At 47.4% G+C, this 56,978-nt stretch overlaps 3 protein-coding genes across 8 annotated transcripts; all 3 read left to right on the plus strand.

Annotated features, from left to right (window-relative positions):
• The first annotated feature begins 17,605 nt into the window (after positions 1–17,605).
• LOC129024823 (transmembrane protein 185A-like) lies at positions 17,606–21,826 on the plus strand. The gene is made up of 3 exons (XM_054472056.2): positions 17,606–18,089; positions 18,714–18,837; positions 20,126–21,826. The coding sequence occupies exons 1-3, from the start codon at positions 17,841–17,843 to the stop codon at positions 20,368–20,370; spliced, it is 618 nt and encodes a 205-aa protein (XP_054328031.2). The 5' UTR covers positions 17,606–17,840; the 3' UTR covers positions 20,371–21,826.
• Positions 20,608–25,887, plus strand: LOC129024824 (heat shock transcription factor, X-linked). The gene is made up of 2 exons (XM_054472057.2): positions 20,608–24,261; positions 25,099–25,887. Exons 1-2 carry the CDS (start codon positions 23,698–23,700, stop codon positions 25,804–25,806), a joined length of 1,272 nt encoding a protein of 423 aa, XP_054328032.1. The 5' UTR covers positions 20,608–23,697; the 3' UTR covers positions 25,807–25,887.
• A 5,079-nt stretch (positions 25,888–30,966) lies between these two features.
• Positions 30,967–36,290, plus strand: LOC129024555 (melanoma-associated antigen 9-like). Of its 6 annotated transcripts, none has more exons than XM_054471680.2 (5): positions 30,973–31,070; positions 33,893–34,047; positions 34,314–34,400; positions 34,552–34,622; positions 34,698–36,290. In XM_054471680.2, the coding sequence occupies exon 5, from the start codon at positions 34,763–34,765 to the stop codon at positions 35,708–35,710; it is 948 nt and encodes a 315-aa protein (XP_054327655.1). In that variant the 5' UTR covers positions 30,973–31,070; positions 33,893–34,047; positions 34,314–34,400; positions 34,552–34,622; positions 34,698–34,762; the 3' UTR covers positions 35,711–36,290. The 6 variants fall into 6 exon arrangements, with proteins under 6 accessions (XP_054327650.1, XP_054327655.1, XP_054327654.1 ...); XM_054471679.2 differs by lacking the exon at positions 33,893–34,047 and adding an exon at positions 31,468–31,599 and having other exon boundaries at positions 30,975–31,070; XM_054471677.2 differs by having other exon boundaries at positions 30,976–31,070; positions 31,468–34,165.
• The last annotated feature ends 20,688 nt before the right edge of the window (positions 36,291–56,978 follow it).

Here is a 56,978-nt window from a genome sequence, read left to right on the forward strand (position 1 = left end):
GAAGAAAAAATGACCTAACTAGTTGACATTAGCCAGCCTCACTCGCTGGCCACATTAATGCTACACGGTGGCCCTATGTGTGGAATAGCCACAGTGGAAGAAGTGGATGCTATGCATGTGTTCAACAGCACGGGTCCCCATTCACCCAGGCATATCCAGCTATTTTTGCCAAATGTTTAAACTGCCAGCAACAGAGGCCAGTGCTGAATACCCAGCACGACACCATTACTTAAGGAGACTAATCAGCCCCTTGTGGCTTGTTGATTGCGTCCAGCGACTTCCATCCTGGAAGGAGCAGAGATTCATCTTTACTGGAATTTGTACACATTACATGTATAAGTTTGACTTTCCTGCTCACATTTCTTTGCCGGGCACCACTAACAGAGGGCTTACAGAATGTTGGATACACTGAGCCAGGATACTGCATATGGTCAGCTGGGATCAAGGGACCCACATATAGCAAAGGAAGTGCTCAGTGGGCACATGACCGTATGATCTAAAGTTGTTATCTCATACTGCGCCACCCAAAAGCCACTGGTCTACTGGAACAATGGAGTGGCTTCTTCACAATGCAAATGAGGTGCAAATTTGGAGATCACAGCCTTGAGGATGGGGTGTCATTCTCTACTGTGTACTGTATATACCCTAAATCTATTATCATTCTCTTCCATCAATAGACAGAAGACATGATGCAGATACCGAAAGGTGGAATGACCTCACTTACTGTCACTCCCTGTGACCTATATGGGAATTTGTACTTTCTGCTACATAAGTTTAGGTTCTGTAGTTCTAGAACTGTGCTTTCCAATAAGGTGTCACTAGCCACATTTAGCTATTTGCACATAAGTTTAAACTATTTAAAATTAAATTTAAAGTTCAGGTCCTCAGTCACACTAACCACGTTTGTATACTCAATGGTCGCATGTGGCTGCTGGTTACCATATTGGACAGTGCTGGCTAGATATATTGGTTCCCAAAGTAAGATTACTTCCACCAGGAAAAAAACAATTTAATGGGACTCTTTCCATTAAACTTCAAGCTATTGCTCCCATCTGGGCACTTTGAGCTTCTCATGCTATAGGACCAGCAAGCATAAAAAGGAGTTGCCATGCTTGCAGGGGTATTGGCCCTGATCATCAGGAGGAGGTAGGGCTGCCCTTATACAATGGGAACAGAGAGGAATGTTTGGCTCTCGAGTGACCACTTGAATGTGTCTTCATAGTCCCCTGCCAGATTTCTATAGTATAGGGACAATTGTAAGTGCCACAGCCTGAGAAGGTCGTGGAGGACCAGGAGCCCAGAACCTTCCGGGATGAGGGTTTGCGCTACTCTCCTGGGTAAGTAATAGAGAACAGCAAAGATTCTGGTTGAAACTGACAGTACTCTAGAATGGATAGTAGACAAGGAACAGAATTATCATCAGTTGTGGCTTAGAGGCCAGCTGCAACAGAGGGCCTATCGTTTGTCCACTCTTCTTTCGCATGTGAACTTCTTTAGTAAGAGATCACCAGAATCCTTGAGGAGTTGTGCTCAAATGAGGTGAACTTTCTACATGAAAAAGTAGGGTTAATCCACTGCTTGGTATATACCCAGAAGAAAGGAAATCAGGATATTGAAGAGATATCTGCACTCCCATGTTTGTTGCAGCACTGGTCACAAAACCCAAGATTTGGAAACAACCTAAGCATCCATCCACAGATGAATGGAATAAGAAAATGTGATACATATACACGATGGAGTACTATTCAGCAATAATAAAGAATGAGATCCTGTCACTCACAACAACAAGGTGGAACTGGAGGGCATTATGTTAAGTGGAATAAGCCAGGCACAGAAAGACAAACTTTGCATATTCTCACTTATTTGTGGGAGCCAAAAATGGCAACAATTGAACTCATAGAGACAGAGTAGAAGGATGGTTAACAGAGTCTGAGAAGGGTAGTGGAGTGGGGGGGAAAAGGATGTTTAATGAGTACAAAAATACAGTTAGATTGACTGAATCTAATATTTGATCATACAACAGGGTGACTACAATCAACCATAATTTATTGTACATTTTAATAACAAAAAACAGTATAATTGAAATGCGTGTAACACGAAGAAAGGATAAATGCTTGAGGTGATGGATATTCCATTTACCCTGATGTGATTATGCGTTGTATGCCTGTGTCAAAATATCCCATCTGCCCCATAAGTATATATGCAGCTACTATGTAACGCAAAGCATTATTAGAAAAAAATGTAGGTTTAAGTGTTGCAAGAGAAAATGGACTGTAGTGGATGGTATAGTGCTGCCAAGATCTTTCCTTTATAACTGAGGCGCTCATTCCCCCAAAGGTATTGTTTGTTGATGACCGATAACCAGGGTCCTCTCCATGGATGGCCCTCAGTTGTAGGAAACTTCCTTTCTGGGGTCAGCTTCCTTCTAGTGACTAGTCAAGGAATCAATGGGAGGAGTACGAAGCCCCCATCCCCCTGCTTCGTATGGGGTTACTTCTTCAAGGCTATCCCGGTTGCTTTCTGTTTTCAAAAATTACTGTGACTACTGTGCTCCGAAATGACAGCAGAATGAAGTGGAAGTTAGACCCTGAGATATCATCACTATTGGAGGGTTAAGCCATGGGCAGGGGCCGTCCCTGTCCTCTGTCGGGAACTCTAAAAATAGACTCCCCAGGAATTTGACTTGGGCTCAATCAAAAGCCAGAATCTCAAGCCTACTGTGTCCTGTTACTTGTTTCAGCAGATGAGATAACCTCTGTGGCCCACTGAATAAACTGTAAAGTACTAGTGAGAGGATGCTACTATTGCTGTCACAGCAATAGTTCTGCATCCCACAGTAAGCCAGTGTGGTGGATAAGAACTGAGCTTTGAAATCAAAACACCTGTTATTTGAAAGCTCCACTGAAAAAATGCCTGTGACCCACCCAGGGCTGCCCAGCACTGCATAATAATGGCAGAAGCCATTCAGGATGTTAAGGGGCTTCACCAGGACTGGACACTAGGAGGCTGCAGAAAGTAAGAACATTTGGCAGATGCAACAGCACCCTCTGGAGCACCCGAGGATCAGGGGAAGCCTTAAGGACGAGGATAACTATACACCGTTGACAGATCATTTACTGTGCCAGGCAGTGGGATAAATGCTTCAACTTCCTCACAGCCCTGTGGAGGACAAGTTTCGGTCATATGTTACCAATCTTCCATGAGCTGTCTTACTGGATCCTGAGGCCACACACACACACCAGTGACTACTGAGGTCAGGAGCTGCTGATTTAATAAACACTCCTATGACACTTACTATGTACCAGGCATTGTTTATGTGCTTGAAAGACATTACCTGATGCAGTCCTTATACGTGCTTCGTGAAGTACATACTACTGCTATTCATGTTTGACAGATGAGGGAACTGAGATACAAGGAGTTTGGAAGCTCGCCCATGATCACACAACTAGGAAGTGGCAGCGCCAAGATTCATATCCAGGCTGGCTGGATCCAGAGCCCCTGCTTCCAGCTGTGTCCCTTAAACCTAAGTCCGGCTAAACTATTCTCACTTGGAAACAAACATGTTTCTAATTGTACATTTGTGTTCTACACACACCTTTGTTGTTTGTTTAGTGACTTTTCTGGACTATATTTTAAAGTCTGTATTCTTTGTCATGTACAGACACTGCCATCTCTGAATTTATTAGCTTAGCGGCCACCTAGTGATTTGATAGAGATTTTCTTAAATGTATGGAATTTAAAAAAATCCCAGTATTTTTAGATGCTATGCGTGTGTCCGTGTTGGAGCACATAATACCTCAAAAGATGAGCTAGTCTATCTTCACTTTGGCCAATTTAAGAGTTTTTCATGATGATAGCAATACCTTGAATATCCATATAGTATCATTGTGGAAAATAGGCATACTTTATGTAATAGTACATTTTCACAATGGGCAATTTTATCCTGGCTAGCCCCAAGGGCAGCTTGAGAGAATCACAACTGTGATAGTCATACTTAGCCATGATGCATCACCTTTCTTCTGAGAACGAAAAAAAAAGTCATAAATGGTAAATAAGCTCCCCAACACCCACTGGGGAATGGATATTATTATACAAGCTAATTTTAAAGATGAGTAACCCAAATCAAGTTTTCATCTGCTGAAGCATTAGGACCCTGCCCCAGATGTTTGGGTCCAGCTTCCTTTCTCATCCTCTGGGTAAAGTCCAATGTGTAGCCCAGAGGTGGTTCTCAATGAACACTCAAATACAGACGAGGAACTAAGGCACAGAGAAGCTTGTGTAACAGGTCCTGAGCCACCCAGCAAGTAAGGGTGGAGGAGCACAGACGCAACTCAGGGTCTAGCTGAACCTGCAGCCCACACTGTTAGAAAGAGCTGCTTGCCGGTGTTCCTAATGGACAGCATCATCTTTATTACCAGTGATCATGCCCCAAGCAGGCATGAAGGAGGAGATGGCTTGTCAGTTCAGACACTTGAGTAACAGGCACCATTGCCTTTTCAAGAGCTTCATAGATGGAAACCACTCAAGCTCCTCAGAGTCTAGAGCCTTGAGGGCAGACGCTATTTTAGTGAGATCCAGGGAGTCCTGGAGCTGAACCACTGCTCTGCAGGCCCACAAATTCAGTTTTAGCAGTTCTCCCAGAGTTGTCCAGGCCCCAGAGGCTATCTAGCAAAAGCAACATGACACTGACACACAAACCAGTTGTCAACCTCAAGCTTTCTTACTATTAAGTAAAAATTTCCAGACAGACAAGGAGAGGAGGCTGTAATGATCTCTGTGATAGCAGATTTGAGTTAGAGATATTAGGAAGAACTCACTGTTGACTTGATATTCATGCAGATCATTGCACATAGATATATTAATATAAACAGGTTACTATACACACATATAATTTCTTGCTCTGTCAGCAGATGCCACAAACACCCCAGTAGGAATGAGCATACCTAATATACAGATCTAGATTTCTAATACCATTCTCCAATTTTAAAAAATGGGCTCAGTGGAGAAATTGCTGATGGTTGAAGCAGATCAGGAAATATGCAGTCTAATCCCGGAACATCTTATTGTGCTTGACAGTAAAGAAATACTAAAAAAAAAAAAAAAAAAAGAAATTTAAACACATTGACAAATGTATAAGAAAGACATGTACAAAGAGAACTAAGAGAAAGTGCTCCCAATGGCCAAACCTGGAGTAATTTTAACAACAGAACATAAAAAGTTGTATTGGATTTTCAACAAAGTGTAAAATTAGTATCCGTAAGTCCACATTGAGATAAATAAATGATTACTTAAATGCAAAAATGAGGGTGAACAGACAAATTTCTCATGGGAAAGAGTTCCAAACAATTTATGCAGATACTCTCACTCTCACAAGAAAGCAGAATGTGATTCCCCACTGCTCATAGTGTGGGCTACACAGAGTAACTTTCTTCCAAAGAGAACACTATGAAATAGGGGAATAAAAGAGAAAGTTTACAGTAACCATACTTGGCTAGCACTGCTTCAGCCAGGTGTTCAAGGTAAACATCATTAGTAATAAGTCATGCCGATAGTATGTAGCCTTGATGTGAAGTGATGAGAATGGCATTTCTCCTCTATTGTCTTCTTCCCCAGAACCCATAACCCCAGCCTAATCATGAGAAAAGCACCAGACAAACCACAACTGAGGGTCATTCTACAAAATACCTGACCAATACTCCTCAAAACTGTCAAGATCATCGAAAACAAGGCAAGTATCACACCCAAGAAGAATCTAAAGGGACCTTACCACTAAATATAATGTGGCATCCTGGATGGAATCATGGAGGACCAAAAGGACACTAGGTAAAAATGAAATAAATCTCAATAAAGAGTGACCTTTAGTTAGTAACACATAATGCAACAATTGTAGCAAATGTACTATACTCGTGTAGGATGTTAACAATAGGGGAACCTGAAACTGAAGGAGGAGGCATATAGAAACTTTGTACTATCTTTGAAAATTATTTTCAAGCATAAAATACCTCAAAATAAATAAAGGCTATGAAATTTTAAAAATGGATATAACAAAAGGAAACTTTGCAGAGTGATGAATTTAATTTTTATAAAAGAAACCATACACAAGCACAGAGAACTAGGAAATGTGACACCAACCATTTCTGAGTTGTCCACAGACCTTTCCTCCCCATAAGCCTCTAAGCTGGACTCGCCCACAAGACCAGCCTCTTCCCCCTGTGCGATACCTCGGAAATCCATCCCTCATCTCCAGCCTTTCAACCACTGCCCTAATTTGGCCTCACAATTCCTCTCACTTGGACTGTGACCAGAGCCCCCTAATAAGGCTAGATGCTCTGGGACCCCATACTTGCTCAAGAAGGGCTATAGAACACTTACCAGGGGTAATTGCCACAGAGAAAGGCTGGCAAGAGCCAGGCAGGAGATCAGCCCCTTGTCAAGGAGGCTGGAGTTCGGAGTAGGGGGTTTAGCCATGGCTGGTGGAACAGGGAGGTTTCTCAGGGAAGTGAGACCATGGCTGAGAGGCCTCTCACCAGCCCCTCGGGGGGCAGGCTTGGGGCACCTGGAAACCCTCAAGACCTATCCACGGATGGGCACAGGGATGCTCCCATCTGCTCTGCCCTGTGATGTTCAGAATTGTCCCAGTACCGTGTGATGTGTGTCCATACAGAAGGCTGCTGTGGAGGATGGTGGACCCTGAAATGCCTGTAGAAGAGGATGTGGGGTGCATGGAACGTCCTAGCCGCTGCTGCCCTGCAGTCCTTAGGAGACACAGGGTGAGCATTCTCCATATTCCTTTGCTCTGTCCAATAAGGGACATGTGGTGTTGCTGTTTCCACCAATGTCCCCTGTGGGGTCCAAGGGCCCACGCTGAGACCAGCAAGATGAAAGTTCTTGAGTACATAGCCAATGCCAATGGGAGGGGTCCCACTTCTTACCCATCCCTCTGCGGACCTGAGTCTCCATCCCTCAGATTCCCAACGCCGAATGAGGAGACACCTCAGTCTAAGATGGGGGCGGGGTGGGCCCCCTGTCCTGGGGTGCTGGGTCCCCTCAGGCCTCCCTCATCTCCCAGGAACTCATAGCATGCAGGATCACTGCCAGGCACTTGCCGCTACACCAGGTACTTTTTCTGCACCCAATCTTGGGTGAGGAGCTTCTTGGGCTCCCTTCCAGCATACACCCCCATAATGCTGAGGACTTCCCACATAACCTCTTCAGGGACGCAGTTCCCCTCCATGAAGATCACACCCAGGACTATTATCAGGAGGCCAGACTTGGGCATGCTCTGCTCATCACCCAGTATGCCATCATAGGAGAGGCCGAGGGAAACAGAGGAAGCTGGGATTTGTGAGATCCCTTTTTCTTGGCATGTGGGAGGGTACCTTCTTACCTTCAGTCTTCACCAATATTCCTCTCCTTGACTACTGGTGAGAGGTGACAGCGTGCTGGCACCCCTCACAGCCCTCGCTCGCTCTCGGCGCCTCCTCTGCCTGGGCTCCCACTTTGGCAGCACTTGAGGAGCCCTTCACCCCCCTGCTGCACTGTGGGAGCCCCTTCCTGGGCTGGCGGAGGCTGGAGCCGGCTCCCTCAGCTTTCGGGGAGGTGTGGAGGGAGAGGCGCAGGAGGGAACCGGGGCTGCGCTCGGTGCTTGCGGGCCAGCACGAGTTCCGGGTGGCTGTGGGCTGGGTGGGCCCGCACTCGGAGCGGCCGGCTGGCCCTGCCTGCCCCGGGCAGTGAGGGGCTTAGCACCTGGGCCAGCAGCTGCTGTGCTGAATTTCTTGCCGGGCCTTAGCTGCCTTCCCGCGGGGCAGGGCTCGGGACCTGCAGCCCACCATGCCTAAGCCTCCCCCTGGCTCCGTGGGCTCCTGTGCCGCCCGAGCCTCCCGGACGAGCGCCACCCCCTGCTCCAGGGCGCCCAGTCCCATCGACCACCCAAGGGCTGAGGAGTGCCGGCGCACAGCGCTGGACTGGCAGGCAGCTCCACCTGCGACCCCAGTGCCTGATCCACTGGATGAAGCCAGCTGGGCTCCTGAGTCTGGTGCGCACTTGGAGAACCTTTATGTCTAGCTAAGGGATTGTAAATACACCAATCGGCACTCCGTATCTAGCTCAAGGTTTGTAAACACACCAATCAGCACCCTGTGTCTAGCTCAGGGTTTGGGAATGCACCAATCGACCCTCTGTATCTAGCTGCTCTGGTGGGGACTTGGAGAACCTTTATGTCTAGCTCAGGGATTGTAAATACACCAATCGGCACTCTGTATCTAGCTCAAGGTTTGTAAACACACCAATCATCACCCTGTGTCTAGCTCAGGGTTTGCGAATGCACCAATCGACACTCTGTATCTAGCTACTCTGGTGGGGACTTGGAGAACCTTTGTGTCAACACTCTGTGTCTAGCTAATCTAGTGGGGAGGTGGAGAACCTTTGTGTCTAGCTCAGGGATTGTAAACGCACCAATCAGCACCCTGTCAACACAGACCACTCTGGCTCTCTGTAAAATGGAGCAATCAGCAGGATGTGGGTGGGGCCAGATTAGAGAAGAAAAGCAGGCTGCTGGAGCCAGCAGTGGCAACCCGCTAAGGTCCCCTTTCACACTGTGGAAGCTTTGTTCTTTTGCTCTTTGCAATAAATCTTGCTGCTGCTCACTCTTTGGGTCCACACTGCCTTTATGAGCTGTAACACTCACCGCGAAGGTCTGCAGCTTCACTCCTGAAGCCAGCAAGACCACGAACCCACCAGGAGGAATGAACAACTCCAGATGCACCACCTTAAGAGCTGTAACACTCACCGCGAAGGTCCGCAGCTTCACTCCTGAGCCGGCGAGACCACGAACCCCACCAGAAGGAAGAAACTCCGAACACATCCGAACATCAGAAGGAACAAACTCCGGACACACCGCCCTTAAGAACTGTAGCACTCACCGCGAGGGTCCATGGCTTCATTCTTGAAGTCAGTGAGACCAAGAACCCACCAATTCCGCACACACTGGCAGATCCTGGACTCCACCCTGTGCTGACCAGGTGTCTATCCCTCTGCTGACCTGACAACCTGCCTCAGACCAAGGGCCCCACCTCTCTGAGCTGTGGGAGGCACAAAGTGAAGGGGCACTACACGGACAGCCCTGCATGGGATGCCAAAGGCTGACAGATGGAGCAGATTTCAGGGGTGCCTTCTCTCTCTGGGTGTCCTCCAGGTATTCAGATTTACTCATGACAATGCCTGTCCCTTTCCCTTCATCCCCTGGAGGCCCCAGATAGGGGAGGCATGTGCCATGCTCACATTTCTGCCAGGTGGTTGGGGATGGGAGGTTTCATGGCGGTGAGCATCTGGTTCCAAGGGGGTGATGATAGGTAAGCAGTGGAGCCACAACTGGTCAGCAGAGGAAGGAGTCCCAGGATCTTTAGGACTCAAGATGTGAACCCCTCATGAGGACTGGAGATACCCCCATCCCATAATGAAGGGATCCCACAGAGTCTCTCTGTCCCCTGTCCTTGTCTCTTTGGAGACCTGATCATGGGTGGCTCTAAGTGGCAAGGTCACTTGTACCACAGGGAGGAAGTTGGGGAATCTTCAGGGAGATGAGGTCTTGGTGTAAAGGGATATGTCTGCTCATCTCAGGGGTTGGGAGTTGAGGAAGGACAGGCCCTGGCAGAAGTAAAGATGAAAAACCCACAGGAGGACTTTGGAATCTCCAGAACCGAAGGGTCCAGCCTCTGCTGTCAGCCCTGGACAACCACATGATGGGGTGATGGGACGTGGGGCCCCTTACTTCTGTTTTGGAATCTTGGGCAGGTGAGGACTATGTTCTCAGAGGACGACTTCCAGTCAACAGAAAGAGCCCCATATGGTCCACAAATACAGTGGTCCCAGGATCGGCCAAGAGTCCGGGTGAGAAACCTGAGGGAGGATTGAGGGTTCCTCCTGGCCAGAACACAGAGGGCTGCTTAGAAATCTGCTCTGCCCCTGCTGTCTCCCCAGAGACCATGTGCAGGACTATCTGCTGAGACCCCTCTCTTATACTGGGATCATTGGTCTCAGGGAGGGGGAGGCATTGGTCTGAGAGGGCTGTACTTAGGTCAGCAGTGGGAGGGTCCCAGGCCATGACCAGAATCAAGGCCTGGGACCATGATGGGCTGACGGGACAGCATTTACCAAAAACTTGGGACTCAGCGCTTCCCTGCTCCTTCTGTCAGCCATGCGAAGTCCCCGGGAACCATCGGTGTTTCTATTTCCCTGATTTCCTCTTCTGGTGTCTCCTGGAGATAGAGCTTTGGTTTAAGGAGATGGCCTCAGGTCAAAAGAGGGAGGGTCCCAGGCCCAGATACGCACCAAAGACAGGGACCAAACAGGCTCCTTACCCCAGCACACATGGACCCAGCTGACTATCACCACCTCCTGCTGTCCTTTTTGGGTATCCCTGAATCGTGGATGGGTTTTGCAGGCCAAGACCACCATCTCCCAGAGAAATCCAACTAGGAAGTGGGGAGCTGCCTCTCTTTCCTAGAGTCCTGCCTGGGGCCTCCCAGGACTGATGGCAGGGGCAGGTTTTCTACCTCAGGGATAACTTGTTGTCTGAGTCCTCCTTCAGTGCTCTGGGACTTCTCCCGGGGTTGCCCTGAGGCTCCACTCCTCAGACCACAACCCACTCCTCTCTGACACCCCAAAGGCAGAGTGAGGATGCACCACATGTGGGCACTGTGCCTTGGAACTCCAAGGGCCAAGGTCCCCACTGAACTGGAGTCCAAGGTCTCCTGAGTCCTCCCTCCTCCTCCCATTGATCCCGGCAGGGCTGAACCAGAGATCCCCTCTGCGGACCTGAGTCTCCATCCCTCAGATTCCCAACGCCGAATGAGGAGGCACCTCAGTCTAAGATGGGGGCGGGATCGGCCCCCTGTCCTGGGGTGCTGGGTCCCCTCAGGCCTCCCTCATCTCCCAGCAGGGACTGGGCCTTATCTGTGCTCCCCCTAGGTTGTTCTCATGATACCAAGCCTCTTCCCTCGGTCAGCCCAGGATGCGGAAATCAGGATCCACTTGCCTGGCAGCAATGCCAGGAACTTCCCAGGGCTGACACCAGGGAGTGAGCCTCGCTCTGTGGGGCCTCAGCCCTCCCTCAGGGTCCTGACCTTGATGCCTGGCAGAACCTGGGCCCTGCTCTCTCCTAACCAGCCTTGCCCTGGTGACATCAAGCTCTGACCCCACAGTCCCTTGAGGCTTAAGCGGCGGGGGGCAGAAGGGGGTGGGGGGTGCAGCAGGAGGGGAAGGTCCAGCCTGAGAATTCCATCCCCGCGGGGTGATCCAGGGCTGGCAGCAGAGGCGGTGCTGGATTATCTGGGGTCCTCTATCTGGGCAGGGAGCGTCCTCAGTCCTCCTTCAGTGTCTCATCTTGCCTCCTCACAGAGCCTGGGCCCGCTGCCCTCAGCAGATCACAAGCCGCCCCTCAGAACCAGGCTATCACTTCTCTCTGACCCCCTAATGTGCAAGTCCGCAGTACCAAGCCAGGAGGTCCTTTGCGTTGACTGTAGGGACAAGGATGGATTCTACGGCCCCTCTATCAGGATGGGGTGGAACCTCTCCATAATTTCTCAGAGTCCTGATGTTGATGTCTGGAAAGGCCGGGGCCCCACCCTTTATGGAACTGCCTCTGCCCGGGTCACACCATAGATCTGACTCCCAGAGTCTCCTTGGGCACTGAGGTGGGGGATTGTCTCAGCCTGACAATTTGGTCCCCTGTTGTTTCAGGGCTGGCTCCAGGGTTGGTGCTGGATTATTTGGGGCCCTCTATCTGGGTAGGAGGCCTCCTCAGTCCTCCCTCAGCTCTCACCTTGCCTCCTCACGGAGCCTGGGCCCGCTGCCCTCTGCCACTCTCAAGACACCCCTCAGAGAGATGCCCTCTCTTCTCTCAGATCCCAGAGGCAGAAGCCAGTGGAGGTCACATCTGGCCCCCACGCCTGGAGCTTCCCTGGATTGACAGCAGTGGCAGTACTCGATTCTGCTGGGGTGGGGGCGGGGGGAAGAGTAGTGGCGAGGGGTGCAGATGTGGTCAGGGGTCATGGAGGTGCCTCAATCTTCCCTCAGGTTTCTGACCTTGATTCCTTGCAGAGCCTGGAGCTCCGTCCTCTGCCGATGGTGTCTCCTCTCCTCAGACCAAGTCTCTGACTCTGAGTCCCCTGAAGTGGCAGTGAGGGGGAGGTGTGAGGTCGGGGGACAACATTGCCAAGGTCTTCCGGGGCTGACAGGAGGGACCGAGCTGGATTCTGTGGCCCCTCTATGTGGGGAGGGTGGACCCTCACTTCTCACTCAGGAGACTCCTCCTCCTGGCTCCCAGCTCTTTGATGAAGTGATGGGTGGGAGATGCTCTGTTTCTGTCACCTCTGAGCATTTGCCAACTGCACCCCTTGCAGAGAATGGCCGCGGGACCCAGGCTAGGTGCTTCCTGGGGGTCTTCAGCACCTGTGATTGTAGTGACCTCTGGGAGAAGACCCACACCTTCCTGCAGGGGCTTCTCCCCAACCAGAGCTAGAGGCTGGCCCTGTTGGTTCTGGGATGGGTGTTCCAAAGTCCTCCTGTGGGTTTTTCATCTTTACACCTGCCGGGGCCTGCCATTCCTCGACTCCCAATCCCTGAGATGAGCTGACATCTGCCCTTTACACCAAGACCCCATCTCCCTGGGGGTTCCCTAACTTCCTGCCTGTGGTACAAGTGAGCTTGACACTTAGGGCCACCCATGATCAGGTCTCCGTAGAGCCAAGAACAGGGGACAACAAGATTCTATTTGCTAGATCATTTTTTTGTAAGACTGTTGTAAGAAATGTATTGAATCGCCTGACACAGTGCCTGGCATATTTTGAATATTTAATAAATGGTAGTTTTCAAATATTATTTTTAGACCATAGCTTACTATAATCTCCTTTGGGAATTACTTTGTTGTTATCTGAAATATCTCAGAGAATATGCAGCTCAATAGAACATATAATACCAAATTAGTCAAAATTGAAGCTTTGTGAATAAAAGTTAGTAAAATTTCCCTCCGAGATGGCCTATTATTTAATTTGGGTGTGCAAGAGTCTTCCCCATGTGGATGCAGCTCAAAGATCTTGAAATCTGGGTGAAAGACCAACTCATTCTCTCCCTCCCAGCTGCTTTTCCATCCAAACCACTATTTTCATTCATTTTACTCCTATCCCAAACCTAGCCCTTGATTATCTGAGTTCTCCATTTCAGACCAAGGCCTCACCTCCCTGAAGCCCCACTCTCACCCCACTGCAGAAGTGAGAGCATGCCACATCCAGCCTCTTGCAAGGGTCATAGTAGGGCTGACAATCGGCAACAGCCAGAATCCTGGAGGGCCCTTCTTTTCTGGAGTGTTGAGTTCCTTCTAACTTTATTCTTACAGGCTCTACTCACTTCCACAGTTACTTATGCCAGCACCTTTTCTCTTGATATTCATTAAAGAGGTTGTTTCATATGTTTGGAATATAGTTATTCTGTTTTGTCATATTGTCCATTCTTTCCTGGGATATTCATACCTCCTAAATTATTTTTTTATATTTGCATACATTAGGGGTCACAATTGTTCTGAGCATTTTGACAAATGCATAGTGTTATATTCACCATTACAGTATCATACAGGATAGCTTCACCACCCTAATAAATCCCCTGTGCTTACCCTATTCAATCCTTCCCCCTCACCCACCCAACCCCTGGAAGCAACTGATCTTTTTACTGTCTCTATAGTTTCGCCTTTTCCAGAATGCCAAATAAATTGTATCATCATACACCATCTAAACTTTTCAGGCTGGTTTTTTTCACTTAGGGGTAGGCATTTAATATTTATCCATGTCTTTGTATGGCTTGTGATGTGGTTTGGCTGTGTCCCCACCCAAATCTCAACTTAAATTGTGTCTCCCAGAATTCCCATGTGTTGTGGGAGGGACCCAGGGGGGAGGTAACTAAATCATGGGAGCTGGTCTTTCCCATGCTATTCTTGTGATCGTGAATAAGACTCAAGAGATCTGACAGGTTTATTAGGGGTTTCCGCTTTTGCTTCTTCCTCATTTTTTTTCTCTTGCCACTGCCATATAAGAAGTGCCTTTTGCCTCCTGCCATGATTCTGAGGCCTCCCCAGCCATGTGGAACCGTAAGTCCAATTAAACCTCTTTTTCTTCCCAGGCTCAGGTGTGTCTTTATCAGCGGCATGAAAACAGACTAATATAGCTTGATAGCTCTTTTCTTTTTATTGATTAATAGTGTTCTATTAAATGGTTGTACCACAGTTTGTTTATCCATTCACCTACTGAAAAACAACTTAGTTCATTCCATTATTGACAATTATAAAATAAGCTATGATACAAATTTATATGCAAGATTTTGTGTAGAAATAAAATTTCAAATTACTTGGATTAATACCTAGGGGTGTGTTCTCTGAATCACATGGTAATACTGTGTTCAGCTTTGTAAGAAACTCACAAACTGTCTTCCAAAGTGACTGTACTATTTGCATTCCCACCAGCGATGAGTGATTCTTTTTGCTCAGCATCCTTGCCAGCAATTGATATTGTCTGTTTTTTTAACTTTAGAGACTCTAAATATGAAATTAATGTAGCTATTCCAGCTTTCTTTTGTCAGTGTTAGAATACCTTTTTCAACCTCCTTACATTGAACTTATGTGAGTCCTTATAATTTAAAATGGGTTTCTTATAGACAACATGTTCTTGAGTATTTTTTTATTAATTCTGACAACCTGTCTTTTATTGGTATATTTAGACCATTCAAACTTAAAGAGATTATTAATGTAATTGCATTAATATCTACCATGTAGGTAACTGTTTTCTATGATTTTATTTTTCTTTATTCCTCTTCCTTTTCTGTCTTCTTTCACTTTACAGAACATTTAGTAGATGTAAAATACACCTTTTTTAAAAAATTAGTCTTTGTCTTAGAGTTTATAATATATATTTTAATAACATGCCATAAAACAACACTATACTGCTTCATATGTAGTATAGATACCTTATAAAAGAGTATATACTCAGTTCCTTCATTGCATTGCTTGTAACATTACAATCATTTATTTCATTTATCCATATACACTAATTGTCTGATACATTGTTACTATTATTAACTTAAATAGTTACCTTTTAGGTCAGTTAAGAATAAGAAAGCATTTTATTTTACCTTTATTTATTTCTTCTCTGGTATTCTTTCTTTATGTAGACCTAAACTTAGGACCTATATAAGATTCCTATAATTGTTAGAAAAAAATAGAAAATCAGTAAGAACAAAGAAGATCTAATGACCATTAAATGCAGAGTATCATTTGAAAATTTCAACACATTTCATTTTTAAAAATTCTCAGCAAATTAAAAATATATGTGAGCATTATCAATTCATTGAAGGAAATCTACAAAAAAACTAGAGCTAAGAATATGCTTAATGACGAAATACTGAATGCTTTCCATCTAAGGTCAGGATCAAGGCAAAAATAACGGATTTCATACTTCTCCTCAACTTTTTCTATTAGAGGTTCAAACTATTGCAATAGAGTAAGAGAAAGAAATGAAAAACATGATTGAAAAAGAAGACATACAATGGCCTTTACTGCAAACAACATGATGATCAGTGTGGAAAATCCTAAGGATTCTACAAAGAAAAAAGGAAAACTGCAATTAATAAGTGGATATACCACGGTTAGAAGATACACTTTTAATACAAAGAAATTAATACTATAGCTCTATACTAACAGCAAACACATGAAAATGACAAAAAGCAAGTGCTTTATGAATAGCAAAACATAAAGTACTTTGGAATACATTTAATGAAAAATTTGTAAGACCTGTACACTGAAAACTACAAAATATGACAGAAAAATTTGAAAACATCTAAATAAATGAAGAGATAATCCATGCTCATATCTGAGAAAAATCTAAATTGTTCTTTTCTTCTATTGCTTATAATTCAGTACCATCGTTATTTATATTGTTGCTCAAATTTTCCAGCTTTTGGGAGCCCTTTTAGTCTTTGGAAGCTCCTGTGCTCTTTTTATATACTGCATCATTTCTTAAGCACTTCTTTATTTTCTGGCACCACAAAATGCTAAGCTCCCTTTGTATTTTCCATGCCCCAGTCCTAGAACCAAATAAATAAATAAATTTGGACTTCCTCAAAAATAAAATAAAATAAAGACAGGCCACAGACTGGGAGAAAATATTTGCAAAGCACACATCAAAACATTGACTTGCACCCACAACATACAGAGAACTCTTAAAAACTCAAAACTGCAAAAAGAAACACCTAAAAATTGGCAAAAGAGTTGACAATTTGCGAAGGGGATATATGCATGGGGAAACAGCACAGGAAAAGATGCTCAACGTCATTACAGGTTACGGAAGGCAAACTACAACCAGGATAAGGGCCCGAAACACATGGCTTCAGAATGGTGAAACTCAACAACACTGACAAGGCCACGTGCCTGGGAGGATGCAGAGGAACTGGGACACTCCAGTGTTACTGGCGGGAAGGCAGGTGGTACCGGCGCTGTAGAAAATGGTTTGGCCATCTCCGATGCAGTTAAAAGCGCACTTACCGTGGAACTTGGCTGCCCCACTCCTGGGTATAAGATTTATCCCAGAGAAGTGAAAGAGCGCAGCCTGGTAGAAACCCACACACCAGTGTTTGTAGCAGTCTTGTTTGCATTTTGGATAGCGGCCTTGTTTGGTTTTCACAAACCACCCTCAGCAGACAGTCAGATAAACTGTAGGCATCCATACAATGGAATACCACTCAGAACTGAGAGGGAACGACCTGTGGATACTGGGAGGGAACAACTTGGACAAATCTCATTACAGACATTATGTGGATGGCGGGAAGCCAGTCTCAACAGGTTACTTGTCTCGCGATGCCATCTACATAAAGTTCCAGCAGAGACAAAAGTACAGTGACGGAGAACAGATCAGTGTTTGCCGGGGCTAATGGTGGGACGGTGTGATAGTGAAGGGACAGCACGGAGAGTTTTGCAGGGTGACAGACCTCTTCTGCATCCTGTCTACGGCTGTGCGAATCTACACTTGTGTGAAGAGGGAAATCACACCAAAGGAAGACAGTCACTTTTCCTACTGTATGATAGATAATTAATAAAAAGGGAGAACGGAGGAGTGTCGTCCCAGGGGGCAGGGCAGGAGGGCGAAGACGTGTCACAGGGGAGCCTGGCCAAGTGGCGCCCCCAGAACTCATCCTCTGGGCTTGTGTGTGGATGAGACAAGGTCTACCTGGTACGACAGCGATATACTTGGAATGCCCCCTTGTCACGGAGGCGGGGACCCGGCAGCACTACGTATCCAGCATCAACCTGTATCCAGCATCAACCCGCCAAGTTCACTAACTTGGTAGGGGTGAGGTTAGGGATCCTTAGGAGCCCAGGCAGCCACACTTTCTGGGGAGCCCGTTCCCATTTGTGTTGCCAAAGTACCCCCAGCAGGTTGTGGGAATGTTGCCTGTGAAGAGAGTCTGTTGGGGTGAGATCTTGTGTGTGTGCACAGGGTGACAGCTGTGTCCCGTTTCCCGGGAAGCTGTGATGGCAGCAGAACCTAGGGGAGCCTGAGACAGTGTGGGAGGGCGGGCCTCTGGAAGAGTAGAGGCTGCGGAGCCAGATGCAGGGCTGGCTGTCACCCAAAGGAAGAGGGACTGATGACTCACTGAGTGTGTGTGTCCCTTGGTGGCAGCAGGCCCCATAGTGAACATACCATACCTTTTCAGTCCTGAGCGATGCTCCCAGCAGTCCTGGGAGATGGAATGGTCCTTATTCGGCTCACGGGAAGGACCGCCTTAACAGCAAGGTGCTAAAGATGCCTTCCATCAGAGGCCAGGTTGGAAGCTCCAAAGAGACTTTCTCTCGCTGTTCTCTCACCCACCCCCAGGTTGTGTGTGTCCCGCTGTGGATTCTCATGTCCTTTCTGTGCCTGGTGGTCCTCTACTACATCGTGTGGTCCGTCTTGTTCTTGCGCTCTGTGGATGTGATTGCGGAGCAGCGCAGGACACATATAGCCATGGCCCTGAGCTGGATGACCATCATCGTGCCCTTTCTTACATTTGAGGTAAGCATTCTACGGGAAGCCTCTTCAGCCCCTGAAGCTTGCGCTTCCCCTGACAGGATTCTGCACCCCTAGAAAGGCAGCCTCTGTCCCTTGAGCTCACAGTGAGCCCACTCCAGGGGAAGGGAGAGAACACGGCCGTGTCTGAGAGGGAGCTTCGGTGAAAGGAGAGCATCCTTCCTTTTTCTTGGAGGCAGCGCGTGGGGCTGGCAGGGAGAAGACTGCACCTTTTTAGCCATGGTGCCTCTGTATGGCTCCAGTTTCCACTTTTGGAAAAGCAGAGTTGGATGTCAGATTTGTGTATTGGAGTCACGTGGAGAATTCTCGAATGGGAGCCGTTGACTCCTTAGAACAAACACCGGGAGGAGTTTGCCATAAAACTGCTGGCATTGGGAACTTTTCAAGTGGATAGGCTATTGCCGAGCTCTGAAGAGGGACATAAAAGCTCATTTCGAGCTTTCCCCAGTGATAGGTGGTTTCCTGCCTTTTTCTGGCGGTGCTGATGTTCCCTTTCGTGGGAGCACACGCGGGGGTGGGGTGGTGGGGAGGAACTGCCTAATGAGGTCTGGCTTCCGCCTCTGTCCATTTTTGGTGCTGGCTCTACCGGGACTATGTCTCTTTCTTTAGATTCTGCTGGTGCACAAACTGGATGGCCACAACGCCTTCTCCTGCATCCCGATCTTTGTGCCCCTTTGGCTCTCCTTGATCACGCTGATGGCAACCACATTTGGACAGAAGGGAGGAAACCACTGTATGTACTCAACATTTCAGAAGTCCTTGGTGTGTGTCTGGGGTGGGACCAGGGGGTGGGGGGCGGATAGAAGTCTAGGAAGGGATGAGTCCCCGAGGGCCCCAATTTAGAAGTTTGTGTGGGAAAGTGAGGGCTGAGGAAATTCTGGGACCTTCTAAGGGAAGGGCATGCCATAACTCTGGTGTTCTGCTGGCCTGCACCGGGACTTTTCTCGCAGTGCACATTGCCATTTGAGGTAGAACCAGACAAGGCAGGCAACCTCTCAGAGATCCCGTTCCCTCCTCTGCAAAATGGGGATCAAGACAGATTCTTCCCAGGCCCGGGAGGGTTTGATGGAAAATCCACATCTCCCACCCAAACCTGGGATTCATCCTAGGTCCCTGTTGGCCCCTCTGCCTCCCCCATATCCTTGCTGCCATCACCCGAGTCTTGCCTATCTTGCCTTGCTAACACTCTATTCCCCTCCACCTGCTTGCTGAGGCAGACACTTCCAAAATGATCTCTGCAGAGGGTGCCTTCCTGGCAAGGCTGTGAGCTCCATGGCATGGAAGCCCAGAGCATTGCCCTTCCGAAAGCCAGTGGGTCTGGGGGCAGGGCCTCACTGCAGCCCAGCAGCCCAGGCTATGCTTGCTGTTTGTGCCTCTGCGCCCCCCGGGAGCAGGGAGGGCTTGCACAGAGCTGACACTCCAGTAGCCTACAGAGAGGAATAGCGGGACTGGGAAAGTGGCTTTAAGGTGGCTCCATGAGTTCAGGCCCCCTCCTGCCCAGGACCCACGCATGACTACCGCCCTCGCGGATTCTAGAGGGTGACAGAAATCTTGTTCTTGGGTTGCACTGTCATCCATGAGCTTATCCTGGCTGGAGAAGATTAGCGGAAGACACCATAGTCTACTCACAACAGATATTTTGAGACTCACTAGAGCAATAGTTCTGAAACTTGGGCACCCAGCAGAATCCCAAAAGGGCCAGGAAAAGGGGACCGCTGGAGCCCACCCTAGCCCGACTCAGTTTCTGGAGGTCTGGGCTGGGGCCGGAGAATGGCATCCCTAACTAAGCCCCGGGGACGCTGTCCCTGCCGGTCCGGGAACCCCACTCCGAGCACCACAGAGCTAGCATTTGCACTTCTTCCCCATTTTGGGTACTCAAGCCCTGTTCAGGCTTTGTGACTCAGGAGTCTGGATAAAGTATGTTATGACATTGTAGGAGTGAAACTTCTTGTTATGGAAAGAAAGTTAACAGGAAGGTCAGTTGAGCCTCGTGTGTGAAATAAAACATTCTTATTTTTCAGGGTGGTTTGGTATCCGCAAAGATTTCTGTCAGTTTCTGCTTGAAATCTTCCCATTTCTACGAGAATATGGAAACATTTCCTATGAGCTCCATCACGAAGATAATGAAGAAACCGAGGAGACCCCAGTTCCGGAGCCTCCTAAAATCGCACCCATGTTTCGAAAGAAGGCCAGAGTGGTCATTACCCAGAGTCCTGGGAAGTATGTGCTCCCACCTCCCAAATTAAATATCGAAATGCCAGATTAGATGCCACTTCCGGGGACAGAGCTTAAGTGGACTGGGACACACTCTCTCCGCCTTCCTCTGCCTCCTCGTTCACCCCGCAGACCAGAACCAGAACTGGAGCTGGGTTTCCAGGTACGTCCATCTCATGCCTTGTTTGCATCCAGCGCCTATCAGCCACTCACCACGACGGGACGTGGAAGTGGCAGGTGACGGGGCTGTGTGCCAGCAGATGCGGACGCCAGGAAGAGTGTGAGAACAGGGGTGGGATTTCCATCTGTCTGGGAGGGGCTCCAGGTACCCCTCTTCCCCGTCAGACCCACTGGGGGATGGCTGCTTGCCAGGCTCCCGGAAGGAACATCTGTCTACACGGTGCTGAAATCCCAATCAAAAGTATTGTTTAGAAATGTATTTCTCCACAGGGCTGACCTCCTGCAGCTCGCTCAGCACTCCCAGAGCCTCAGCACTCCCAGGTCGTGGCTGGGGCAGTCAGTAGGAACTGTAACTATGTCTCTGATGCACCACGTGTTTAGACACAGCACAGTCCTTTTTTCTGTTCCTACTGTGGAAGTAGTTTCTCTTTGGGCATGCTGACAGCAGTTTTTCATAGCCTCACCGATGAGCCCTTTCTACGGGAGTGACTCCATGCTTGTATACAGAGTATTTATACAAATGTTTTAGCATCTTCATATGCGGTGTTAACCCCTAGTCCTGTACAGCATATTCTGTTCAAGTATTTTTTTTACAAGCTTGTGCTGTAGGCACATGCCTTCTGCTGCAGAAGTGGACGCCCGTGGCACACCCACCCTGCCCCAGTGGAGTGCCACGCCTTCATGGGACATTGCCACTTCTGCTCTGGAACTCGTGCAGGTACGTAGTAGCTGCTACTGCCAGAACAGCAATGCCAAGCAAGAGATGGTCCATGCTTTTCTGACGTTCTCAGAATAGTGGCTAGCTTCAAACCTGACAAGCGCTGCTTGAAGCCGGAACACTAGAGAATGTTGCTGAGGGCAGAAACGGCCACGCGGGTGACGACTATGCGTGGGAAAGTCTCAAGCTTCCCTCCTGCCAGCAACAAGAAGGCTTTGGGGTAGGCACGATGTTTTCACATGTGCGTGCCGTTTCTCCAAGCACTGCAGGTTCCGCCGTGTGTCAGAGGCTGCAAGTTTAACATCCTCCTGCCTGAAAACAAATAGGTACTTTGCTGAAAAGAGGGTAAAAAAAAGAGCTTTGATCGTCTCAGCCAGGAGAAGAGTGTGGCGTTTTCACGCGGGCAACTGCTCGCCGGCCTACATGGGGTTAATTCAAGTCTGCTGCGAACACGACTCCGCCCCTGGCACTGGCCTCCAGCAAGCCCTGTTCTCTTTGGGGTACGGGGGAACGGGATGGCTTAGCCTTTCCTGCTCAGTGTGTAAAAAATGTAGTGAAAGCCACTATTTTTGCTCTCTTAAGCTGTTCAATAAACCGGTTCCTCGTTTTACACGTGCATGATGTGTATCTTATTTGCTGGATGGCCCAGGAAACTGGAATGGTCCTCTCAGCCAGCCTCAGAGGAAAGAAATCTCTAGCTGGCACAGGCAGCCGAGTGAGGCTGGCGGCTGCAGGGGCACAGCCTTTAGAATGAGTCCTTCAGTGCACAGGTCCCAGGGTATACGGGGTAGTTGCAGGAAGGAGGGGACGCCTCGCAGATGCCACTGTTGGCTGGGCTACACCGTGCCACACTTGTTACTGCTTAGGAGGCTTTCTGGACTGTTCCTTGGGTGCTACGACAATCTGCAGCAGACACTGTCCTTTTACCGCTCCTGGTCCTGGTTTGCTCCCCAGTGATGTCAACAGCTGAGGACTGCTCACGCTGCAACAAAAGGCTCTGCAATTGCTGTCTAGCTCGCCCTGGCCGTCTCTAGAGTTCTGCCTGAACTGAAACTCAAGTGGGGTTCAGCTCATGACTTGCGGCAATTGACCAGGAAATCCACCAGTTGCTGTGGCTGGAAGGATTTTCAGTCCTGTGGGTTGTAACCAGAGGCCACAGGTGGATTCTGCCCTAGGCTCATGAGATTTCCGACTTGCTGTTCAAGAAAATGCCTTGTGAAGTGACAACAGTAGCTGTGACCCAACTGCCGGTGCCTTGCTGGTTCCTGTACGTCCCACTGGATCCTCACAGCCCCGGGAAGCAGGTGCTACTACTCTTATCCCCGGGAGGAGACAGAGGCCGAGAGAGGTTAAGTGACGTGCCCAAGTCACACAGCTCGGCAGCGGCCAGGTTGAGACACCAGCATCAGCAGTCTGTTTGCAGACCCCTCACTGTCACCCCCTGAGCCAGTGCGTCTTGGGCCCTGCGGTCAGGATGTCTCAAGCGTGGAGGCATCACCGGTTCGTGGCAGTCTCTGGAGGGTCACTGAGCTCTGTGCCCAGAATCGAGTCGGGGGAGTCTGTGCAGAGGTGGCCCTGTGTGTGGGGACAGTGTGTGACACAGACACTGCTTTGGATGGACACCTCTCCCGTGACCTCCTAGCATCCAATCCCAAAGGAACAACTGTTGCAGAGATGGACCGCTGGACACAAACCCACGTGCGTTTCTCTGGAGACACTGGCCAAGGAAAACAAAACATGTTGGAAGGCCAACAGCTGCATGCCCCACCACGACGTGACCGCAGAGACCCGGGGTGTAGAAGGGTGTCTCTGCTTGGTGGGAGGACACGTGCAGGCCGAGGAGAGGCAGGAAGAAGGCTGCCTCCGACTCCCCACTGGACTGCATGGCGACGGTGTGTGGTGGGGCAGTCAGCTAAGCCATTTGCCTGAGTGGCTGTCGGGCATCTGCGTGCTGGGGACCGACAGTGTGGATGTGTTAGGAGGATCTGTATGGAGCACATTGCTGCCTCTGGCTAGGACAGGGTGGAAAGGGTGGCGTGGCTACAGCCTGACCCATGGGCACCGTCCTACCCTTTGTTCTGTGCTTCAAAGTGTCAGTCATGTGCTGGGGTCTGTGGGCCCATGACTCAGACGGTGAGCTCTGACCTTCCTGAGCCAGGGCTTTGCTGTAGTTCTGTCTGGCTCAGGAGCTCTAGGACAAGGGGACTGCTCCAGGTCTGCATCTAAGGTGTGGCAGGGCCCCTCGGCACTCTTGTGCACTAGTGTCATCTTTCCCATTGAAATGACTGTGAGGACCAGAATGTGCACATGCAGATGGGCAGCTACTTGTCTGCCTTGGCCCTTTATTACATAACTTGCTGGGTGTGTGGAGATGCCACCCCCCCCACCCCCCGCAGTCAGAGCCCCTTTATGATGTCGTGGGGCTGGTTACATGACTGCCAAGGGGTGCTGCTGGCCACACTGCACTAGCAAGTTTGCCAGATGGAGGACAAGCCATCATTGAGTATGGCTCGCTGTGAGGAAAGACATTCGAGAGGACAGGGTCATGGCTTGGAAAGGGTGCCTTTTCCTCCCCAATTGCACTCAGAGACCTACCTTCACCCAGCAGATCCTTCCCCTGCCTGGGATGACCCAGTGTCCACTGGGAGCCCTAACTTCAGGCTGCTGACAGAAGAAATCGCTTTCCAACCTCTGGCCGAGGAAGCTTCGTTCAGAAGGCCACACCCTGACGGTGACGACCCGCCCCAGGGAGAAGATAATCTCCTCTCCCTCCCCTTTCCGCAGAAACTGTGGAGACTGGTCAGCAGCAACCAGTTTTTGTCCATCTGGTGGGATGACAGTGGGGCTTGTATAGTGATCAGTCAAAAACTCTTTGAAAAGGAGATTCTCAAAAGGGACGTCGCACACAAAGTGTTTGCCACAAATTCGATAACCAGCTTCTTCCGCCAGCTAAACTTGTACGGCTTCCGAAAACGGCGTCAATGCACTTTCAGGACCTTCACCCGCATTGTCTCCGCAAAAAGGCTGGGCTCCATCTTGAATAAGGTAATGAACAACAAGCCTCTGGAGGGGTTAAGTCGGTGGGCTCTGGGGCCTGGTCGGGTGGAAGTCCCAAGACTGCCTCCTGGGAAGTGGGCGACCTCAGGCAGGGTGTGGAGCCATCGCTGTGGGCCTGTGTCCCCCTCTGGGTGGAGGTGGCATGAACTAAAAGTGAATGTGGGGAGAGGGCTGAGAATGGTGCCGGCCCCTCTCGAGTGTGTAAAATATCACAGGTGCTAAGTAGCCGTATCTGCATGTCCTCCTGCCCGGGGCCAGTCATGTCGTCTGGTGGTGGCTGTGTCCCCCTGACTCCATAGCGCTTCACCCTGTGAGGTGAGCAGGCCAGGGGAGTCTGGTATTTGTACCACTGTCACCCTAGCTGGTGTCTGGAGAAGTGCTCAAGTTGAAGCGCTGAAGGGCGCCTGGCGCAGGAGGTGCAGATGCTCCTGCTGCCCTTAGTAGGTGGGCCCCTGGTGTGGAAGAGCCAGTGCCCAGGGCCTCCAGCCCAGCCGGGGTGCATTCTGTTGCCAGCTGCCACTGCATGGGGGAGGCCCAGAATCTTCTTCCCTCCTGGTCTGCAACTTCAAAGACCCTTTCCACCGGCCATGGACACCCTAATCTGCCATTTTGAGGCTTTTTCCAAGACGGAAAGGCCCGCCACAACTTGGTAAACCTTGACGATGTGAACGCGAGTCGCCAGCTTCCTTTGGGGACTGGGACCTTTTCCAGAAAGGCCTCCTGGGCCAGTAGAGTTCTCTTGCACAGGGGCGTAGATGGTTGGTAGTTGTAGTCCATCCTTGTGACTTGCAGTTTCCTTTTGTTTATTTAAACTTTGACTTACAGTTAGAGTTCTACTGCCATCCTTACTTTCAAAGAGACGCCCCTCACCTCCTCGTGAGGATGAAGAGAAGAGTGGGCGTCAAGTCTGCACCAAGACATCAGGAAGAGGACGAGCCAGAAGCTGCTGGATCCTGTCTGGCACCAGCAGACCCTGAGCAACAAGATCACACGTCTCCGAATGAGAATGACCAGGTCACACCACAACACCAGGAACCGGCCGGTCCCAACACCCAAATCAGGAGTGGCTCTGCTCCACCAGCAACTCCTGTGATGGTGCCCGATCCCACCGTGGCGAGTGACAACGCTCCAGCGACCCAGCCGGCCGGCGAGTGGTCAGAGGGCAGCCAGGCTCACGTCACTCTGGTGGCCGCTGTCCCTGAGCCTGCAGCGCTGCCCTTCCTCTATGTCCCCGGATCTCCCACTCAGATGAATTCTTATGGGCCTGTGGTGGCCCTTCCCACAGCTTCCCCTAGTACCCTTGTCATGGACACCACAGGACTTCCTGCACCCGGCGTGCTGCCCTTCTGCCATCTCTGGGTACCGGTGACCCTAGTGGCTGCTGGGACTGCACAGCCTGCTGCCTCCATGGCCATGTTCCCCCATCCCCCAGCTCTGCACCACCATTGCCCCCACAGCCACCACACGTCACAGTACATGCCAGCTAGCGATGGGCCCCAGGCGTACCCAGACTACGCAGACCAGAGCACATAGAGGCGAGCATTTGGGCAGAATATGTGCTGGTCAATAAATGTGTCAGAAAATGAGTAATTTTCTGACGGCACAAAAAAGTCTTCGTGGTCTCCGTCCTTTTTCTTTCTTTGCAGTTGAGTACCCGCCTCCGACATCTTTGGCTTGCATGATAGAGACTTCAGCCTAACACGCCTCCCTGGAAAAGTGCCCAGGAGATACTCGAGCAGGTGCTGGGTTTTAGGAAGCCCCTCAGACATCCTGCCTCTGCTCATTAAAAATTACCTGGAGCCGGCCGGGCGCAGTGGCTCACGCCTGTAATCCCAGCACTTTGGGAGGCTGAGGCGGGCGGATCACGAGCTCAGGAGATCGAGACGGTCCTGGCTAACACGGTGAAACCATGTCTATGCTAAAAATACAAAAAATTAGCCGGGCGTGGTGGTGGGCGCCTGTAGTCCCAGCTGCTCGGGAGGCTGAGGCAGGAGAATGGCATGAACCTGGGACACGGAGCGTGCAGCGAGCCGAGATCGCGCCACTGCACTCCAGCCTGGGCGACAGAGCAAGACTCCGTCTCAAAAAAAAAAAAAAAAATTACCTGGAGTTGCTCGCTGAGTGCCAGTTGTGCTGCTAGCATTGCTGGCCGAGGGTTCACAATGACACTGTGTTGCTGGCCATTCCTTGTCATGGCAGTGCCTTTATATAACAGGATCTTCACTTTACATACAGATGAGATCACGTCTGGCTTTTTCATTGGGTTAAAAAGTGCCCTTGATAGTTGTGGAGGTTACACATACTACCAAGGAGTCCTACGGGTTTGCAGTTTAGAGGGTGCTCATTAGTGTCTGGTGGACAGGATTTATGTTTGGCTTTTATGTCTGTACTGGATCCGGTGGGGTTTTTTACTTCCTTGATTCCTCCACTATGCCCCCACTTTTTCTTTCTTGTTTTCCTTCCTTCCTACTTTCCTTTCCTTTCCTTTCCTTTTTTCTTTCTCTTTCTCTCTTTCTCTCTCTCTCTGCTTCCTTCCTTCCTTCTTCCTTCCTTCCTTCTTTCCTTCCTTCCTTCCTTCCTGCCTTCCTTCCTTCCATCTCTCTCTCTCTCTCTTTCCCTCCTTTCCTTCCTTCTCCTTCTTTCTTTTGGAGTCAAAAATTAATTTAAAAGATGTCATGTCATGTTTTAACTTAGGAAGCAGCCTTTTCTGGTCACTTGGGGTGTTCATCTTAGAACACATGCTATCATCGACAAACCTCTTTGACTGAACGATCAGAGGAAATAGATTCAAGTTCTTACAGTAGAGACAACTGGGCACAGACATCAAAAGAGCTCTGAAATCAGGGCATGCAGAGAGCCCCAACACCCACACACCAGAACCCAGAGGTATCCCTGCCTGTGATTTTTAATTTGACAGTAGGTGGCAGAGTCCTGGGAGACGTGGGAAGAGGCCATAAGAGAATGCAGACATGGGAATGGATTAATCCAGAGTCCAGCCATGGTCTGCAGGTGGATCTCCCTGTCTCGGCCTGCTCACTTACAAATGGGTGCTCATTTACAAATCGGTGTGAATCACATTTCATCATTTGTGAGCTCCGTAGTTTCCAAGAAGTACAATTTTCTCATGTGTTTCTTGGACTTTATACATAAGCCTCCAGAGTTTGAATCATGCAAAGATGCTGCCACTTAAAAACCTCTTTCCTACAAACTTACACCCCTCCGATCATGGTTTTCCTGTGAATCTCAGCCGGGCACGGTGGCTCACACCTGCCATCCCAGCACTTTGGGAGACTGAGGCAGGTGGACCACGAGGTCAGGAGTTCAAGAGCAGCCTGGCCAAGATGGTGAAATCCTGTCTCTACTAAAAATACAAAAATTAGCCGGGCACGTTGGCAGGCACCTGTAATCCCAGCTACTCGGGAGGCTGAGGCAGGAGACTCGCTTGAACTCAGAGGGCAGAGATTGCAGTGAGTGGAGATCACGCCACTGCACTCCAGGCTGGGCGACAGAGTGAGACTCCATCTCCAAAAAAAAAAAAAAAAAAAAAAAAACTGTTATAAGAATGGAAAAAACTATATAGATGGAGAGAAAATATTAGTAATCTGATGTCCGATAAAGAACTCATATGCTGAGTAAATACCAAACTTTTAACATTCAACCTTTGAAAACAAAGAATCCAACTAAAGATGTAAATGATTTGAAGACATTCACCAATGAAGACACGCAGAAATACACATACATTCACCAATGAAGATACACACATGAAAAGATGATCAGCACAATTATTCACTAATAATGCAAATGTCAACAGCACTAAGATTCCTCTACCCACCTATTACAATGGATACAATTCAAATACCTGAGAATATCAAATTCTGGAGAGGATGTGGAATTCTCATTCATAGCTGGTATACAAGAAAAATGTTTCATTCACTCTAGAAGGCCTTTTGGCCCTTTCCTATGTAGTAAAACATAGACTTACCTTTAGATCCATCAGTCGTACTCCTAGGTTTTACCTAAGTGAATTGGAAACTTTGGTTCTCACATGGAAAATCATGTACACGAATGTATATAGTAGTTTATTCATAATCACCAACCAAGATGTCCTTGAAGAGGTGAATGGATAAAACCAATGGTACTTCCACAAACTGAAAGTGTATTCAAAGTTCAATCTACCCTCAAATATTCCAGGACAGGAAATTTTGGAGGCCAGTTCAGCCAAGTGGCAAGGGAAAATGAATCACCATCTTATCTCACCCCTTCCAATGCACCCAAAATGGGCAATTGTTTAACTCATTCTCCCAGGCTCACTCTCCTAGATTCATAAACAGATGAAGGCACCCGAGCGCTCATGAAAAGAATTTGTGAGGCAAGTGTTCACACATATCGCAGCAAATGTCATAAACAGATAATCACATATCCAACACAACAGTGGATTAAACGAACAAGCCGCCTGTATGCATGGAATAAAAATACGATTAAATGTTAGAAAAAAATTCAATTCTAATTCCCTGCATACAAGATAGACTAGAAAAAAACATTCAGTCATGACAATGGGTACAGGAAAAGGCTCTGAAATGAATTCTGTGTAAGTACAAATTAACAATGTTTAGCAAACTAACATTAAAAGGAACTTCCATTTCCTAAAATCGGCAGCAAGCATACATAAATGTGAAATGTCAGAAGCTCTGCCATTCACGGCAGTGACAAGTCGTTGACATATGCTGTCACCACTACCACCTACATCTGCAGTGAATATCAAAATGAAAAAGAGCCAGAGCTATGGATGTCAAAATGAAAATGAGATATGAAGACTGCAAAGAAATAGATAGTATTTGTTAACTATATGATTATCTACATAGAAAATTCAAAGGAATAGACACATTGAATATTCAAATGAATAAAAGACTTCAGAAAACATCATATAGAAGGTCATTACAGCAAAATCAAGAGCCTTGCCACACAAAAGCAACTTAGTGCATAAAATAGAAAATAGAAAATATACCATTCACAGCAGCATTAAAATCCAAAATGTAAATAAGAAGAGCCTAACAAGACCTTCATGGAAGCAACTGTGCAAAGTTGCTGATAGACTCAGGAAATAATCTCAAGTAAATGGATCTGTATACCATATTACCATATTCCTTGATGGGGAACAGAATATGGCAAAGATGTAAATGCTACTTAAATTAAATACAGAGTGAGTGCCTTAACTGTCATTGCCAAAGTGACAACCAAGCTCAGGTTGCTGTGCTCTGCTCCCCAAATCAACCCTGGAAAAATATAGGAGGGAAAAGATTAAAAACAAAAAAACCATCAAAACAGGGAAAGCCCTGAGGATGACTGAAGACTGTGCTAAACTAGTACTTGTGTTTTGGGTCCAGAGAGCAGCAGGGAAATCGAGGAGGTCTGTACCCTGCACAGATGGCAGATTACAGGATGGATAGGAGAAAGTGTTTAACATTCCACCCCACATCATCGCACAATCTCAGGCAGCACCACAAAATCTGATGCCAGTAGCCCTGGGGTAATATCAGGACACCAGGAAATTTGAGTTGATTGAGACACTATGGCTCCAGAGTTCTGCTAACAACCACCTGAAACAAACTTAGTAGGAGAAGACCAGCCTTCCAAAAAATTATTATTTTAATGGAATATAAAGAATGAACTAGGAATAGAATAGTAAGTATGTGTGAAGGCCACATACTGTGAGTAGATACTAATAAAATATGTGTGCATATATATAGTATAAAGTCTACAAATACAAACAAATGTGTATCTAAAGATATATACATGTAAGTACATATAATTATACATATATGATATAAAGATATATATGCATGTGTATATACATATAAGCATAAATATATATAATGTCTAAAACACGTATGTATATAAACGTAGATATAAACAAAATGTACATATACCATATATAATGTACACATACAATGTAAAATTTATTACCATATGAATGAGGATTAAAATATGAAAATCGCTAATCTGGACTCTGCTGTGTTCGATCCCTTCAAAACACATGGCTTCTCCAAATCTCTTGCTGCTGCTCAGCCTCTTCCGTGTAAAAATAAATCCTTTGCCACAAAAGGTTTGCAAAGTCTAGCTCTGGCTGGGGAGGCGCCCCCATGGGAAGGTGTGTATCTTCTCTCACAGGTCCTACAATCACAGATGCTGCAGCCCCCCAGGGAGCATCTAGCCTTGGACCCGCAGCCATTCTCTGCAACGCGTGCAGCTGGGCAAATGCTCAAAGGTGACATAAACGGATCATCTCCCACCCATCACTTCATCAAAGAGCCAGGAGCCAGGAGCCAGGAGCAGAACCCTCCTGAGAGGGGACTGAAGGTCCACCCTCTCCACATAGAGGGGCCACAGAATCCAGCTCAGCCCTTCCTGTCAGCCCTGGAAGACCCTGGCAATGTTGTCACCCCGACCACACCCCTCCCCTCACTGCCACTTCATGTGTCTGGGAGTCAGAGACTTGGTCCGAGAGGAGCAGACCCAATCGGCAGAGAATGGGGATCCAGACCCAGGCATCAAGGTCAGGACCCCCTGAGGGATGACTGAGGGCCCCTATCCCCATCCCCACCCCTACTCCGCCAGAACCCGGTTCAGCCCCTACTGTCAACCCAGGGAAGCCCCAGGCTTGGAGGCTGGATGTGACGTCACTGACGTGCGCTCACTGACGTGCGCACTGGGGGTCAGAGAGAAGGGAGAGGCCTCCTTCTGAGGGGCGGCTTGATACCGGTGGAGGGAAGCGGGCCGAGGTTCTGTGAGGAGTCAAGGTGAGGTGCTGAGGGAAGACTGAGGATGCCCCCACCCCACATAGAGGACCCGAAAGAACCAAGTGCCGCCTCTGCTCCCAGCCCTGGACCACCCGGGGGCCGATCTGGGGCTGACTTGTGAGGCTGGGCCGACCCCCTCCCTCCGCCGCTCAAGCTGCTGGGCACTCTGGAGTGAGAGCTTGGTGTGACCAGGGCAGGGCTGGTTAGGAGAGGGCAGGGCCCAGGCTCTGCCGGGCATCAAGGTCAGGACCCTGAGGGAGGGCTGGGCCCCCCCAACCCAACCATGACCTACAGCCCCAGGTTCCCCAGCCCCAACCTCAGCCCCACCCCACCCCACTCCACCCCACCCCCAACTCTCCCGCGGCAGAATCTGATTCCGCCCCTGTTGTCAACCCAGGAAAGCCCCAGGTGCCCAGATGTAAGGCCAGTGACTTGGGCACTGGGGGTCACAGAGTAGCGGGGGCCTCGCTGTGAGGGGTGAGTCGATATCGGCGGAGGGAAGCGGGCCCAGGCTCTGTGAGGAGGCAAGGTGAGACGCTGAGGGAGGACTTAGGACGCCCCCACCCCAGATAGAGGGCCCCAAAGAATCCAGCACCACCCCTGCTGCCAGCCCTGAACCACCCCGGGGGCGGACTTCTCAGGCTGGGCCACCCTTCGCCACCCCACCGCTTAAGCCCCAGAGCTTGGTGTGACCAGGGCAGGACTGGTTAAGAGAGGGTGGGGGCCAGGCTCTGCCAGGCATCAGGGCCAGGACCCTGAGGGAGGCCTGAGGCCCCATAGAGGGAGTCACTGCCCCTGCAGTCAACCCTGGGAAGTTCTGGGCATGGCGGTCAGGCAAGCGGATCCTGATATCTGCATCCTGGGCTGACCGAGGGAAGGGGCTTGGTATCGTTAGCATGGCCACGAGAGAACAGAGGGAGGGCCCAGGTCCTGCTGGGAGACAAGGGAGGCCTGAGGGGACCCAGTACCCCAGGACAAGGGGCCCACCCCGCCCCTATCTGAGACCGAGGCCCCTCCTCATTCAGCCTCGGGAATCTGACAGATAGAGACTCAGGTCCACTGAGGGGTGGGGCCCAGCCCTCTAGGAGACCAGGGAAGGAACAAGACGGAGGACAGAGGGGACCCCGGAGTCCAGCTCAGTGGGGATCTTTGCCTGGGCGATCCCGGGCACGGTGGCCGCACGTGGTGCATTGTGGCTGCTGGGATCGGGTGTCAATGGGAACAGTGCTGTGGTATGAGGAGTGGGGCCTCAGGTGAGCAGGAGGAGGAGTCCCAGAGGCCTGAGGAAGGATTCACCAGACCTCTCATCCCAGACCTAGGAAACCTGCCCCTGCCGTCAGTCTTGGGAGGCCCCAGGCAGGACTGTGAGGAAGGGAAGTGCCCCCTCCACCCCCAACACACACTTTCTCAAAGAGGGTCTAAGGGAGAAATTGGCCTTGGTCTGCAAGACTCATCTCTGGTTCAGCAAAATGGAAGGGGCCAGATTCTGTCAGAAGCAAATATGAATACCTAGAGGACACCCAGACCGACGAGGCCCCCTGGAACCTGCTCCTTTGGTCAGCCTTGGGTATCTCATGCATGAGTGACCATGAGGTGGCCCCTCACTTCTGCCTCCCGGGTCTCAGGGAGGTGGGGGCCTTGGTCCGAGGGGTTTCCTCAGCTCAGCAGAGGGAGCCACACCTGGTCAGCACAGGGTGGAATCCAGGGTCTTCCAGGAGTGACGGGGAGGAAGTTTGGTGAGGACTGAAGGTAAGAAGGTACCTCCACGCTCTCAAAAAAGAAAGGACCTCACAGACACTGGTGTCACCTGTTCTCAGCCCCAGGTGGCCCCAGGCAGGAATGGCATGAGGCATGCTCTCATTTCTCCCACGTGACTGGGGGTGAGAGGTCTCAGGGAGGTGAGTACCTTGATGCCAGGGGGCACTGAGAGATTCAACAGAGGGCTCCACACCTGGTCAGTAGAAGGAGGACTCCCAGGATCAGCAGGACCCAAGGTGTGCCCCCTTCATGAGGAATGGAGGTACCCCCAACCCAGAAAGAAGCCACCCCACAGAGTCTAGGTGAACTCTGTTCTTAGATCTGGGGACGGGGGGGGCGGGGCCTGATGAAGGATGGCGCTAAGTGGCAAGCTCACTTGTACCACGGCAGGAAGTTGAGGAACCCTCAGGGGGATGAGGCGTTGATGTAAAGGGAGATGTCTTCTCATCTCAAGGGTTTGAGGGTCGAGAAAGTAGAAGCCCCAGCAGGAGTAAAGATGAATAACCCGCAGGAGGACTTTGGAACACCCACCTCATACCTGAAGGGTTCAGCTGGTGGGGTCAGCCCCGGACACCCCACGCAGGGGTGACAGATGTGGGGCCTCCTCCCCTCTGTTTCTGGATCTCAGGGAGGTGAGGACTTTGTTCTCAGAGGGTGTGTGGACAAAACAGGGAGGCCCTGTGTTCGACAGACACAGCGGTCCCAGGATTGGAGAGCAGTCCAGGTGAGGAACCTAAGGGAGGATCGAGGGTACCTCCAGGCCAGAGAAACTCTCAGATCAAGAGAGTTTGCCCTGCCCCTACTGTCACCCCAGAGAGCCCGGGCAGGGCTGTCTGCTGAGGTCCCTCCTTTATCCTGGGATCACTGGTGTCAGGGAGGGCTGGCCTTGGTCTGAGGGGGCTGCACTCATGTCAGCAGAGGGAGGGTCCCAGGCCCTGCCAGGAGTCCAGGTGCAGACTGAGGGGACCCCACTCACCAAACACAGAGGACCTAGCCCCACCCTGCCCCTTCTGTCAGCTGAGGGAAGCCGCTGGGTGGATGGACTCCCCTCACTTCCTCTTCAGGTGTCTCCTGGAGATAGGGCCTCAGGTCAACAGAGGGAGGGTTCCAGACCCTGCAGGCATCAAGATGAGGACCAGGCAGTATCCTCACCCCAGGACACATGGACCCCATTGAATTTGGACATCTCTTACTGTACTTCCGAGGAAACCCTGGGCAGGTGTGGGCAGATGTTGGTTGGGGCATGTCCTTCTGTTCCATATCAGGGATGTGAGCTCTTGATCTGAGAGACTCTCAGGCAAGTAGAGGAGTGGAGTCCAGTCCCTGCCAGGAGAAAGGTGAGGGTCCCGAGTGAACGCAGAGGGGACCATCCACCCCAAAAGTGTGTAGAACTCAAGAGTGTCCAGCCCGCCCTCTTGACAGCACTGAGGGACCGGGGCTCTGCCTGCAGTCTGCAGCCTAAGGGCCCTTCGATTCCTCTTCCAGGAGCTCCAGGAAGCAGGCAAGCCTTGGTCTGAGACGGTGTCCTCAGGTCACAGAGCAGAGGAGACCCAGGCAGTGTCAGCAGTGAAGGTGAAGTGTTCACCCTGAATGTGCACCAAGGGCCCCATCTGCCCCAGCACACATGGGACCCCATAGCACCTGGCCCCATCCCCCCTACTGTCACTCATAGAGCCTTGATCTCTGCAGGCTAGCTGAGTAGCCCTCTCACTTCCTCCTTCAGGTTCTCAGGGGACAGGCTGACCAGGAGGACAGGAGCCCCAAGAGGCCCCAGAGCAGCACTGAAGAAGACCTGTAAGTCAGCCTTTGTTAGAACCTCCAAGGTTCGGTTCTCAGCTGAAGTCTCTCACACACTCCCTCTCTCCCCAGGCCTGTGGGTCTCCATCGCCCAGCTCCTGCCCACGCTCCTGACTGCTGCCCTGACCAGAGGCATCATGTCTCTTGAGCAGAGGAGTCCGCACTGCAAGCCTGATGAAGACCTTGAAGCCCAAGGAGAGGACTTGGGCCTGATGGGTGCACAGGATCCCACAGGCGAGGAGCAGGAGACTACCTCCCCCTCTGACAACAAGGAGGAGGAGGTGTCTGCTGCTGGGTCATCAAGTCCTCCCCAGAGTCCTCAGGGAGGCGCTTCCTCCTCCACTTCCATCTACTACACTTTATGGAGCCAATTCGATGAGGGCTCCAGCAGTCAAGAAGAGGAAGGGCCAAGCACCTCGGTCGACCCAGCTCACCTGGAGTTCATGTTCCAAGAAGCACTGAAATTGAAGGTGGCTGAGTTGGTTCGTTTCCTGCTCCACAAATACCGAGTCAAGGAGCGGGTCACAAAGGCAGAAATGCTGGAGAGTGTCATCAAAAATTACAAGCACTACTTTCCTGTGATCTTCGGCAAAGCCTCCGAGTTCCTGCAGCTGATCTTTGGCACTGATGTGAAGGAGGTGGACCCCGCCGGCCACTCCTACATCCTTGTCACTGCTCTTGGCCTCTCGTGCGATAGCATGCTGGGTGATGGTCATAGCATGCCCAAGGCCGCCCTCCTGATCATTATCCTGGGTGTGATCTTAACCAAAGATAACTGCGCCCCTGAAGAGGTTATCTGGGAAGCGTTGAGTGTGATGGGGGTGTATGTTGGGACGGAGCACATTTTCTATGGGGAGCCCAGGAAGCTGCTCACCCAAGATTGGGTGCAGGAAAACTACCTGGAGTACCGGCAGGTGCCCGGCAGTGATCCTGCGCACTACGAGTTCCTGTGGGGTTCAAAGGCCCACGCTGAAACCAGCTATGAGAATGTCATAAATTATTTGGTCATGGTCAATGCAAGAGAGCCCATTTGCTACCCATCCCTTTATGAAGAGGTTTTGGGAGAGGAGCAAGAGGGAGTCTGAGCACCAGCCGCAGCCAGGGCCAATGTTTGTGGGGTCAGGGCCCCATCCAGCAGCTGCCCTGCCCCATGTGACATGAGGCCCATTCTTCACTCTGTGTTTGAAGAGAGCAATCAGTGTTCTCAGTGGCAGTGGGTGGAAGTGAGCACACTGTATGTCACCTCTGGGTTCCTTGTCTATTGGGTGATTTGGAGGTTTATCCTTGCTCCCTTTTGGAATTGTTCAAATGTTCTTTTAATGGTCAGTTTAATGAACTTCACCATCGAAGTTAATGAATGACAGTGGTCACACATATTGCTGTTTATTTTATTTAGGAGTAAGATTCTTGCTTTTGATTCACATGGGGAAATCCCTGTTATTTTGTGAATTGGGACAAGATAACATAGCAGAGGAATTAATAATTTTTTTTGAAACTTGAACTTAGCAGCAAAATAGAGCTCATAAAGAAATAGTGAAATGAAAATGTAGTTAATTCTTGCCTTATACCTCTTTCTCTCCCCTGTAAAATTAAAATATATACATGTATACCTGGATTTGCTTGGCTTCTTTGAGAATGTAAGAGAAATAAAAATTGAAAGAATAATTTTTCCTGTTCACTGGCTCATTTTTTCTTCAAACATGCACTGAGCCTCTGTTATTCAGAACACCCTGGGTTAGTAGTAGAGATGCTAGGTAAGCCAGACCCACCCCTTTCCCATAGGGTGGTGAAGTCCAGGAGCTACAATCCTAAAATTAAGGTGGTGCCATGTCCTCTAAGAACCAGAGGAAAATAAAACATGGGTGAGGGTTTGGGGCTCTAGATGACAGCAGTCGAGTGTATATGCCCTGAGCCAGGGCCTTTTGGGCTTTGGGAAACTGCAGTTCCTTCTGGGGGAGGTAATTCTATTGAAGCTGGGTGGTGCCAGAGCCAGATTCTCAGAGGATGAGAGAAAGGCCTGGAGTGGATGACTGCTCAGCAGTTCCTTTTGGATGGTGGATGAACAGAGAAGAGTCTCCGCCTGGGGCAGGAATAGAAGGAAATTGTCCTGCGCTCTTGTCTCGGTGCGGTTGAACACAGTGCAGGGGCTAGGTGATGGATACCTATCATCTGCAAGGGTTTCCTGCAAGATGAGGGTGAATCTCCCAGAAGGGACGCACAGAAGTCATTGGCCAGGTGCTTTTCTGCCTGTCTGGAAGAGTAAGAGTTGATCATATTTAAAAGGCATTCTAATCAAGTTATCTCAGGTGGGATTTGAGCAATTGTGAGCAAAGGCGAGATTTCAAGTGTTAACAAAATAAGTGAAAACAGTGTCTTGGATCAAAAAGCAGGTGGGAGAGAGGAAAGGAGTTGATCCTCGATTCAAATTCTAGGAGCTTTGAGCTGCATTCAGCTGCGCAAGACTCCAGCACACCCAAATTTTGAAGTACATTCGCTGAGAGGAAATACTTAATTTTATTGACGAAACTTCCTGTTTGGGCTAATTATCCCTTGTCCTATTGAGCTATATATTCTCTGGTAAGTCTGGGAGAACAACAACATTTACGAAATCCCAGACTGCTAGGGTCTAGGGTCAAATAGTATTCGATATGACAGCCATCCGCCATTCCTTAAACTTCTAACTTAATGCCAGGCCCCGAGCCAGATGCTTCACTTACATTGCACACACTCTAACCGTCCTAGTGGAAGGGCCTCATCATACCTGCTTCACAGATGAAGAAGCAGAGGCTCACAGTACTTGGGTATTTCCCAGGATCAGGTGGCTAGTAAGGAACAGAGCTGGAACCGGATCCCTGATCTGAATTCCTCTAGAGCCCGTGCTGTTCCCACTCCCCTGAGCCGGAGGCAGACCTCCTCACTGGTACTTCATTTCTCTTCTCAGCAATGCATCATCTCTCTCAAGTAACAAAAAGAAGGACTCTCAGGCCAAGGTACTAAATGCAGGCCTAAAGAAAGTGACAATGAGCATCAAATACAATTTGGGGATGGCATGCGGTGGGTCCCCTGGGAACTGTCTGCTGGGTGATGCCTGTTGAGCACCTACTATGAAACAGGTTGTAGGAGCGCCTACAAATGCTCCATCCACATCTTTTGTCTTCTCTTTCCTGGGCACAAGGGACGAATACATAATCAGCACTTCTGTCTGGCACCAGCACGTTCCCGTGTCACAGTGCCCTTCCCCGGTCACTATCATGTTTCCTCCCTTCTGACTCTGCGACCTGACTTACTGCTTGCTCTTCACTGTTGCCTCCCCTGGAGGCTGGGCAGACCCACCTGCCCTTCCTGCAACATGGAGCATTCCTAGCCCTTGAAGTAGTCCCCTGCTTCTCGCATGGCTCGCCCTTAGTCCAGTCCCACAGCCGCAACCATTCTGGACGGTGACTTCAGACACTCGGTCCTCCCTCCCTGGGAGAATTCTACTCTGTGTATTTCCAGTGGGCTGTGAGAAGAGTCCAATTTGACCCATAAGCTCCTGGTTGGGTTACAGCCCCGAAGATTGAGAGAGTGTTTTCTCAGTCAGTTGCCTATTTGCAGTAGGATTTTATTGAGTTTGTTATCTGAAGCTGGGGACAGAACACGCAAACAGATGGATGGTGCTCAGAAATTCCCCCCCAAGAGGTAGAAGAGGAGCAGCCATTCTATGAAGCTGAATTCTTACAAACCCTGGGCTCCTCCCAGGAGGTGAAAAATGGTTCCATGGCTGACATGCCAGCTGGAGTTTCAAAAGAATAATTAACTAGCTTTCCACTGCTCCCTGTCTGGCATCTGTCCCCAGGAACATGCCGGCTTTCAGCGTGACTAGTGGCACCTATACAGGTGTTCAGGTAAGAATAGTCATATGGAGGGTAGCAGAGATGATGGGTAAGATTCTGCCCCTGCATCAGATGGAAGGAGGAAATCCTCAGCTTCCTGAGATGATAGATGGTGTTGCAAAGAGAAGTGCAGAAAATGCTATGGAGTGTAGAAGGTGAACTCTTCATGCTGACCTTACAGGATCCTCTTCAAATTAGATGGGTTAATGCAGCGATCCCCACCCTTCCTGGCACCCTTCCTGGGACCGGTTTCTGGAAGACAATTTTTCCATGAGCACGGGGTGGGGGTGGGGCATTGTTTCAAGATGATTCAAGCACATTACATTTATTGTGCACTTTATTTCTATTATTATTGCATACTCACCATCATGTAGAATCAGTGGGAGCCCTGAGCTTGTTTTCCTGCAAATAGATGGTCCTATCTGGGGGTGATTGGAGACAGTAACATATCACCAAATGTTAGATTCTCATCAGGAGCACGCAACCTAGACCCCTCACGTGTGCAGTTCACAATAGGGTTCCTGCTCCTATGAGAATCTAATGTCGCCACTGATCTGACAGGAGGTGGAGTTCAGCTTCACTTGCTTGTCCAACCACTCACTTCCCGCTGTGCAGCCCAGTTCCTATCCATGGCCGGGGGTGTTGGGGACCCCTGGGTTAATACGTTTGAAAGCATCTGTAACATAGCAGACACGTTGAGCATTTCAAGGCAAATCTGGTCTTCTCAGAAACTTCTCTAAGAAACAAACATTGTTGTTGTCACAACAGTTTATAGTTTCTGTAAAATGTCCTCTCCTTCTAGCTGTGTTCAAAGCTGTTGCTTCTCCAGAACCACGTTTTCTGGGATTTTGTTTTGTTTTGTGAGATAGAGTCTCACTCTGTTGCCCAAGCTGGAGTGCAGTGGCAAGATCACAGCTCACTGCAATCCCTGCCTCCCAGGCTCAAACCATTTTCGTACCTCAGCCTCCCGAATAGCTGGTATTACAGGCATGCACCGCACGCCTGCCTAATTTTTGTATTTTTAGTAGAGACAGGGTTTCACCATCTTGGCCAGGCTGGTCTTGAACTCCTGGCCTCAATAGATCTGCCTGCTTCTGCCTCAAAAAGTACTGGGATTACAGGCTTGAACCACCGCACCTGGCCCAAACCCCTGTGTTTCAAATTTCTCAGATTGACTTCGGGCCTTTCAGCTTGTCTGATCTACTTAAAGATCTAACTTTTGATTCCGTCAGTATTATTTATTGTTTTTCTAAAATTTCTGAAACCTCAATTTCATTAATTTTTCTCTTCTTGTCTATGATATCCCCATCGTTTTGCTCACCTTAGGTTTAATTTCCTTTTTCTAGTTATTTAAGATCAAAATATACATATTTGAGTCTTTTATTACTTTCTAATATAAACATTTCAGTACATAAAATGTCCCCTAGGCACATTTTAGCTAAATTGCAGATATTTTAAAACATCACATTTCCAATTTCCATTTTTATTTATTTGAAAATATTTTCTAACTTTCCTCAAGAATTTTTTAAACACGGATTAGTAAAAATGTGTCATTCATTTTAAAAATACTTAAGGACTTTACAGATATTTCCTTTGTTATATTTTGAATTACATTCCATTATAGATTTTAAAAAGATACTTTGTACAATTCCAATTATTTTAAATTTTTTATGGGTTGTTTTCTGGTCTCTTTTGGTAAAAATTCCACACACACTTGAAAATATCATATAATCTACTGTCGTTCTGAGGAGTGTTCACTAAAATCTAATCAGCTCAAATTGGTTCTTTGTTGCTCAGCTCCTCCTACACCCTTGCAGAATTTCTGTCTACTTCAATCATTTACTTGGAGAGGACTGTTGCCATCTCCAAATATCATTGTAGATTTGACGATTTATCCTTGCAGTTCTATCAGATGTAGTTTCTTGCATTTTGAAGCTCTGCTTTTAGGTGAATTAACAGTTAAGATTATTATGTCTTCTCCCCAAAAGAAACCTCCTCCATGTGCAATTCATTTATAGCTGTACCCACCACTGCGCGCCGAACCCTGGCAGCCACTCATCTGTACTCCATTGTTTCAGATTTCTCTTTCAAGAATGTCAGGTAAACAGAGTAATAGAATATGTAACTGGTTGAGACTGGCTCCTTTCACACAGCAAAACACCTTCGAGTTGGAAACACATTGTTGTGTGTATCAGTAGTCCATTCTTTTTCATTGCTGAGAAGTATTTCATAGTAAGTAAGGATGCCCCAAAATTTCATTTCCCATTTATCCATGGAAATACATTTGTATAATTTCCAGGTTTTGGCAAATATGACTAGAGCTGCTATAAACATTCATGTACATAGGCTTTTGTGTGAACATAAATTTTTCTTTTTCCCTTAGGTGAAATCGCTGAGTCACATGGCATGTGTTCATAAGTAATTACCAAATCATTTTCTGCAGTTGTCCCGTTTCATAACTGCCACTAGCAATGTATGAAATTTCAAGTTGTTCTTCATCCTTGTTAGCACTTAGAAGTATCTCGTTAAAAATTTCAGTCATTTTCAAATATGTGTTATGGCATCCGATCATGGTTTAATTTGCATTTTTCTGATAGCTGTGATGTAGAATAGTTTTTCATGGGCTTATTTGTCATGCGTATGTCCTTTTGGGTGAAATGTCTATTGATATGTTTTGCCCTTCTAAAAAATGTGGTTGTTTGTGTTAAATGAACTCATGGGAGGCCATTGTTTTGCCCTAATCTCTGGCCCCAGGCTCCAGCAGAACAGACAAAATCAGAATAGTGTCCCTTGTACCAATTGCCATTCATCAAAGTGAACATTGAAATGGGCCAGTTCTCAAAAAATTAAAGACAGAATAGTCACAGCAACCAATAACAAGGAGCCCACCGTACCTCAGCAGGCACGATAAGAAAGTTTTCTCTGCTTTAATCCTACAAGGAAATCAACTTTGAAATCACCAAACCACGTTTTGTTCCCTGTTTCTACTTTTTTCAGTCCTCTTCTGCCTATAAGCCAACGTCTTTTGCTCAACACATAGGGACACTCATTCAAGTTGACGGAGAGAAAAAATGCCCATTCAAGAATCATAAAGAAAAGCCAGTTAGATCTTTGAACAAAATTTGGTGAAACTTTGTGTTTTGAAATGTGTTCTGACATGTGTTCTAAGTTTTGAGATTTTAGGAATCTTTATACAATTTTCATAAAAGGCCTTTGGTGTATACATGATTTGCAAATACTTGTGAATACTTCGTTTGGCTTTTTAGTCTCTCCTCACTGTCTTTCTCAGAGCAAAAGTTTTAACTTTGAGGAAGTCTAATTTATTGTTTCTTTTCTTTATGAATCACACTGCTGGTGTCATGTTTAAGACCTCTTTGCCTCACATCAGGCTACTAATATTTCACCCTATGTTTTCTTTAAAAGTTTTTTGTTGCTGTTGTTGTTTGTTTGTTTGTTTGTTTTTTGAGACGGAGTCTCACTCTATTGCCCAGGCTGGAGCGCACTGGCACGATCTCAGCTCACTGCAACCTCCGCCTCCCGGGTTCAAGCGATTCTCCTGCTTCAGCCTCCCGAGTAGCTGGGATTGCAGTTGTGCACCACCACGCCCAGCTAATTTTTATATTTTTAGTAGAGATGGCGTTTCACCATGTTGGTCAAGCTGGTCTTGAACTCCTGACCTCGTGATCCGTCCACCTCGGCCTCCCAAAGTGCTGGGATTACAGGCGTGAGCCACCGCACCCAGCCTTCATTAAAAGTTTTACAGTATTTCATGTAACATTTGGATCTGTGATCCACTTTGAGTTAATTTTTGTATTACATGTGAGGTTTTGGTCAAATCTTTTTTATAACACATGGATGTTCAATTGTTCCAATACCACTAATTGAAAAGACTAATATTTTTCCAATAAATTGTATTTACCCCTTTCTAAAACCTCCATTGCTATATTCGTGTGGGTCTATTTATGGAGTCTCTGTTTTAATCCATTAATCTATACGTGTATCCCTTAGATAATTCCATAATGACTTGATTGTTTTAGGCTTATGCTAAATCTTAAAATTGAGTGGTATGATTAGTGCAATTACTCTGTGTTTTGAAAATTGTTTTAATTATTTCAAAACCTTTACCTTTCCATATGCTTTTTGAATCAGCTTGTGTACAAGTATAAAAAAGCTTGCTGGTATTTTACTAGAGTTACATTGGATCTATGGATCGCTTTGTTACAGATCACATATCTTCACTGAGTCTTCCAGTGAATGTACATGCTATGTCTATTTAGTTGGGCCTTCTTTGAATTTTTCATCAGCATTTTGTAGTTTTCACCATCCTGATATGTACGTGTTTTGTTAGATATATACCAAAGCATTTCATTTTTAATTTTATTAAAACGGCTATTTTGTTTTCGTTTTTGTTTTTTTTTTGTTTTTTGGGGTTTTTTTGGTAAAAAAAAAAAATCAACAATTTACAGTATAGAATTTAGAGTGTAGCTGGAGTCAACAAAGCCTTTGAGGATAATACGCTGTATCAGCTGGGCCTCAGATGATTATTTGGAAAGGAGAAAAGAGCACGTATGAAGTGATACTAAAGGAGCAAAGTGATCGAGATGGGATTACTTTTCCAGGGAATATCTTTTAATTTTAAATTATTATTATTACATTTTATGTTCTGGGGTATATGTGTAGAACGTGCAGGTTTGTTACATAGTGCAGAACGTGCAAGTTTGTTACATAGGTATACACGTGCCATGTGGCACTATTCACAATAGCAAAGGCTTGGAACCAACCCAAATGCCCATCAGTGATAGACCGGATAAAGAAAATGTGGCACATATACACCATGGAATACTATGCAGCCACAAAAAAGGATGGGTTCATGTCCTTTGTAGGGACATAGATGAAGCTGGAAACCATCATTCTCAGCAAACTAACACAGGAACAGAAATCCAAACACCGCATGTTCTCAGTCATAAGTGGGAGTTAAACAATGAGAACACATGGACACAGGAAGGGGAGCATCACACACTGGGGCCTGTCAGGGGGTGGGGGGCTAGGGGAGGGATAGAAGAACTGTGAGTGCCAGACCATAGTGAACAGGTCTCCAAGGAAAACCAAACACAACCAAGGAGGAAAAGTGAAGGAAACCACAGGGAGGTTTAGCCTCTGACACCTACAGCTACAGCAAACAGTAAACACAGCCAGATGAAGGTAAACCTCACACTAAAGGCCTATTTAACTCCATTCTTTTCACCTGACACATTGTGGCAAGTTTGCAAAAGGAAATTTCAAAGCATAGTAATAGAAAAAAAAAAAAAACACAGTGTGAAGACAAAGAGCAGGTATCAGAAACAGACTCAGATATGATAGAGATGTTGGAATGATCTGACTGGGAATTTAAGACAAGTATGAGTAACATGCTGTGGGCCCTAATGGAAAAAGTGGATAATATCCAAGAATAGGTAAGTAATATAAGTCAAAATCCATGGTGTCTTGCATTTGCTCCACATTATTTCAGTTTCTGCTATGCGGAGTAAGTAGGGGTATAATTAGAACCAGATTGGCCATGAGTTGAAGATTATTGATACTGAGAGTCTGGTATATTAGATTAATTATAGTATTTACTCTATTATTAGGTATATTTGAAAATGTTTGTAATGAAAGTATTTTTGAAATAAATATGATATTTAATTTGAAATCCCAAGTGAAATGGATAATATTTTAGGAAAATAAGTACATGAACAAATTGATACAAAAAGAAATTCAAATCTTTAACCAAACAATAAAAAGTGAAACTAATCGAAGCTCAAGCCATCCTCAAATGTGGACAAGGCAGCTTCGGAGGCCAGTTCTACATTGTTATCAGGTAAAGCTCAAAGCCACCTTAAGTAAACTCTTCCAAGGCATACGAAAAGTTGGGCAATTATTCAAATTATTTTCCCAAGCTAACCATTCTTCATTCAAGTACCAGAGGAGGACAGCACCGTGAAAACACTTGAGCCAAACTTCACTCACACAGAGGCAAATATATTAATTAAATTAGTAGCATATTCAACATAGAAGTGAATTAACAGATTGTGTCCAAGGAACAAAAACATGATTTAATATAAAACAATTTTCAATTGTAATTTCCTACATTATCGAATTAAGATTTTAAAAAGCGATCACTTTAATAGGTACAATAGGTACAGAAAAGATTCTGGAGGAAATTCTACGCAAGGTTGTGGTCAAAACTTTTAGCAAAATGAGGTTAGAAGGAAATTAGCTTTTCCCATGATCACTGGCCAGCATACCCAAACATGAAATGTCAGAAGAATTCTTGTCATAGGACTATGCTATAACCTCTATCTTTGGAAATTACACTGTAACATAAGGTCAGAGATGTGGACATCAAAAGAAATCAGTATAAATATTGAACAGATTTAATATTTGGTATGACAATATGATTATCTATAGAATTCAAAGAATTGTGCAGATGGGATAGTCAAATCACAGACTTCAGAAAAATAGTATACAGAAGATTACTACAGTAAAACCAAAATCCTTGCAACCCAAATAAATAACTATTCAGAATAAGTAATAGAAAATACCCCATTCACAATGGCAACAAAATATATAAATTATCCAATGGAGATAGACAAAGCATACAGGATCTTTATGGAAACAACTATGCAAGTACTGATAGATTTAGGTCAAAAAGTTCCCAGATAAACAGAGCTGTATTCTATATCCCTTAATAGAGAACAGACTATTGAAAAGATATCAATTTTTATTATTCAAGATTTACAGATATAATGCTTAAAATTTAGCTGCCAAGATGAATGTCAGGCTTGGACTCCTGCCTTCAACTACCAAAATCAATCCTGAAAAACTATAGAAGAAAGAGTAAAATTAAAAAAAAAAAAAAAACAACAAATAGTATCAACAACAAAATCTAAATAACAAAGCAAAGCCCTGGGGGAGAATGAAGACTGTGTTTAACTGGTACCTTTAATCGAAGTGGCCAGAGTGTCGGGGAAGTTAGGGAGAGTCCATAGCTGGCAAAGAAGGAAGATGACAGGATGTGTAGAAGGAAATGTTTAAACTTTTGCCCCATTCCACTGTGAAAATGTCAGGTGGCACCTAGACCACAGGTGCCAGTAGTCTGGTTTCATTGAAACAGTAGTAGCTCCAGTCTGTGCTAATAACCAACTAAAACCACATTAATAGGTGAAGATTGGCTTAACTGAACATAAAGAATGGATTACAAATAGAGCGTTGAGCATTAGAATGAAACAGGCATAATGAGGTTAAGTATGATTTCTGATGCTGAATGAAAGTTTAAAAACGAAAATCACTGCACTGAGCTATGAAATACTAGATAATTCTAATGGCAGGAATCCCCAAATTTCCTGCTGCTGCTCAGCCTATTCAATGTAAAAACAAATATTTTAGGAAAAAAGATTTGCAAACTCGACCTCTGGCTGGGGAAGAGCTTCCTTGGGAAGGTGTGCGACTTCTCCCAGAGGTCACTACAATCACAGAAGCTGCCGCTCTGCAGGGAGTACCTGGCCTGGGACCCGCAGCCATTCTCTGCAAGAGGTGCAGCTGGGCAAATGCTCAGAAGTGGCAGAAACAGAGTATCTCCTGCCCATAGCTTCATTAAAGATCCAAGAGCCAGGAGGAAGATCCTCTTGAGTGAGGACTGAGGGTTCACTCTCCCCTCATAGAGGAACCAGAGAATCCAGCTCAGCCCCTTCTAAAAGTCCTGGAAGATCCTGGCAATGTTGTTGCCCTGAACACACGCCTCCCACCACTGCCACCTCAGGGGACTGGGAGTCAGAGACTTGGTGTGAAGGGAGCAGACCCATTTGGCAGAGGGCGGGAGGTCCAGGCTCTGCAAGGAATCAATGTCAGGACACTGAGGGAAGCTTGAGGGCCCCTATAACCATTCCTACCCCCACACCTGGAAGAATCCAGTTCTGCTGCTGCTGTCGACCCAGGGAAGCCCCGGGCTTGAGGGCCAGATGTCACGCCACTGACGTGACCTCAGGGGTCAGAGGATAGCAAGAGCGCCTCGCTCTGAGTGACAGCTTGAGATTGGTGGAGGGAAACAGGCCCTGGCTCTGTGAGGAGGCAAGGTGAGACACTGAGGAAGACTGAGGATGCCCCCACCCCAGAGAGAGGACTCCAATTAACCCAGTGCCACCCCTGCTGCCAGCCCTGGACCACCCGGGGCCAGACTTCTCTGGCTGGGCCGCTCCCGGCTCCACTGCCACTTAAGCCGCAGGGGATTCTGGAGACAGGGCTTGGTGTGACCAGGGAAGGGCTGATTAGGAAAGGGCAGGACCCATGATCTGCCTGCCAGGCATCAAGGTCTGGACCCTGAGGGAGGGCTGAGATCCCACAGAGCGAGGCTTCATCTCTGCTGTCAGCCCGGGGAAGTTCCGGGCATGGTGGCCAGGCATGTGGATCCTGATGTTCACATCGGGGGCTGATGGAGAGAAGGGGCTTGGTATCATGAGCATGGCCTCAGGGGAGCAGAGGGTGGGTCCAGGCCCAGCTAGGAGACAAGGCAGGCCTGTGGGGACCCAGCAACCCAGAACAGGGGGCCTATTCCACTTCTGTCTGAAACTGAGGCACCTCCTCAATTGGCCTTGGCAATTTGAGGGATATAGATTCAGGTCCACAAAGGGGTGAGGCTCAACCCTGACAGGATCAAGAGGAGGAAGAAGAGGGAGGACTCAGAGGACCTCGACCCTGGGAGGTCCTGGGAGTGTTGGCTGTGTGTGGCACATCTTTGCTGTGTCTTTGGGGTGCCAGTGACGAGAGGTGTGTAATATGAGGAGTAGAGCCTCAGGCCAGCAAAGAGAGAAGTCCCCTAGAGCCCTGAGAGAGGACTCAGCCGACTGTTATCCTGGACCTAGGAAATTTGCCTCTGCTATCAGTCCTGGGAGGCCAGGAAGGCCTGTGGAGAAGGGACTGGTCCCCCACTTTCTCCTTGGGGGTCCCAGGAAGATGGTGGCCTTGGCATATAAGACTCATCCACAGTTAAGCAGGAGCGAAAGGGCTGGGCACTGTTGGGAATAAATCTGAATACCTGGAGGACATGCAGACAGAGGAGGCACTCCTGAAACCTGCTCCTTCTGTCAGCCTTGGGAATCCTGTGCAGAAGTTTCCGTGTGGTGCCCCCTCACTTCTTTCTCCCAGGTCTCAAAGAGGTTTGGGCCTTGGTCTGAGGCAGTGTCCTGAAGTCATAGAGCAGAGGAGGCCCAGGTATTGCCAGCAGGCAAGGTGAGGTGTTTACTTTGAATGTATACAAAGGGCTCCACTGGCCCCAGAACAGAGGGGACTCCAAAGTGCCAACCCCATCTATCCTACTGTTAGTGCTAGAGCCTTGCCTTCTGCTGACAAGCTGCACCCTGAGGAGCCTTCTTGTTAGTGGTGGCAGGTACCCAAGTTACCCTGAGTTACTGATGGTGTATCCATATAGGTCTGCAGCAACTTCAGTTCTTACCTCCTCAGAAGAAAGAATTCGACTGAGGGGCAAAAGGCAGAAGGAAAGACCGAGGCAAAAAACAAACAAACAAACAAAACACAAAGCTTTAGAACAGTAAGGAAAGGAAGAAAAGGAAACAAGAAAAGTATAACTCGGAAGAGGGCCAAGTAGTCAACTTGAGAAACCAAAAGCACAGCTTGACCTCTTGACTTGGGGTTTTATGTTGGCATGTGTATTAGTTTTCACATTGCTGATAAAGACATACCCAAGACTGGGCAATTTGCAATAGAAAGACGTTTAATTGGACTTACAGTTCCATGTGGCTGGGGAAGCTTCACAATCATGGCAGAAGGCAAGGAGGAGAAAGTCACATCTTACATGGATGGCAGCAAGCAAAAAAAAAGAAGCTTTTTCAGGAAAACTCCCCTTTATAATAACCATCAGATCTCATAAGACTATCATGCGAACAGCATGGGAAGGACCTGCCTCTATGATTCAGTTACCTCCCACTGGGTCCCTCCCACAATGTGTGGGAATTCAAGATGAGATTTGGGTGGGGACACAGCCAAACCATATCAGCCTACTTCAGAGATCTTGTGTTACTTTCTCCCCAGTCCTGAGATCTTATTGGGAAGCTGCTGATCCATTTCAGGTGTTTTCTATTAGGAGACTGCCTTTCGCTGGCAAGGGCTGTGAACAATTATTACTTTACAGAAATAGTTAACCACTTGACCATCGCCTGGTAGTCACCCAACATTCCTAGTGTGTGTGTGTGTGTGTGTGTGTGCGCACATGCATGCATGTGCACAGGCATGGAGTGGCTGGGGGAACCCTCTCCTTCCCTGATCATACCTGACTAGCTACTCACTGTAACACTCTCACTTCCTCCAAGTTCTCGGTGAACAGGCCAGCTAGGAGGATAGGTGCCCCAGGAGGCCCCAGAGGAGCACCAAATGAAAAGATCCATAAGTCTGCTTTTGTTAGAGCCTCCAAGGTTTGGCTCTCAGCTGAGGTCCCTCACTGGCTCCCTCTCTCCTCAGGCCTGTAGGTCCCGCTTGCCCAGCTCCTGCGCACACTCTGCCATTCTGACCAGAGTCATCATGTCTCCTGAGCAGAGGGATCAGCACTGCGAGCCTGAGGAAAACCTTGAGGCCCAAGGAGACGAGGCTTTGGGCCTGGTGGCTGTGCAGACTCCCTTGGCTGAAGAGCAGGAGGCTGCCTCCTTCTCCTCTCCTCTGACAGTGGGCACCCTGGAGGGGCTGCCTGCTGCTGGGTCAACTGGTTCTCCCCAGAGTCCTCAGGGAGCCTCCACCTCCCCCACTACCATTGACAACACTCTATGGAGCCAATCTAATGAGGGCTCCAGCAGCCAAGAGGAGGCTCCAAGCACCTCACCAGATCCAGCAGACCTGAAGACCTTGTTCCAAGAAGCACTTGATGGGAAGGTGACTGAGTTGGTTCATTTCCTGCTCTACAAGTGTTGAGTCAAGGAGACAATCACAAAGGCAGAAATGCTAGAGAGTGTCATCAAAAATTATAAGGATTACTTTCCTGCGATCTTCAAGTGCATGTGGCTGGTCTTTTTTTTTTTTTTTTGACGTGAAGGAAGTGGATACCACTGGCCACTCCTACATCCTTGTCACTTCCCTGGGCCTCTCCTATGATGGCCTGCTGGGTGATGATCAGAGCAAGCCCAATGCAGGCCTCCAGATAACGGTCCTGTGCACGATTATAATGGAGGGCAACTGCACCCCTGAAGAAGTCATATGGGAAACCCTGAGTGCGATGGGGCTGTATTCTGGGAGGAAGCACAGTGTCTATGGGAAGCCCAGGAAGCTGCTCACCGAAGACTGGGTGCAGGAAAACTACCTGGAGTACCACCAGGTGCCCAGCAGTGATCCTGCACACTATGAGTTCCTGTAGAGTCCAAGAGCCCACACTAAAACCAACAAGATGAAAGTCCTGGAGTATGTGGCCAGGGTCCATGGGACAGATCCCACCTCCTACCCATCTCTGTATGAAGAGGCTTTGAGAAAGGGGAAAGAGGGAGTATGAGTACAAGTTGCAGCCAGGGCCAGTAGGTGGCAGGTTTAGGGACAGGGCCAGTACACGTTCCAGGGGCACAACCTACCCCATGTGAAATCAGGCCCTTTCTTCACCCTGTATTTGAAGAGAGTAGTCAGAATTCTTGGTAAGGGAGGTCATGGTGGATGGAAGGAAACACATTGCATACCATCTTTGGCTTCCTGTTCTATTGAGCGATTGGAGATTTATCTTTGTTTCCTTTTAGTAATTTTCAAATTTGTTCCTTTTAACAGAAGATTTAATTAGTTTCAACATCTAAGTTTATGAATGATATTAATCACACATGTATTTTTACTAATCCATTTCATGTATAAGAGTTCGCTATTTTGTAATGTTATGGGACCTTTGGGGTGTCATTTTTCTGGCAAGAAACCTTTATGGCCAGTGGCACCTTTGCCTGAATTTTGCTTGGGCCTGCTGGGCTTGTTTTGACCACTCAACCTGGCATGCTGCGCTCAGCTCACATTACCAGTCTGGGTCCCATTCCCGCCAAGGGCGAGTCAGGCGTGTAATGGTGAGGGTTGCGTGAATGACTGTGGGGTCCAGCCACTGCCCACAGTCTGACATGCCAGCTGCTGCAGTGGGGCAGGCAGCTTTAGGCACTGGCACAGGTGTTGGCTCTCCACAAACCTGCAGCTGGACCAGGCACACCACAAGCAGCTTCCACAGCTGGCACTGCAGAACATGGTGGCACCTGGAAGCTTGGAGATGCCAGGAACTGCAGGGCCCCAAAGAGGGAGTCACAGCCCTGGCTCAGGGAGCTCCCAGGTCTGGGCTCCCGGATGGGCCACAGCTCTTATCTCCTTCTCATTGCTCGCAACATGGTGAGCAAGGGGCATGTTTCAGTCTGTTTGTGTTACAGCTCTATTAGCTCAGCTATTCAATGGGTTCTAGGTTCTTGTCCTGCAACCAGGAAGAATGAGGTACATAGACAAATGGAAGGTGAGCAAGATGAAGAGGAGCTTTAATTAGCAGTAGAACAGCTTAGTCTCCTGCAGGGGGGCAGCTCCTTCCTGCAGGCAGGGTGTCCCAACAAGTGTTCAGCTCCCAGCAGAGAGGAGACCCTGGAGTGGGAAGCTTCTCTCTGCAAGCAGGTCCTCCCGTCTCTGCAGCTTCCAGCAGAGGGAAGGCCCTGGAGTGGATAGCTCCACTCTGAAGCTGGTTGTCCCGACATCTGCTCACCTCTGGCTGAGCCTGGGGATTTTTGGGCCTCAGAAGGGAGAAAGTGAATGCCAGTTGGTCCATAGGTGGCCATGGGTGGGCCCAGAAAAGGCACCACAAGTTCCTCCTCTGGTCCACAGGACTGGCAGCCCAGCCCCCAGACTTCAGGCCCTCCCCAGCCTGAAGGTGGGGCCTCACCCGGGACTCTCCCACTTCTGCCCCGGAACCTGTCTGCCTCCTGCTGTCATTCACAGAGCCCAGGCCATAGGTGCCAAGGGATGCCTACAGGCCAGTTATGAGCTGCCCTCTCCAACCCATCAGCTTCCCTACTATGCTCATTGGCGCCCAAATTCCATAGGGGTCCAAGCCAGGAGGGGACTGACATGTCAGCACTGCCCTGAGTGTGTGCACACCCAGCCAGGCTGTGACAGCACCTGGGCTTGGCCCAACTTTGCTCTGAGTCTGGAGTGGTTGCTGATAGCAGGGAGAAGCCAGGAGTAGGAGCAGGCATTTCTGACCCTGCCAGGGCAGTGGGGGCCTTCCTGGGCCCCCAAGAGTGCAGGTATGCCAGAATCTGCAGTGATGGTTTGGGCGGTTGCAGCTGTGACCAGGGGAGGGGGGCGGGGCTCCTGCCTGCTCCATGGAGCAGGATGCCTGGGTCTGCAGCCATGGTTTGGGTGGCTGCAGCTGCACCCAGGGGAGTGAGTCTCCTGTCTGCTTCATGAAGCGGGAGGCCTGTATCCAAAGCTGCAACTTGGGTGGCTGTGGCTGCACCCAGGGAGCTCCCACCCCATCAACTCGGAAGGGGCAGGGCTCCCACTTGTCCCTGCCTCAGGCTGGTTCCAAGGAGTGTGCAGCCCTGGCTGCACCTCCCTGTTGTAGCTCATGTGATGGTAGCATCCACTCCAGACTGGCTGCTGCTGCTGCCTTCAGTGAGACATACTGGGAAGCCTTCCATATTGCTTTGTGACTTATAACAATATACCATGGCATTGGAATAGATATTTTCTTGGCAAATGTAAGAAATTATCAATAAGATTCATGGGGCCATAAAATAGAGAAATAAAAGGAAAAGTCTGCTAATTCTAGCCTTTTTATCCATTTTCATCTGTTGTTCTATAAAATTGAAACATATACATATACCTGGATTTGCTTCGCTTTTTTAAGGTTGTAGAGAAATTACAACTTAAACAAAAGACTTGCTCACTGACTCTTTCTTTCCACAACTTTTATGAGCATCTCCTCTTTGGAAGGCTCTGGGTTAGTGGAGTTACTAGAATAAGCCAGAGAAACCCCTACCCTTAGAGTAGTAGAGTCTAGGAGTTGCATTCATGTAATTAAGGTGGCGAGATGTCCTCTAAGATGCAGAGGAAAAGTAAGAGAGGGGTGAGGGTGTGGGGCTCCAGGTGAGAGTGGTGAAGTTAAATGCCCTGATCTGGGCATTTTGATCTTTGGGAAACTGCAGTTCCTTCTTGAGGAGTTGATTATAATGAAGCTGACAAGGGCCACAATCTCAGACCATGAGTCTCAGAGGGTGAGAGAAAAGCCTGGAATGAAAAACTGCTCTGAGAAGTTCCTTTTGGGTGGTGGGTGTAGCAGAGAGGAGTCTCCGCCAGGGGCAGGAATGGAAGGTGTCCTGCACTTTTGTCCCAGTGTAGTTGAACACAGTGTAAGAGGTAGCTGACTGATACCCAACGTCTGCCATCTGCAAGAATTTCCTAAGAGATAAGCATGAATCTCCCAGGAAGGGAGGCCCAGAAGCCACTGGCCAGGTACTCTTCTGCCTGGTTTGGTGTACAGCTGACTCCACTGAAATGGCTATACTTTTGGTAGGGATGATATGAATGAGGTGAATGAAAAATAGTGGTTTGGTTGAAACAGAAGCTGGGAGGGAAGAAAGGAGTTTGTGACCCAAATTCTAGGATCTTAAAGTTAGTGAGTTGCACTCAGCTATGGAAGACTCCCCAACACCTAATTAAATAATCAATCCTCTTCAAGGGATATTTACTAAGCAGCATTTTTCAGTGATAATTCTGTTTCCCATTCAACTGCAAATTCTCTGAGATGTCCTGGAAAACAAAAGTATTTTCCAAAATCTGGGGTCAAAATAATATTAGAAATAAATGATAGTTATTAAAGATGCAATGTATGTCAGGCACTGTGCCAAGTGTTTTAATAAATTTCTTATATTCTAATAGTCTATTATAAAAAGTACCAAACACATGTTACAAATAAAGAACCTGAGGCTCACTGGGCTTAGTAATTTCCCAGGATCACATAGTTAGTAAGTGACAGACTGGCACCAGATCCCTGGCCTGATTCATCTAGAGACCACGCTATTCCCATTCTCCCCAGCTTGAGGTCTATCTTCTGACTTGTAATTCATTTTTGTAGTAAGTATTGCAGAATGTCTCTAAGGTGACAAAAAGAAGAATGCTGAGGTCAAGGCACTAAAAGCTGACCTAAAGTAAGAATGTGAAAATGATCATCTGAAAACTGCCTTGCTCCCAGTGGAATGGCCCAGAATCACCTGCCTTCCCCCTGACATAGAGCATGCCTGCTTCCTGAAAACATCCTTTGGCTGTCACATTGCTCATCCTGGAACTCCTCTAATGGCAACAGCCCATTTGACATAAAAGTTCACTTGGACAGTGATGTTCAGATGCCTGGTTATATGCCTGAGAGTCAAAATACACTCTGAAACTTTTCCAAATGGGTGTAGGGTCTGATTTGGCACACAACGTATTCCTTCTTGTTACTGAAATGTAAGGTTAGAGAAAGGGTTTTTGAAAGCATCTAGATATAGCAGTAGGATTTTAATAAAATGTCTTATTAGACTTTCCACTGAATACACACAGGTTAATAAGCTTACCTAGGTGGTCAAACATCAAAGCTTGTAGATGCAGAAAGACCATGTAAACCACTGTAGGAAAAAAAAATCTACTGAAGCAGAATTTCTAAAAACCCTGGAGCCCTCCAAGGAGGTGAAAAATGCTTCCTTTTTGGACATGCTAGCTCTGATTTAAAAAGAAAAAAATAACTATATTTCTACTATCTCTTGTCTGTGTACCTCTCCACAGCAAAATCCTTGTTTGCCTAATGGTACTTGCACAAGTCTTCAGGTAAGTTCAGTTGTGTGGACAGTAACAAAGACTCACAAGTTAAAATTTTGACCATGAATCAAAAAGGGTAAAAATCTCAACCTACTAAGATTAGAGGTTATTGCAAAGGGAAGTGTGGAAATGTGCCATTGAGTGAAGAAGGTGAACCTTCCCTGATGAGATTTCTAGAATTATTAGAAAATTAGATGTGATCCTGTATTTGAAGCATCTGTCATATAATAAGTAGGTACTTGAAAAAGCTGGGAAATTTTGAAGCAAATCTGACCTTTTCAGAAATTCCTCCCAGAAATGAAGAGGATTGCTGTAGTAATAAATTATAATACAGTTGACCTTTGAACAACATGGGTTTGAACTGTGTGGGTTCACTTATACACAGACTTTTAAAAATAAATATATTGGAATTTTTTTTGGAGTTTGCAACAATTTGAAAAAACAAACTGCATAGCCTAGAGATATAAAAAAAGAAAAGAGTTATGTCATGAATGAATAAAATATATGTGGATACTAGGCTATTTTGTTATTTAGTACCATAAAATATGTGAAGTCTATTGTAAAAGGTTAAAATTTATCAAAATTTATGTACACAAAAAGTTACAGACCGTACATGGTATTATTCACGTCAAGATAAATGTAAACAAGTGTTGAGATGTAGTATTAAATCGTAACTGCATAAAATTAACTGTAGCATAAGCTGTGCTACTGTAATAATTTCATAGCCACCTCCTGTTGCTATTGCAGTGAGCTCAAGTGTTCTTGTATCTGCTTGAAAAGCCATGGGACGCTAATTATCTCCATGTGAGGAGTTTGTCTCTCCGGTAAATTGCATATAGCAGTAAAAAGTGATCTCTCATGGTTCTCACGTATTTTCATCATGTTTAATCCAATACTTTAAAACTTGAATAACACCATTGGAGCTATACAATGTGTCGCTAGTGATGCTGGAATTCCTGCCAATAAGCAGAGAAAAGAAATAACATTACAAGAAAAGTTGAATTGCTTAACATGTACTGTAGATTGGGTTTGCAGCTGTAGTTGCCCACTGTTTCAAGATTAATGAAATCTGCATAAGAACCATTACAAAAACAAAAGAAAAAGGAAAAAGAAAAAGAAATTCGTGAAGCTGTTTCTGCAACTACATCAGCAGGTGTGAAAACCTTGCATATTTTGTGAAACACCTTTTTATCCCATAAGGAAAATGCAGCCTTTATGAATCCAGAAAAAGCCAAGTCATTATATGATAACTTAAAGCAAAAGAAACGTGAAGAATATAAAGCTGGAGAATATAATGCCAGCAAAAGATGGTTCAACAATTTTATTATGTATATACATATATATTTAAATATATACATAATAAAGTGAAATATATATATATACATATATATACACATTATATATAAACTGGGCCAACTGAGGCCAGATATTGGGGAGTATGGGCAAGTTTGGGCAAAGCACAGGTATATATATATATATATATATATATATATATATATATATATATATATCTCCACTGGGCTAGAGGCAATGGTTTGATAATCTTAGAAAGAGATTTGGCTTGAAAAATGTCAAGATAACAGGAAAAGCAGCTTCTACTAACCAAGAGGTAGCAGACAAGTTCCCAGACGTCATTAAGAAAATTATTGAGAAGAAAAGATATCTGCCTGTACAGGTTTTTAATGCAGATGAAAATACCCTACTCTGGGGGAAAAATGCCACAAATGACATTAATTAGTGAGGAAGAGAAGTGAGCACCAGGATTTAAGGTACAAAGCAATAGGCTAACTCTATTGTTTTATGCAAATGCAGTCAAGTTTGTGATCAGGACTGTCCTTATCTATAAAGCTGCTAACCCTCAAACCTTTAAAGGGGAAGATAAAACATCAGCTTCTAGTCTTTGGGTTGTACAACAAGAAAGCCTGGACAATTAGAACACTTTTTCTGGATTGGTTCTATCGATGCTTTTTCCCTGGAGACAGGAAGTACCTTGGCAGTAAGTGACTGCCTTTTAAAGTTCTTTTGATATTAGACAATGTCCCTAGCCACCCAGAACCCAATGAGTTCAACACTGAAGGTGCTGAAATGATCGAAGTTATCCCCAAACACAAGGTCTCTAATTCAGCCTCTAAATCAGGATAAGGACCTCTAAGGCTCACTACATATGGTACTCTATGGAAAGGATTGTCAACGCTATGGAAGAGAACCCCCATAGAGAGAAAATTATGAAAGTCTGGAAGGATTATACCATTGAAGGTGCCATTTTTGTTATAGAAAATCTGTGAAAGCCATCAAACTTTAAACAACAAATTTCTGCTGGAGAAAATTATGTCCAGATGTTGTGCACGACTTCACAGGATTTACGACAGAGACAAATAAGGAAATAATGAAAGAGGTTGTGGATATGGCCCAAAAGATGGAGTGTAAAAGATTTCAAGATATGAGTCTTGAAAAAATTCAAGAGCTAATAGACACCATGCCAGAGGAAATAACAGAAGGTGACTTGATGGAGATGAGTGTTTCCAAACCAGTGACAGATCATGAGGAAAAAGATGTATAAGAAAGTGCCAGGAAAAAAACTAATACTAGACAATCTGGCAGAAGGGTTCCAATTTTTTAAGACTGCTTTTGATTCCTTTTACGACATGGACCC

The sequence above is a fragment of the Pongo pygmaeus genome, chromosome X (assembly GCF_028885625.2).
Source record: "Pongo pygmaeus isolate AG05252 chromosome X, NHGRI_mPonPyg2-v2.0_pri, whole genome shotgun sequence".
NCBI lineage: Eukaryota > Metazoa > Chordata > Mammalia > Primates > Hominidae > Pongo > Pongo pygmaeus.

Excerpts from the sequence above, each read along its gene's own strand:
- LOC129024555 (XM_054471675.2), top strand. The coding sequence starts at position 34,763 with ATGTCTCTTGAGCAGAGGAGTCCGCACTGCAAGCCTGATGAAGACCTT.
- LOC129024824 (XM_054472057.2), top strand. The coding sequence starts at position 23,698 with ATGGAGGACAAGCCATCATTGAGTATGGCTCGCTGTGAGGAAAGACAT. Across the intron at positions 24,262-25,098 it reads TGGGCTCCATCTTGAATAAG|TTAGAGTTCTACTGCCATCC; the intron begins GTAATGAACAAC and ends TTTGACTTACAG.
- LOC129024823 (XM_054472056.2), top strand. The coding sequence starts at position 17,841 with ATGCCTTCCATCAGAGGCCAGGTTGGAAGCTCCAAAGAGACTTTCTCT. Across the intron at positions 18,090-18,713 it reads TGCCCTTTCTTACATTTGAG|ATTCTGCTGGTGCACAAACT; the intron begins GTAAGCATTCTA and ends CTCTTTCTTTAG. Across the intron at positions 18,838-20,125 it reads ACAGAAGGGAGGAAACCACT|GGTGGTTTGGTATCCGCAAA; the intron begins GTATGTACTCAA and ends CTTATTTTTCAG.